At 35.8% G+C, this 72,089-nt stretch overlaps 2 protein-coding genes across 5 annotated transcripts; both read right to left on the bottom strand.

The window, feature by feature from the left end:
* Nucleotides 1–15,787: 15,787 nt before the first annotated feature.
* On the bottom strand, nucleotides 15,788–19,811 carry LOC131162910 (uncharacterized). The gene is made up of 4 exons (XM_058119527.1): nucleotides 19,406–19,811; nucleotides 18,113–18,315; nucleotides 16,222–16,672; nucleotides 15,788–16,061 (listed from the first exon to the last, which is right to left on the bottom strand). The coding sequence occupies exons 1-3, from the start codon at nucleotides 19,627–19,629 to the stop codon at nucleotides 16,386–16,388; spliced, it is 714 nt and encodes a 237-aa protein (XP_057975510.1). The 5' UTR covers nucleotides 19,630–19,811; the 3' UTR covers nucleotides 15,788–16,061; nucleotides 16,222–16,385.
* An 8,968-nt stretch (nucleotides 19,812–28,779) lies between these two features.
* On the bottom strand, nucleotides 28,780–51,497 carry LOC131162909 (uncharacterized). Of its 4 annotated transcripts, XM_058119526.1 has the most exons (8): nucleotides 51,240–51,464; nucleotides 46,245–46,400; nucleotides 46,057–46,117; nucleotides 45,378–45,746; nucleotides 38,598–38,938; nucleotides 38,285–38,508; nucleotides 29,188–29,225; nucleotides 28,780–29,074 (listed from the first exon to the last, which is right to left on the bottom strand). In XM_058119526.1, the coding sequence occupies exons 2-6, from the start codon at nucleotides 46,323–46,325 to the stop codon at nucleotides 38,290–38,292; spliced, it is 1,071 nt and encodes a 356-aa protein (XP_057975509.1). In that variant the 5' UTR covers nucleotides 46,326–46,400; nucleotides 51,240–51,464; the 3' UTR covers nucleotides 28,780–29,074; nucleotides 29,188–29,225; nucleotides 38,285–38,289. The 4 variants fall into 4 exon arrangements, with proteins under 4 accessions (XP_057975509.1, XP_057975508.1, XP_057975507.1 ...); XM_058119525.1 differs by lacking the exon at nucleotides 51,240–51,464 and having other exon boundaries at nucleotides 38,280–38,508; nucleotides 46,245–46,435; XM_058119524.1 differs by lacking the exon at nucleotides 51,240–51,464 and having other exon boundaries at nucleotides 46,245–46,435.
* Nucleotides 51,498–72,089: the final 20,592 nt, after the last annotated feature.

The following is a 72,089-nucleotide window of genomic DNA, read 5'->3' as shown; positions in this document are numbered from 1 at the left end:
TAGACTTCGTCGACGACATTGCACTTTGGGAGATAATATTAAATAGTTATAATTTCAGGGAAATTGACAACTTCGTCGACGAACACAGGGTTTCGTCGACGAAGGCCTTAATGATTTCGTCGACGAACAGAGGGGCTCGTTGATGAGAAAATACCGAAAGGCGGTTTGGGCTACTCTGAATTTCGTTGACGAACACAGGGCCTCGTCGACGAATTTTGTGAAGGGCTCGTCGACGAACACAGGGTCTCGTTGACGAACCTGACCTTATAAATAGTAGAAAGATGGGATTTTTATTCATTTCCCTTGCCGCTCTCTCTCCCTTCTCTCTTCATTTTCGGCCCCACTAGTCATCAAATCGATGATCCGAAGCTACCATGACGTTCCTGGCGGAGTTCTCTATGCATCTACCGGAGCGGATCGTCAAGAAATCGGAGTTGGAAATCATCCCAAATTCAGGATAAGGCCTTTTAGTCTCCTCTTGGCCTTGTGGCAGTTAGAGAAAATATTATAGACGAAAAAATACTGATATTTAGTTCTGACAAATATTTGTTTCAGGGTGTTTTGTAGGAGGCCCTGCGGGTATCAGGCTAGAATACAGTAGAGGTTTTTCAGAGTTAAGGTAAGGGAAATATGCTATGTTAGGAAAGTTTTGAATATTATGCAGTTTATTTATGTACGAAAATTATGTATTTTAGTATGGTGTGACTTATGATTATGTATATGGTATGGGAATATGTTTATGAATTTAGTTTCATGATTTTACGAATTTCAGTATTATGATTATACGCATTTCAGTACCATGATTATACGAATTCCAATACCATGATTTTACGATATTTCAGTACCATGATAACACAAATTCCAGTATTACGAATATGCAGTTCCATGTTATGATTATTCAGATTTCAGTACGTTATGCAGCATCATGGTTATTTCAGTACTTCAGAATCATGGTAAATCAGTTAGACATATATATGGAAATATATTATACGATATCAGACCCTGTTGGACTTGCAGCTACAGAGCACGGTACCGCTGCTACAGATACTATGTTACTTTATGAGTGCAACCACCTATTTAGATATACGTGGTACGATCGACCACCTAGGCCCTTGAAGAGGTTAGGTTCCCCATCCAGATATGAGTTGAGGTGGGCAGGTCGACTGACGGAGTTCAATGATTTATTCCTGGTTGGCCAGCCAGGGTAAATCCAGCATACGGGCCGCACAACCTCGTTATAAGGGGCATATCATGACATAGATAGCCATAGGGAACAGTTTCAGTTACTATTACTTACATATTGATTTACAGAAACAGGGATCCTACTATATACACTAGAAGTATTTTGAATTATAACCATGATACTGATATGTTAAGCAATAGGGAAAAGGGGTGGTGTGCTTTATTACTTGTATTGTACTTTGGTACTCAGTTATTCATGTTTATATGAAACAGATTTCATGATATGTAGTAGCTCATTTGCCACACACTAGTAATAACATATTTTTTCGTACTAAGCATTGGCTCATCCCAGTGTTGATATATATTTCTAGTGATCCAGGTAGGCGAGCAGATCAGGCTCACAAATAGAAGGGCTTCAGTAGTGCCCTGATAAAGAGTATCATTTTTAGGAGCATTTTTGTATTACCCTAGCTTGTTGAGGGTATTTTTGGGGAAGAAATGTATTTATATTTTGGGAAAACAGTGATATGTATATAACTCTGGTATTATATTGTGTGGATATGTTTATTATGATTTACGCTTCTTGCTGCTTAGGTTAACGTCGTAGGTGGTATCAGAGTATAAAAAAAAAAAAATCATGATAATTAAGCAGGTCGTTACATACCGCATCCTGGTCTGAACTCCAGGAGAGTACTCTACTTTTCTCTGGCCAAATCGACTATCCAATTACCAACACTCTCAAATAGTGTGGTTGCACTAACATATCTCACTAGCTACGATACCGAGCTCTCAACATATTTGGTCCATCAGGATTCTTAAATCATATAATGTAATTTATAAAATAAAATAGTAACATGATCTCATTTTCACAATTTGGTATAAAATCGTCATATTCACAAATCAACCTGTCATATTCATAAATTGGTATAAAATCGTCATATCATAACCCGATATTAAAATGTTATATCATAACCCGGTATAAAATCGTCATATTATAATCCAGTATAAAACTGTCATATCATAAATCCACATCATTTTGAACATTTCCTGAGATCAGTATAAAACCATATCTTTCACTGTATAATACCATAAAAACCAACGAATTTAGTTATGCAATAATAGTCATTCTCATGCTGCACGATTTGAGTGATAATTCATAATATAATTAACTGTCCAGGAAAAATATATTTTGTTGAAAGTAAGGGTATGATCATCTCCATAATTTTATTTAACTCATAATATAGGTTTTACAGGAACAATAAGATGATTACCCTACTCACTTTAGTTTTCCCCAAATACGTATATAATAAACAAAATCATCATTTCCATATGTCTGATTCATTCAGAAAATCATATATAACATTTCTGTATCTAAATACTCTAGTTTAATCAGTTTATATTTCAAAATAACCGACATAATCTATTCCCCTTACATGTTCCTAAAAATCTGCCTGCAACGTTCGGAGGAAAACCCTAACTTTTCCTTAAACTTGTCGAGGAGAGAGGAGCTGACAAGCCGAGAGGAGGGAGAGAAGCGATTGGAGAGCTCGAGAGAGATTGGGAGGGCTTTAGAGAGGATGAGATATAAGAAAATGTAGAGAGAGAGAGAGAGAGAGAGAGAGAGAGAGTCATTCTAAGAAAAAATGATCTCATTCTTATTTATAGGCATGTTGGCCCGCAGGAAACCGTCGATCACTTACCAAACCAAATTTTCATGTGTTCTAACATATAGGCTCTCGGTTGTTTGAAACTGTCAACGATTTTGCTGAGATTGCCAAGACCGTCAATGGTTTGGTCTCATACCAAACCGTGCTCACACAAAACCGTTGATGGTTTTTTTGAGATTCTTCAAACCTTCCGGTTTGGTCTTTATACCAAACCGTTTCCTTTCTTTTCTTTTCTTTTTATTTTCTTGGTTCGGGTTCCTCTAAATATGCTCCTCTATGATCATGGAGTCTTAAGGCTTGTTGTTGTTGTTGTATTTTCTTGTTACTCTACACTCTGCACTAGCCTTTGCCAAACCATGTAAAGCCATTAATGGTGCAAAAATTTATCACTTGCTTCAATCATTTCGGGTTCTACCATTTTATTACGTTTTCATTAGTTCTAGTGCTTCTATTCACGACCCTAAACTGCAAAAAGAATTCATATATTCACTGGCCAATGATCATGGAGGTCATAGGGCTGTCACAGAACATTTTCAACTACTACGTGTTGAAATATTTTCTAAAATAATCAATTTTATAGGTTTTCAAAGTCTTCCATTTTCTGTATTTTCTAAAGCATTTATGAGGAGCATTTAATGTTATGTGGGTTTGTCACACATTAGAAAGAGTCAAAAAGGAAAAGTCATTAATAAATAATAAGGTGGAATATTCTTTTAAAGTTAGTTAAGAGATAGTGTACTCTAGTACATCCTAGGATGGTGCATCATTCGCACACGCACGCCCGCACATGCGTGGCGTGGGTTATAGGGCGCTAGTGGCGCATTTAGATCACGATCGTTGCGAGGTCGTGATCGTTGATTATATCGGGTGATTTAAAATTAATCTTATATTTTTTATAAGATCAAGTGGTACGATTTTAACCGTATAAATAATATAAACTGTCAGATTTTAAATTTGAACATATGTAACTATTTGGAATAGACATAATTATGTCTATTTAAAGACATAATTAAATCCAAGAATCCTACAGAAATATTCAATCATTCTCTCCTTCTCCTTCTCTCATAAGACTTTCACAAATTATATCTTCTCCAATTCTGGGTTCTGTTTTCTGTGGAAATAGAATTCCAGAAATTTGTTCAGATTCTTCTAAGAGTGTTTGTCATCAGCTTTTCATTTGTAGATAAAGCAAACTGATAGCAGATTATATTCTAGGTTTCATTGTATCTTACAAACGTATTTGCTAACTCAATACACACCGATCTGGTGGGGGCAAATAATGTTTTAAGGAAAACGATATTGTAATGTGCCTTGAAGCGTTTTCTATTTTGCAACATTTTCTCTTTTTCTTTTTACACTACGATGACAGGTTGATGTACGATAAGAAGTCAAACAATGGATAGACTCTTGTTGGAAATTAATTCAAAAGAGTTGTGTCTGAGTAGTTAGTTATGTGATGAGTTCAGTTTAACTAGTGGTAGGTTAATGTGTACTCGCCGCCGGGGGGGTTCTTCATCTTCTCTCCCTCCGCTCTCCTCTTTCTCTCCCAAATTATCAGTTGCTTGTAGTACCATAGTGCACTTTACATCCAAAAGCATTAACACAAATCTTCCAAAAAATACAACATGGACACCCCCAATGCTCCAATTTATTTTGGGAACACCATTTTCTCTTTGTAAGAACTTTCATTTTCTTTTCTTGAAGTTAAACAAATCTTTACGGCAAAACATGTATGAAACTGAAAATGCTATTGATAGGTATTGAATTTCTTTGTACAATGATTTGATGGAAGGCTTGATTTTTAGAGTTTTACAAAATTGGTTGAACAAAAAAAATACAAGAAGCATGTATGTACATCAAACTTGTACTAGTGCAGCATATAACTTCTGTCACCATTAGCACTGGAATTGATGAGTAGAACTGGAATTTCTCTATGTGAAAAATTTTCAGTTCTTCTGATATTTCCCTACTTGTAATGATTTGTAAAAGATCATGAAGAAGGCCTCAAGATGCACCTCCCTCATGCTTCCATGCATGTGAGTCTATTCCGAGCCTTTTTGGTGGTATGAATTCCTCACTTGCTGGTTCTGTTGGTAACTGTCTCTTGGCTCCCCCTATCTCAACACCATGACTTGTTCCCATTTTCTGAGAAGTGGAAGCAAGCGGGGAGTTGAACTCTGCACGTTGGGTGGTTGCAAGTGGAGAGTTGAACTCGGTACGGCGGGTGGTTGCGAGTGGAGAGTTGAACTCGGCACGGCGGGTTGTTGCATCTGGGGAGTTAAACTCGGAACGGTGGGTGGTTGCAAGCGGAGAGTTAATGTCTGCATGGTGGGTGATTGTACTCGTGTCTGCAGAGGTGCCTACATCCATCGCCTCAGCAGAAGCCAGCTCCTGCTTGCTTGATGAACTAGGTGATGGGGTTTGGAGTGCTTTGAAAAGCTGCTGCAAGCTGAAAAGCTGCAATCCAAGGGAAAAAGTAAAATTCTAACCATAGCATACTCCAAATGAATTTTTTGTTAAACAGAAGTTCATGCCTTTGCTTGAAACACATGTGAAAGCCCAGTGAGTCTCTTGATCTCATTTTGTTTCTCCAAAATAGAATGATCAAAACTGGATGCACTTGACACATCCCGATTGTCAGCATCAATCTTTTTCAGTGAACGCTGAAATTCAGTATCGAGCCGCTCCAACCGATTTGTACAGACCCGTAAGGCCTGCTGGCAACTTTCAATTGCATCATCAATCCTAGACTGTTGTTCTAGGCACAGACAAATTTTAAATTTTCTAAAATCTCAGTTAAGTTTGTGGATCGGGATAGTTGGAAATGCATGCATGGTTGGAGTTATTATTGAAATAGTAAGACATTAATGAACCCATAGGAGATGGATACACGTGAGCTAAGCGTTGGCTGTCCGGCGGAACCAGATGCTCCAAATTGGAAAGTGCAGCACGATAGTGTAACAAAGAACCATTGAATTCCGCTGCAGAATGCAAAAGAGAATGTGCAGCAATATAAGACCTCATGTGGCATATTAAGTAGTGGGAATAAGTGTGTATGTAGAAAGAGACCTTTCTTAAATGCAAGCTCCCCCAGGGCAGACAAGATGTTCACTTTGTCCAATGAGTAACCTGGCTGCTTTTCTACTACTGACCATGCATCTTCCAGTTCATCCTGTGCACAATCCAGGTTCTTCGAGACATCTCCGTGCACAACATTAAGAAATATTCCTGCAATGATGCCAAAGTTTGATGTTTTGAATAGAGAGCTTATTCTGGTCGTTTCAACTTTCACTGAACAATATACATTTGTGGAAGGTTTACTTAAAATCACATGAGAGCATTCAAGTAGTATTCAATACCCATTATGGGCACTGTGTCCTCGCGCATATACTGAAATAGACCCAAGCTTAGGCTTTCTACCATGTACTCAATTTACTCGTACCCTAAACACATTTGTAGGCAGAACCTTAACCATGGAAACACTCTCAATTCCTTTCTATCCACGGGCTCCTCCGGTGCTAATAATCTAAATCCCTAAAGACATTTAAAGTGCATATCATGTGCATTCAGAAACACAAGAATTCCGGTTGCTTGTAAAGCAAAAATATAAAAACTACGAGGACGTTTGGGATTATGAATACTTCATCAAATAATCTCAAAAGGATTCATATTCATCATCTACACTTGGAAAGCATGTTTGCATTGATCAGAATATAAAAAACACTAACCAATATCTGAATCTCTGTGTATCAGATTCCCGTCTTGTTTGGCAACAGTAAGAGCTCCATCATTCAGTACAAGTTGATGATAATCACACTCCTTGGGCACAATTCCCATGGGGTCACCTCCTAATGGAACTGGAACTTCATACATCAATGCCAGAGCATATTTATAGCTTGCCTGGGCACATTCTGGACTTAGTTTTCCGTGGTATTCAGTTCTGAGAGAGAGAGAGAGAGAGAGAGAGAGAGAGAGAGAGAGAGAGAGAGAGAGAGAGAGATGTGAGAATAGTTTCACTACCAAGCGGTAGCAGGAGGCCAGACGAAATATGCCAAGTTTGCATATAATGCAGAAAATAGAAATGTCCGAGTTCTTTGATCTTAAAGTATTCACCTTCTTGCAGAAAAAAAAAATTTTGGTTCATGAATCATGCTACCTATTGCCTACCAAACCCTACTCTCTTTCTTTTCTTTAAAATCACAAAAAGGGAAATTAAAGGCCTTTCAAGACAAATCGTTGCGCTTTGCTTAGTTAATGCTAAACAGTATTTCTAAAAGGAAAAAAAAAATCCAAAATTTTTAAATTATTTACTTCTCTTAAAGATCTCTAAGCAAAATAAAGCCTTGTTAAATTTGGTTTTCAACAGAAAAAGAAAACAAGCAAGGGAAAAAACCTAAAAATCTTAATCAAGGCGAATTGCTGTGTTCTGCTTGATTGAGTGACAGGCACATTCACATTGTAAGTTTAAATAATTGAACAAAAAGGATTCAAGCCTTTGATTTCTTTTGTTCCTACAATTTCAAAACTCGACTATATATCTGTGTTTTGAGATACTTATTTAATTTCAGTATAAGAGTTATAGAAAAAAAATACTCTAAAACTCTGAAAACAAATCAAACTAAAAGAAAACCCAACTCCAAGCCAAGCCTGCCTCACTATTACATCTTCTGTCAAAGAACTAGGAAAGCATGATGAGGAACAAGAGACTCACAGAACTCAAAATTCATTATTTTTCTTGAGCCTCTACAAATTTCAAAAAGAAATCTGAAACGGTCAAGATTGCAGAGAAGACCCAAAGCGAGGAAACTCGAGCAATGATGAAAGAAGAAATCTCACAGAATGGTAAGAGCGCGCTTGTAGCAGTCAACGGCTTGCGAGAATAGCCTCATCCCGAAAACTGCCAAGCCCCTGTCCATCAAATGAGCGGCGGCTTTCAAATCATTAGGAGGAGGGGTGACGCCCGAGGTGCCATTGAAGGGGGAGTCTCCCTTGGCGTCATTGGAAGCCTCAGATTCTACGGGCGACCTCGCAATTCCTAAAGTCAGGTCTGGGGGGCTCATATCATTGGTTCCTGACGGATCCTGCACAATCAATACTGTGTCCTTAGCTTCGTTAGACCTTGAGGGGGACGCCATTGTTGCAGAGTTGGAAAGCTTGAAACAGAGGAGGCGAAGATGAAGCTAATAAATAAGCTTCCATTCTTTAGAAGGGGTTTTGCGCGGGAAGTTGTAGCGGTTATGGTTGTTAGGAGAGTACACGTGTCAAAAATATAGAGGTGAACCTAGCGGTAACTGCGGGCTTCTAGGGTTTCCGTTGTTTAGACGTTCTTTTATTATTTTCTAATGTGTTAAAACACTTTCTAAGGTAAGAAATAGTTGCAATATTATTATTTTAGAAACAAAAAAAATAGAATGCATGTCTGCATGACATTTACAATCAATGAATTGAAATGTTGAAATTTTTTATGCACTAAAAGAGGATGAGGCGGGTGGATAAATATTTAGGTCAAAATTGTTTGATATTATTTTATAAATGTTAAAAACATAATATTTTTGTAATACATACATTATATAATCTATTTGAATATAACAACATAGTAGTTGGTTTCATTTTAAAATTTTATTTTATCTCTGAATATTTTATGTATCTTTAGGGATATATGTGCAATTTTTTGTATTATAGTTTTTTTTTTCCCCCATAAATAGTATGTGAAAGTAATGTAAAAGGTACTTTTTTGATGAATTTGAACTGAAATTAAACGTGCGACTTTCCCCTTGTATCTCTTTCTTTCTTTTCCTTCTTATATCTCTCCTAAATTATGTGTTGGTTGTGATTGCATGATAATGTCTTCATCATCCCTCAGCTGACCTATAGACTCCTCAGAAACTACCAAATGTATGATATCTTCCAGATTTGACTTTTGCACTGAACTATTTTGCCTCAAGAATTGTTCAAAATATTTCACAGCCTCATCATGGACCATCTGCATATTTTCCAACACCGAACCATCGGGAAGTATCATTGAATTTACACAAGAATTTCGCCTTTTTTTGCGTAATCACAACATGGAAAAACTTTGAATTCTGATCCCCATCTATCAACCATTTCATCTTTGTTTATTGCGCCAATCTAGCCTCTTTCCTTCTATACCAAACTTCTAATTCAGCCTTAGAAATAAGGAACTCTTCTTCAATTGATTCTGAGTATTCTGTCTGCAGTAAATTCTCATATTTTTCCACCATTTCCTCTAACTCTCGAATAAAACTATCAACACAATCGAAAGTCTGTTTATTCCACACCCTAAGCCTTTGTTTTAGCCTTTTTAATTTACCCGCCAATTTACACAATCCTGAATCTGCCACAATGTGTTCTCTCCAAGATGATTCAATCATTTCCAAAAAAATCCCCATGTGACGTCCATATGTTCTGAAACCTAAAAGGCGCTGGCTCATACCTCTCCACACTCGCACACAACTGTAATAAGATAGGAGAATGATCTGAAGTATTTCTTTTCAACAAAGAAGTCTTAGCTTCACCATATTTTATAGAAAAAACATTATTAATCAGCACCTTGTCCAGTTTCGCCCAACTTCTTCTCAAACCTTGTTGGTTGTTACACCATGAAAATTGACTTCCTTCAAATTTGAGGTCCAATAACGCACAACTATTAATACAACCATTGAATTCAATCATAGACGAACCCAAGCGAGGTCTACCTCCCACCCTTTCCTCATCTGACCGAATTACATTAAAATCTCCCATAACAACCCAAGCCACATCAACACTCGACATCCCTTGAAGTTGTTCCCATAAATATCTTCTCTCAATATGATAACATTTAGCATATACAAAAGTAAGAAGCAGAGAGCCTCTATCCTCTGTTAACAAAACGGTCACACATTGATTTAAGGTACCCACCCAATCCACTTGAACATCATCTTTCCAGAACAACCAAATCTTCCCACCTTCCTCTACATTAGAGCAAAAGTTAGTAAATTGCAAATACATCGCCCACCTTCGTATCTTTTCTAAATCTTGAAAAGGTTCCGAGACTGCCAAAATTGAAACTTTCTGACCCTTCACAATTTGTTTCAATATTCTCTTCGACGTGTCCAACCCTTTTATATTCCAAAACATAATTTTGTCAATCATAGGTTCAACTTTTGAGGTACTGCCTTAGACCTCTTAGACTTTCTCACTTGTCCATCATCTTTATTTCTTCCTTCCAATTCACCCACTGTCACATTACCTGGATTAGAATAATATTCTTTTTAAGTATCAATGCAAACCTCCAAATCTCCCTCAGATAACACATCATAATTATCCCTCCACCCTCCACTTCCCCCTCTCTCTCATCCACCTCCTCCACTAAAATCAACTCTCCATCCTTATCCTTTTCAACTTTTCCCCTCCCCCCTTCATAAACAACTCTGATTTCCTGAACAGACCTATTTCTGTGAATAGTAGCCCGGGACCGGATGGGTTTGGGTCTTTTTTCTATATTACCTGTTGGAAGATTATTAAAAATGAAGTGATGGATGCGGTAAGAGAATTCTTCAGAGGTGATATGTTGCCTCGATATTTTTGTTCCTCTTACATAGTGCTTATTCCTAAGGTAAATGATCCTCAGTCTTTTGATAAATTTCGGCTTATAAGCCTTTGTAACGTAATCTATAAAATTTTCTCCAAAATCCTTGTTGGTAAGCTTTTTGATGGGTGATTTAATATCTTTAGAATAAGATGCTTTTGTGGAAGGGAGCAGTATTTTTGAAAATATAACGCTTACTCAAGAGATGACAAAATTATTGCATAAGCGGGTGAGAGGAGGTAATATAATGCTAAAACTTGATATGAGCAAAGCGTATGATCAAGTGGAGTGGCACGTGGTAGATTAGATTTTTCAGGCTCTTGTTTTTTCAGATTGGTTTTGTAAGTTAATTCAGAATTATATTTCCACTCCATGGTTTTCTATCATGATGCATGACACTTATAGAGGTTTCTTCAAGTCAAAAAGGGGCTTGAGGCAAGGGGATCCATTGTCGCCGTATATTTTCATCATCATGGAAGAAATTCTTTCTAAATTAATTCAAAAAAAGTTGTCTAAGAAGCGGATTTTACCATTTGCACACCCGTGTGGTGCACCTATTATATCGCATTTAATGTACGCGAATGATGTTGTTATTTTTACTAATGCTGGAAAAAAATCTGTTAGTCAATTAATAGAGGTAATTAAGGAGTATGAAAACTGGACTGGCCAAAGGGTGAATAAAGATAAATCAACTATTTTTTTCTCAAACAAGTTGGGTGTTCAGAGGAAAGGAGAAATTCTTCAAGAGACTGATTTTATTGAGGGTAAATTTCCTTTTATGTACTTGAGTGTGCCAATAGTGGATGGTAAATTGAAAGACTATCATTTTGACCATTTAATCCAAAAAATCAGTAAGAGAGTTGAGGGATGGAAAAGTAGACTGTTGTCTTAAGGAGGTCGTCTTGTTTTGTTAAGACATGTGCTTTCAAATATGTCATTGCATCTGTTAGCTGTTCTAAATGTACTGAAACTGATGATTAGAAAGAATCAAGGTATGTTTGCTTCTTTTTTCTGGGGATTTAAGGATAAAAAAGAAAAATGAAATGGAGGACTTGGAAGAAATTGTGTATTCCTATGGAGGAGGGGGGCATAGGAGTAAGGGACATTTCGGAAGTGCAACGGTCTTTGTTCATGAAGTTTTGTTGGCATTTATTAACGTAAAATTCTTCATGGGCTAGATTTTTTAAAGCAAAATATGTGAAAGGAGGACATATTGCTCTTTGCAGATCGCATGGATCAGATTCTTCTTTTTGTAGGAAAGTTTTGTAGGGTATGCCTGAACTGTTAAGTATATCTAAGTGGAAGGTTAGAGAAGGAGATGTAAAATTGTGGTATGATAAGTTTCTAGATTCGGGACCTTTGTTTGCTGATTGTCCAAATGGTGCACAATCTTATATCAAATTAAAAGATTTGGTTATCAATAATGCATGGGATGTGAAAAATTTGCAGAGGATTCTAGGGTTTAGTAAAGCGGATGAAGTGATGGAAAAGGTAGGAAATCTTAGAAATTCTTCGGACATTCTGTTATGACTCCCGGAAAAGGATGGTTGCTTTAATACAAAATACGCATAGGATGTTATCAAAGTTAGAGCTCCAAAATTTGATTGGGTTAAGTGGGTTTGGAACAAATGGTTACCGAAAAAAATTTCTATCTATATGTGGAAGGCTTCGTTTGAGTGCCTAAGTGTTGATGAGAAGGTGAGAAGGGTGGGGGTTTCACTTGTTTCAGCGTCTAATTGTTGTGAGATGAGGCAATTAGAAGATTTGGAGCATGTGTTAAATAAGGGAGACCTTACTTCTCAGGTTTGGAGGAAGGTTTCGGTGGAGGTAGGTGTTTCTTTCCTTAGGCAGTAAAGTTGGAAAGAAAGAGTCCAAATGTGGTTTAATAAGGCTTCCAGGTTCTCTCAACTGGGTTCATTGATGGGTTTGATTCATTGTTTAGTAGTTTAGAGGCTGTGGAGAAGGAGATGTGTGACTATAATGGGAGGAAAATTATAAAGTAGTACTGATGTGTGGCTCTCCATTAAGTATTGGGTGGGGGTTTTGAGTAGGAACATGACAGAAATGGTTCAGTTAAATGATGCTGATTTTCGGGTATTGCAGAATCTGGAAGTGCAAATTGTGAATAAAAGAATTAAAACTATGCAAAGTGTGAGATGGCTAAAACCAAGGCAAGGGAGGTTGAAACTAAATTTGGATGGGAGCAGCCTGGGGAACCCAAGGCCGGCGGGTGGTGGTGGTATCCTTAGAGACCATACAGGTTCTTTTGTATTTGGTTTTTCAAAATATTTTGGTTCTTGTTCAAATAATAAAGCTGAATAGAGAGCTATGTTGGAGGGAATAAAGATTTGCAAACGTTTGGGTCATACTTGTATTGATATTGAATGTGATTCGAATATTGTAGTGAATTAGATAAGAGTCAGGAAGTGCTCCTTGTGGTATTTGTGGGATTTTTGGGAGCAGCTTATTGGTTTATTGGAGGGAGTAGATTTTTTGATAAATCTTTGGTATAGAAAAGGAAACAAAGTGGCAGATGCCTTGACTCGACAAGGTTCTATGGGGAGGAATAGTTTGTTTACAAATAGTAGTCAACTCCCTAAAGTTAGCAATGATTTGTATAAATTGGAGAAGATGGATACGGCTTATATGAGGTATGTTTAACTGTTTTCCTTTTGGTTTTAACTTATGCTTTATGTTGTTTATCTTTTGTTTTGTTTTGTTGCTTGAGGTTTGTTTTATAGGTCCTGTTTTGTTTTGTTTTGTTTTGTTTTGTTTGGACTTGTAATCTGGTGTTTGGCTGGATGTTGGTGTTGTTTTTTGGGAGGTTTTTAACGTGTTGTCTTTTGTTATCTCCCATTGATTGTCTTGTAACCACGGTATTCCTTCGCAAAAAGTGAGGAGTTATCAATAAATAAATGGAGGTGCCACCCTTCTAAAAAAAAAAAAAAAAAGATAATGTCTTCATCATTTCATAAAAAAACCTAACCACGATTTGCATTCTTTCATTTTGGGCCCTTGCCCATTTTCCTACAAAACACTCTTATTCTTCCTTTCCTTCTTTCATTCTTTGCTCTCTCTCTCTCTCTCTCTCTCTCTCTCTCTCTCTCTCTCTCTCTCTCTCTCTCTCTCTCTCTCTCTCTCTGATTTCTGAATTTCTACTTCTATCATATTCTTTGTAGTTCGGCCAATAACCTTTCACCCTTCTCTTCTTCTATGTTCTTTTCCTATTCTTTCTAATTTTCTTCCATAATACTCTCTTTCCCGCCCCCTCTCTCCGTCTCCCTCACATTTTTGTCTACTTATGCTACATTGGAGCATTTCTTCATCATCTTTCAACTTTACCAATAAAATTACAACTGTGCCCTTGAAATTCAAACGCCTTGTTAATTCCATCCAACATTTCACAACACCACTCACACCATCAAAGACAAAACCCCTCGAAATACCATCTCTTGAAGTTTCATTGATGTCCAATCATCGTAGAAGTTACACATACGGTGAAAAAAACTTCCCTAACGACCCTTCAAAATTCCTAACTTCCTATGTTTTTTTCATCACATCACCGCCACCATTGTAATCACCATCCCCTTATATGGCTTTGTCGATTTCAGGAATTGGTTGACTCTGATACCGTAAAGAGAATATTAATTTGTATATTTCCTTCCTAATGATACATTGCTATACATGACTTTATACATGGTCAGTAATGGATGCGGGAGCTATACATAGTAAGTTCAGAGTAATGTCAGCCAAGATTCAAGAAGATAATGAAGGCTTGATCGGAGGAGTGATTGACGGCTTGATTGGAGGAGTAATGGTGGGTGTTGACTTATCACAATCATTGTAGAAGTTCCATACACTGCTAGAAAAACTTCCCTAACGACCTTTCAAAAGCCCTAACTTCCTATGTGTTTTCCATCACACCACCGCCACCGTTGTAATCACCATCCCCTTATATGGCTTTGTCATAAATTACATTGCCAAAAAGTTGCCTCCGGCAACTCACATGCCCTATGGAGAATTGCCAAAATATCCTGTATTTAAGGGCGTGTTTATAATTTTATGTACCTTTAAAGGGAATATGTGTAGTTTCTTATATTATTGGCTTTCTTGTAAATAGTTTCTGAAAGTTATGTAAGAGGTTGCTTTTGATAAATTTGAATTGAAATTGAAACTGCAATTTACCTTGTATCCCCCTCCTATTCTTCCTTGTTCTTCCAAATTATGTGTTGGCTATAATTATATTTTTAGCACATTCAACACATAGATAAGAATGCATGTACAAGTGAATCCATTCACTGAAACAAACTCTTGTCCACTAAAATTTAAAACAAGCAGCTGTTGCATAAGCCCCTTAAGACATGAGAATTACATATATATTTTTTTATTTAAGGTCGAATCGAGAAGCAAATGAAGAATTATTTTACAGATTTATCCCACTGTCATTCATTGAAATATATTAATTTTTCACTTTCAACTCGCCTCCACTCAATGCCATGCATATGGCCCTATCCTCCCAAGTAATTGAAGAATTTTTTTTAAAGAAAAAAAAAATTAAGGCAATCTCACAAAAAGTCATGACGCCAGGGTCTAACCTTTGGGAGCATCAACATCCCAATTTTTTCTGCTTTCAAAGATCATTTGAGAATATCAGCATTCAATTTTTTTTATGTTGAGAGAGAAAGAGAGAGAGGCTGTCAAACTCCTTTGTAATAGTGACTATAGAAGAAAATTGTGACATTTTTATTTTATGAATTACATGGATAACGGATAGAAGCCTAGCTAGATGAACAAAATCTGAATGGTCTAAGTAAGGAACAGGGGAAAAAATTGAAAGAATCTATGCTGCAGTCAACCATCCATATACACAGGCAAATGAATGGGAATAGAGAATCTACCATTCTGCAAATGCTTTTATTGTGTGCTAAAGAACCGTGGTTCAATGTAAGAATTTCAGGAAACCCAAAAATCACCTAGAGCAGCTTCCCTCACCTATTATGTGTAACGGGGGCTTTTTATTGCACAAGATTCAGGCTTCGTAGATAGTCTTTTCACTCCTTTTCCCACCTTCCCAAGATGTGTTACGCTACCATTACCATGTGTGCAAGAAATGGTTGGCGAGTTAAAATATCCACAGCTGTTTGAAGTTCCCAGTCGTGAAGCCAACTTCTTGCTGCACTTTACTTCTGCAGAAGCCCAATTTGAAGCTTCCGGGGAGATGGACGTTTGGTTTGAGACAAGTTGCTGCAGCTCTTGAAGCTGCCATTGTAAATCCAACAAGTTTACAAAAGTGCATTCCAAGTACTTTTATTGAAAAGAGTTTACATAAAAATTGTTAAGCTGCACTTGCCTTGGTTTCAAACTCTCTAGTGAGTCCAGTGAGCAACACAATCTCAAGTTCATCATCTGAGACGCAAAATTCTGTACTTGGTTCTCCAGAGGATTCATATAATTTTGAACTCAAATCAGTAGCACCCAAGACATCACTTGATCCTGAAAAGCTTTTCAGGTTATCCTTGAGCAATTGCAGCCGAGTTTTGCAAACAGATATAGCTTTGTTACAATATGCAATGGCTTCCTCAGATTTTGAGTCCATTTCCAAACACAGACATATTCCAAAATTTCTGCAATTACAGTTAAGCTCCAATCATGCAGATGGAAAACAGGGATTTAGAACTCTGGACTAGACAAATAATGACAACAATTGATAGAGTAAGGTAATATGCGGCTGTTGTATAATGTAATAAATATAAGAGATGCCATAGTGGCCAAAAAATTGGATACACTTCAGCAATACGTCGACTATCTGGTTCAGCCATACGCTCCAATATGGATAGTGCTTTTGTATAGTCACCAAGAGAAGTGCTAAAATCATCTGCAGGATGGAAGATAAGACTAGCAACAATCTCCCCATATTAAACAAGGGCAAGTTATGAGAAAATAAATGATCAAGACTCATAGTGAGAAAAATTGAAACAAGAAATAAACAAACTTCTTTTGGATGCGGCATCCCCTAAGGAGAGTAAGATGTCGACTTTATCCAATGAATCAGTCGATTCATATTCAATAATATCCCTAGTTAAGGTCTCTACTTTATCCATAGTGCCACCTGGTTGCTTTGAAACAATCCCTCTAACAACATTGAGTACTTTCCATGCCAAATCCAGGTTGATATCATCTTTGTCTGTTTCTTCTGGCTTTCCATCCTCCAAATAATCTTTGATCCCAAAATTATCTGATATCAAATAAAAGCATAAAGTTAACAAAAGTCAGAGAGCGCACCTTGGACGCATTGCCTACTGTTTTTGGTGTTCATGCCGAGGCTTCATTATTCACACTCTTTGTTAACAGGTTCTAAGCAGCAGAAGTGCTAAATAATTATTATTTTAGTGTTTCCGGGGCTTCATATTCCTATTACCCTGTTTCTTTTTTGGTTGCACTGTAAGCAACAGAAGCGTAAAATAATTATTGTAAACAACCAAACTCACGACCAAGTCAATCACATATCTGCTAAATTCTGTTTGTGTGCCCATTAACCTTATAGATTTTGTGGGAAAACTATGAGATTATACTAAAATGCTCAGTGTCATAGTCTCACATTGGATATGTACTAGGGAGATCTTTAACTTATAAGGAGGGTATGGGCTCCAATTATGTAAGGTGCCTTTTATAGGACAAACTCATGAGAGCAATGGGCTAAAGCAAATAATATCTCACTGGAATTGGACCCAAGATCATTACATTTGGTATCAGAGCCACCCTAGGGATACTATCATGTGAGTGGATGTTATACAAAAGTGTACACCACTTTGATAAGGATGTTAAAGATCAGACGGGAGGGGTTGTTGCGGTCCCACATCAGATGTGTACTAGATCACTTTGATGAGGACGTTAGAGATCGGACAGGAGAGCCTGTCACAATCTCATATCGAATATGTATTAGGGAGATCTTGGGCTTATAAGGAGGGTTTAGGCTCCAACTATGTGAGGGACCTTTTATAGGACAAACCTGTGAGACAAATGGGCAGTAGCAGACGATACCTGACCGGAGTTAGGCCCAAAACCATTACACCTAGCCAAATGCACTTTATCAATCTTTCATATGTACCTTGTGTTGGAAACTAGGATTGAGTAGTTGCACGAAATTATAGCCTAGCAATTTTCATTAGCACATCAAACACAAAGCTAAAAGACAGCATTGACAATTGACAATGTAACAATCAAAATTTATCATAATACGCAAATGATGAGGGCGGGCCTTGGATCAACAGTAAGGTTCCTCCTTTGTGACTTGTCAGTCATGGGTTTGAGTCCAAGGAAACAACCTCTCTGTATAAAAGTAGGGGTAAGATTGTGTACACTGTGATAATCCTCCCCCTACTCTTACAAAGCAAGGAGCCTTGTGGCCTAAGGATGCCCTTTTTTTTAATGCAGATGATGAATTTCATCATAGAATGATAGAATATAAAGACAATGGATGGTATTTTGAAATGGTGACTACCAACAGTTTTGTTAGCATCATAAGATTGTTGCTCGGTTGCATGGATGACTACCAAGTCTTTTATTAATGCAACATGTGCAGTTATTTAAGTGATAGCACATGGATTAAAGCCCACAAAAGCACAAATAACAGATCATTTTCAGTGATGTAGCATATCAGAAGCATAGGCATTACCAAAGTCAAAATCTTCCTCTCTTTGCCCCAAATTCCCATCTTTTCTAGTAGTATCTACCATATCAGAATTTTGCTGGCAGAGAACTTGCTTGCGTGTAGTTTCCGATCGACCAGCATCTTCTTGATCTTTGAACAGCAGGGCGGACACGTAATGGCAGTATGCTGTAATACATTCTGGAGCAAATTCGCCATAGTGGTCAATCCTGAGAAGATGGAAATTTTTTTGAAAAGTAATGCACACATCTAAGTTCAGCTTAATCATTGTCCGTAGACAGAAGAGAAAAGAAAACTTACAACTAGATTGATTAGATGATCAATTAACTGATTACCAACAAATGAGGAAAAGTGTGAAAAAGAAAAGCCCAATATTCAAAATGAAGCCATATCTGAATTTAGAAGACAGTAGACAGCCTTTTGTGAGTTGGCATCATTCATGTCATAGGTAGAAACGATTATTTTCTCTACCAAGCTATATTTTAATTAAGAAGGAATTAATATACTCGTATAGGATAACTATGAGGTAATGACATCAGAATAAAAAGAACTCAACAGGCATATATTAATATATTTGTATGTATGTGTGTATATTGGCACACAACCAGCACTTGCCATGGCTGTGTTGAATCAGGGAAACTTTGCAATTGATGAACTTAAAGTTTTAAATTTAGTATGAAAAGAATAAGAAGAAATCATGAATCTACACTACAAGATGCATGACAATTTAAATAACCAATTAATTGCTCACATAACCAAAATTGCCAATTTATAATTCCAGTAACTAAAATGACCTTTCTTTGGCTTAGAAAAATGATGCTTTAAAGTCACTTTAAATAATCTTATTAGCTGGTCAAAAAGAATAAATAAATAAATACATAAAAAGAACATATATACAAAAATCAACAATTAAAAAAACTGTAAGAAAACAATCCACTTAAATTCAAAATGATAAAAATAATAATAATAAAAACTGCACAAGAGCATGAGTTCGTTAATTTGAAAATTCGCAATGACAAGAACAAATGAAGACAGCCTGATTATAAACAGAAACCGCACATGGAATTACAAGAATAAAAAAGGATAAAAGATTAGAGAGAAAGAGAGAGGTTCTAACATCACTTCTCCTGGAAGGTTCAAGAACGGCGGCAAAAAAACAGCGAAGAAAAGCAGAGATGACAATATAATCAACGGAACATCAGACGTCAACAGCACAGGAACAGAATTATAGAAATGCCAAAAGATAGAAGGAGCTAATATATATATAATTTTTTTTTAATTAAAAAAAAAAGGCCTAACCTCATACTGAGGGCACCGCGGAAGCAGTCGACGGCGGTGTCATAATCCTTGTCCTTCATCGCTTTCAAACCTTTCTCTGTGAAATCGGCCCCAATCTCTACCTCTTCGGCATCTTTCTCGGCGTTTCCGCCGTCGTCCTTCCTTTCTCCATTTGCAGCTGCACAACCATCTCTGTCGAGAGATGGCGAGTCCGCAACACTCTGTCCATTAGCTCCCGGAGACATCGCAATCGAAGCTTCAGAGTCCGTGGCTCTCTCAGAAGAAAGAGGAGGAGAAGAAGCCTTGAAGACGAAGAAGAACTGAAGCAAAATTTTGCGGGAGAATGGAGAGTTCTATGGAAAGATTTTGCAAAATCTCTTTTCTTGACTGAAATTTATGAAACGGAGAGTGAGCGTAACCGTAATGTGAGGCCGTTTAGGGGGCAGGCCCATTTAAATAGGTTTTTGCGCGCGGAAACGGTAACTTGTTAACCCGCTTTCCCGGTTTTCATTACGTTTTTCGTTTTTCTTTTTAAAAATAATAAAAAATAAAGTAACTTCTTAAATTAATAAAAAAATTTTAATTAGGGCCCATTTAATCATAAAAATAGCTTTTTATTTTTTATTTTAATTTTCTAAAAAAAATACAAAAAGTAACTTTTTTTTACTACTTATGAAATAAATAAATAATAATAAATAGTTTTGACACTTTTCACTTATAAAAATAATTTTATATTTTACTTTTAATTTTTAAATAATTAAAAAAATGCTATTTTATTTTATAATTTTTAAATTTATATAGAAAAATTGAAAAATATTTTTTCATTATTTTTTTTAGATTTTTAGTTTTTACTATGAAATTCAAGTCTTAGATTTTAATTTTTGTGGAACATGTATATAGTTTTTTTTTTCTAAATTCACAAAATAATATTTTTGCAAAAAAAAAAAAATCTAAAAGGGAACATAGAAGGTTTTAAATTTTAATTACATTATTTAATTAGTTTAAATTTTAAAGCATTTTCCTTTAAAATGTTTTAATAGAAAAGGTGATAATTATGGAAATATTCACCCAATTAATTGAAATGTTGAAAGTCAAAATATTTGTCGCCATTAATTTGGGGAAATTATAAGAGAAGTCGGCCCCTCCACGTGGATCGATCTCCCTCTTAATCCCCTCAAAATTTACCTTCTCTAGGGTTGCGCCCATCCACCGTGAGGAGACCTTCCCTGTCAGTCTACTCAAATTTTACTGTTTCATGGATTTCTCTCTGCCGCATTGTGAGGAGATTTGCATCACATGGATTTCTCTCTGCCGCATTGTGAAGAGATTTGCATCACAGCTGGGCATTGGATTTTGGTGTTTGGGAATTTTATTGCACCAAAATCCTTTGTTTTTCGTCTCTGAATTTTTTTATGTTTTGAAATTGTTTTTATTTGTCCTGTAAATCAAGGGTGAAAATGAATGAATGAATAAATATATGTTATATTATATTATATTTTATATATGTAGATGCATTCATCCATGACCTCTACATTTTGTCATATTGGATAGAAGCTAATTAAATGAGAAAATTTTATTGTTAGTCGTCTTCTCTATGCATCTATTGCGCGCGCGCACACACACACACATTCAGAACTAATATCCTCCCTAGCTAGTAGCTACACATATTCATAATTACCTAAATGTAAAATATGTCATTTTGATAAATTTATTATTATTATTATTATTGTTGTTGTTGTTTTTCTCATTGGTTAGTATAATATGCAGGTTTTGTGATATTTTTTTTTTGTTGAAATTAATTTACAAAATGAGAATATCGTATTACATGACAGTGATCAAGAAAGTGAAGAAGGGTGTTGGGACAAGGAAACAAATACAATTGACTTAGGTTATGATGGGGGTAAAGATATGGTCATGACAAAAACAAAACTTTTTTGTTGGAATGATAGTTAATAGTTTGGATGAAACATATAGTTTTGTATAATGAATATGCATGAGACTGGATTTAGTATTAACAAGGGTCAAAAAAGGTATGATAAGAATGAAAATAGCACTGTTGTGTATATGTTTTGTTCAAAGGGGGGTCATAAAGAATTTTCAAATCCAATAAAGGAAAAGCAAAAAAATAGGCTTGAAACAAGAATTGGTTCCAAGGCTAGTATAAAATTCCAAGGCATAAAAGGTACCAATCAATTTATAATAAGTGCATTTAGCGATGGACACAATCATGATTTTGCCCATCCTGAACAGAGAAGGTTTCTTAGATCGCATCAAAATATTACTGATGAACAAAAAGGATTATTAAAATCCGTGGCAGATGTAGGTATTAGAACCCACAACACCTTTTCTTTTATTGCTAAAGAATCGAGAGGGTTGGAGAATTTGGATTTACTAAGCATGGCTGTTATAACTTCTTGAATGGTCAAAGGATACAATTGCTTGACCCTAGGGATGCAATGGCCTTGGGGTGTCATTTTAAGGAGAAACAGTTGGAGGATCCAATGTTCGTTCTTTTACCATTGACAAGTTGACAAAGAAATGAGAATGACAATTTTTTTTTTTTGGAGAGATGGGAAGTCAAGGCTTGACTACGAGTGTTTTGGGGGTGTGGTAGTATTTGACACCACTTATAGGACAAATAAATATTATTTGGTTTGTGTTCCCTTTGTTTGTGTTAACCACCATTGGTCTAATATCTTGTTTGGGTATGCTTTCTTACTTGATGAAACAGCGGATTCATTTGTATGGACATTTTTAGACTCTATAAGAGGGGGGGTGGGGAACAACCCAAAACTATATTCAGGGACCAATGTCAAGCAATGACAAATGTCATTGAAAATATTTTCCTTGAATCCCAACATCGTTTATGCAAATGGCATATCTCTAAAAATGTCACCCAACATCTTGCCTCTCAGTATGCGAATCAAGAATTCAAATCACTCTTTAATAAATGTCTTCATATGAGAAGTACAATACATGAGTTTGAAGCTTCTTGGACTAAAATGATTTCTAAGTTTCAACTGCAAGACCACAAATGGTTGAAACAACTATACGGGCTTCAAAACAAATGGTGTCAAGTATTCAGCATGGAAACCTTTTCAGCAGGTATCAAAGCAACAAAAAGGAGTGAGAGCTTGAACAATGTGTTTCATGGGATGTTAAAGAAAACTATGAGTCTAATTGAATTTTTAAATCATTTTGATGACATGGCTACTAGGATGAGAGACACTGAGTTGGAGGAGGATTTTAGATGTTCTCAGGGTGTACCACTTGGGGTTGCATGTGGTGGCGCAATTTTAACACATGCCGCAAAATTATATACTCGAAAAATGTTCAATTTGTTTAACAACGAGTTTAATTGTATAAATTCATTGCTAATTCAAAGAGAATTTGATGTTAGGTCTAATACTACAATAGAATTTGTGGAGTTTGGGCGCAATCAGGTGTATATAGTAATATTCGAGCCTTCACCACTCACCATTAAGTGTAGTTGTCACTTGTTTGAGTCAATTGGTATTCTTTGTTGTCATGCTTTGAGGGTATTCTTGCAAAAAAAAAATATTGTACAAATTCCTAAAAAGTATATTCTATGAAGATGGTCTAAAGAGGCCAAAAAAAACAAAAAGGCATTTTTGAGACAACAAGGGTTTAATATGGTAATTTTTTGGATGAGAGAATGCTGAGGAACTTGAGGCGCAATACATTGATTCGTCAAGCCTATTGTGCTGCATGTTTGAGTGCCGAAACGGATTTAGGGACTAATATTGGGACGAGCATGGCTGCTGAATGGACTAGACAAGTCGAAGAAAAAATGGAAAAGATGAAATTTTCTAAATCCCTTGACTATGGGGGTGATTCGATTAATGTCCTACTTCCTCACACGACCTCCATGGATGTAGATGTGCCTTTGTTTGACTCTCCTTCTAAGCCTCCTAAAAGTGTTTCCAATGTGAGGCTTAAGCATCCTATGGAAAAGCATAGGAGAAATCAATGGAGAATTGCTTCAAAGGTTAACAAGAAAAAACAACCAACACTAGTGCCCATACTTTCAAATGCAAGTGCTCTTATACATCCATATATGGAAATGCAAACGTCCATTCATTTACCATTTCAGGTATATGTCATCTATAATTTTGAAATAAATATCAGTAACTGTTAAAGTTTCCTCATTCTGTTGGTTTCTTTGTTTGTTTGTTTGTTTTTTTTGGTAGGAAATGCCAATTGACTTTCAGTCTTCTAATTTTAGCTTCACCCACCTACTTCAAAGTGCCTCTACCTTGCCATTGACTTATAGTCAAGTATACTTTTTATATTTTCATTTTATGGAGATGTTTGAATTTAATATTTGTTTTTTTTTTATTTTTTATTTTTTATTTTAGGATGCAAAATAAAATACTCTTTGAAATAGATTAACTAGCTCTATTAAAAAGATAGCAAAAGAGATTTTAGATGAATCAAAGGGAAGATTCTCAAATAGTAAAGAAAATTGGTGGTGGGATAAATATGTACAAAAAATCATAAAGACAAAAAGAATTTGGTATAAAATGTGGCAAAAATGTAGAAACAGACATAACTTTGAAAGGAGGTAAAAAAAGATGCAAAAGGGACCGTTAGTGAAGCTAAATATAGATCATTTAATTGTTTGTATGATAGATTAGGTACAAAAGAAGGGGAACGATATATATTTAAACTTGCTAAAGCTAGAGAAAGGAAGAGCAAGGACTTAAGAAATGTAAAATGTATAAAAAGTGAGGATGATATTGTCTTGGTTAAGAACGAAGATATTAAAGAAAGATGGCGAAGTTACTTTAGTAAGTTGTTTAATGAAAACCAAATAGAAGGCTTAAGCTTAGAATTGTCAAATGATGAAAAGACAAAAAATATAAGACTTATTTGCAAAATTAGAGTTAACAAAGTTAAATTTGCACTAAAAAAGATGAAAAATGAGAAAGCTATAGGACCAGATAACATCCCAATTGAAGTTTGGAAATGCTTGGGTGATAACTGAATTATATGGTTAACTAATTTATTTAATACAATTGTAAAAACTAAGAAAATGTCAGATGAATGGAGGAAAAGTACTTTAATACATATATACAAAAATAAAAGAGATATTCAAAATTGTAATAACTATCGAAGAATTAAACTTATGAATCATACGATGAAACTATGGGAAAGAATAGTTGAACAAAGATTAAGGTTAGAAATGAAGATCTTATAAAATCAATTTGGTTTTATGTCTGGGAGATCTACCACATAAGCTATTTATCTTTTAAGAAGATTAGTGAAAAAGTTTAGGGAAAAGAAAAAAGACTTGCACATGATATATATTGACCTTGAGAAAGCATATGATAAGATACCTAGGGAAGTTCTATGATGGGTTTTAGAAAAAAAAAAAAAAAAAGGTGTATGTTGTAGGTATACTGATGTCATTAAGGATATGTATGATGGAGTAATGACTAGTGTAAGGACTATAGATGGAGAAACTAGAGAATTTCCAATTACCATAGGTGTATATCAAGGATCTGCTTTGACTCCTTATCTTTTTGCTTTAGTGATGGACCAATTGACTAAGAGTATTTAAAAGGAGGTTCCATGGTGTATGTTGTTTGCTGATGATATTGTATTAATTGAGGAAACTAGGGATGAAGTAGAGGCTAAGTTAGAATTATGAAGTAGAAGCTGAGTTAGAATTATGGAGAGAAGTTTTGGAATCTAGAGGCTTTAGAATAAGTAGAAATAAAACAGAATATATGAAATGTAATTTTAGTAATGATAGGAGAAATATTGGAGACAAAGTTAAACTTGATGATGAAAAAATAAATAACACTTGTAGATTTCGATACCTTGGATTTATTATGCAAGCTGAAGGAGAAATTGAAGATGATGTAATGTATAGAGTTAAAGCAGGTTGGGTAAAATGGAGAAGTGCTTCAAGTGTGCTATGTGATCGTAGAATACCCTTAAAATTGAAAGAGGAGTTTTATAGGACAGCTATAAGACCAATTATGCTATATGGATCGGAATGTTGGGCGACGAAGAAACATAATATCCAAAAAGTAAAAGTTGTTGAGATGGGGATGCTTAGATGGATGAGTGATATAATATTGAAAGATAAATTAAGAAATTAACATATTCGTAGTAAGTTAGGTGTAGCTCCTATAGAAGATAAGATAAGGGAGAGATGACTCAGATGGTATGGACACTTGCAACGTAGGCCTTATAGTGCACCTGTGAGGAAGAGTGACTTAATTACTGTGGGGGGCAATAGAAGGGGTAGGGGTAGACCTAAAATAACTTGGGGATAGTGACTAAGGATTTAATATCCTTGAATCTATCAAAAGAAATGGTCCATGATCGTATAAATTAGCGAAAAATGATTCATATAACCGACCCCACTTAGTGGGACTAAGGCTTGGTTTTGTTGTTGTTTGTTATAGGATACAAAATAAAGTTTTGGAGAATTCACACTTGGAAGACAACTAACTCAAGGATCCAGTTCGCACGATAAGTACTAATGGAGTTAAAAGCATTTGTGTGGAGCTAACTTTTGCAATTTTACATATGTTATTTGTACATTTGCAAAATTGATTTAGTTTATTTGTTGTTTAGTTTTTTTATATGTTATTCATGTCTTTCGCAATTTGGTGTTTTGTTTTGTTTTGTTTTTTGTTGTAACGATGCTGTTTTGTAGTTATGATTTGTTAAGAAACTGTAGGGCAGCAATTGCAGCTTCTGCAGCAAGAAAAGAATCATAGAATTGTGTTGTGTGGTAGGCAAAGACAATGAAAACAACATGAACTCCAAACTCTTTGGCCAAGTTATATACGGATAAAATCAGATCATATAGACAATATGAGGATTACTAGAGAAGGGATGATAGTTGGCAAATCATGCCAGAGAGCATGGAGGGACGGACTCCTTTTATAATTTCCCTTATTGCCATGGATTTTAATCATTCTTTTTGTTCATCAATAATATTTCGATGCAATCTAAGAAACCTTCTTTGTTCAAGACGGGCAAAATCATGGTCGTGTTCATCACTAAATGCACTTATAATAAATTGATCGGTACCTTTTATGCTTTGGAATCTTATACTAGCCTTACAACCAATTCTTGTTTCAAGCCTATTTTTTTGCTTTTCCTCCATTAGATTTGAAAATTCTTTATGACCCTCTTTTGAACAAAACATATATGCAATAGTGGTATTTCCATTCTTATCATACCTTTTTTGACCCTTCTTAATACTAAATCCAATCTCATATGCATATTCATTATACAAACTATATGCTTCATCCAAACTATTAACTATCATTCCAACGAAAAGTTTTGCTTTTGTCATAACCATATCTTTACCCCCATCATGACCTAAGTCAATTGTATTTGTTTTCTTGTCCCAACACCCTTCTTCACTTTCTTGATCACTGTCATGTAATACAATATTCTCATTTTGTAAATTCATTTCAACAAAATAATATCACAAAACCTACATATTATGCTAACCAATGAGAAAAACAACAATAATAAAAAACAGTTTATCAAAATGACATATTTTACATTTAGGTAATTATGAATATGTGTAGCTACTAGCTAGGGAGGTGTGTGTGTGTGTGCGTGCGTGCGCTGTAGATGCATAGAGTAGACAGCTAACAACAAGATTTTCTCAATTAATTAGCTTCTATCCAATAAGACAAAAGAATCTATTGGGTGGTGGCATTGAGATAGCTCTAGTGCAAGCCTTTTTGGGGTAGAAATAAAAACAATTTCAAAGCATAAAAAAATTGATAGTTAAAGAATAGAGGATTTTGGTACACTTACCTCTAAAGAATAAAATTCCCAAACACCAAAATCCAATGCCTAGTTGTGATGCAAATCTCCTCACAATGCAGTAAAGATAAACCCTTGAAACAGTAAAATTTTAGTAGATTGAGAGGGAAGGTCTCCTCACAGTAGATGGGCGCAACCCTAGAGAGAGTAAATTTTGAGGGGACTAAGAGGGAGAGATGCTCACGATCCAACCGATTTGCCATTGCACACGCAATACAAGCTTCCATTTCATTTTTCACATACTCGCTCTGTTTCCTATTGGAGGCCTCTCGCTTCTCCATGCATTGGATACCCTTCTACAATGAATTCGTCGTCGAACCCAGATCGCAAGTGAGGACCACGATGGCATCCATTGTTTCATCGCGTTCTCCAATTTTCTAGATCTCAGGCGAAGAACAAAGAAAGAGGGAGATATGGGAGAGAACAACATAGAAGAAGAACCATCTGAGCTTTCCTTTTCTAATACATGCCATGTATGAAAAATTTACAAGAGAGGCGCAGCTCCACGTGGAGGGGCCGACTCCTCTTATAATTTCCCATTAATTTGGGTATATGAAGGGATTTTCTTTGGCATTGAAATTTAATTATCATTTATCAAAAGGTTAAGTTAAAGAAGATATGATAATCTACCATACTAATTTTAGCAACAAGTTCTTGCCTACTCCAAGTTTTGAAAACAAGAGGAAGGTTGTCAAGAAATTCCAAAAAAGATTTTTAGAAGTTAGTACAGTCCCTAATAACACTGCTAGGGCTTTCAAAATTCAAATCTAAAATTAAAGATGACTAAACCAAAAGAAGACAAAAGTCATTATCCATACCATTTTACGACGAGATATATTTGAATGAGATTTTTTAAAATATGTAAGAATTAGGACTTAACATAAAATTTTGCAATGCATTAATCCCTGTTGTGTCTCATTGATATCTTTTCATGCAAATGGAATCTACAAAGAGTAGTAAAACATTAATTTTGCTATTTTAATAAGAGGGGATGAAAGATAAAATACCCACTAAGTAATTAATAAAATTAACATACTATTTGATTTAATTGATCTCCATGCACGTTTTAAAACTTAATGAACCCTTATTCAACTTCAACTATATATGTAGCCTCACATTGGACCACTAGTAACCTTCTAATGCTCACGGTTGCATTAACAAGTCTCTTTTTGCTTCACTCTTCATGCATCTGCTTGCCGCTAGTGACAACTTCATCATAGATCAACTTGGAGGGGACAAACACACCAAATCAGTACAATAAGCCTTCAACTTTATCTTAATGCTAAACAAATTGATTAATAATTTATTTTTATTAATTGAAGGTGTGGATATTTTGATCTTTTTACCAAGTTTTGTTAAGAAAAATTAATTAAATTGTGATTCAATATAATTTTGAAAAGCAAAGGGGCTTAGTAATCATAATTAAACTATAAGATACCTCGATACCTCCACATTTTTTTTTTTTTTATTTCGGTAAAACTAGGATTTTGCGCAATTCCCCCCCCCCCCCCCCAAAAAAATATAAGAGGCTAACATGACCCTGTGGGTTAAAATGCGATACATCAAAATTTGGGATCATGGTTTGAATCCTCCAAAAGATAAATTGTTGTTTTAAGATAAGGAATGATGATATGATTGTAACCAACGACTCTTTTGTCAAAACTAATAGGCATTCATATCGACAAGACACATTGACTTGCTCTTAGATTTGATGTAGATCTTGTAGACACTCCATTTTGTCTGAAACTTTATATAGCAAAATTTTAGATTTCCTTTCATTTAATTATTTTTGTTTTAACTTTGATGTCTTCTAGGATCTTCTCCCTGACGTAGGCAGTATCTCATTTTGCTTATTCTCACCACCTGATTCAAGCAAGTATATAAGGGATTATTTTATAATAAGTTTTCATTAGCACAATCAACAAAATCAAAACAAAAAATTAATAAATACATTAAAAAAAAAAAAGAAGCCTGACCCTAGCGATTCCGGTAGACCAATCTCTCGAAGTATATACTTGCACACACAAAAGAGAAAGGTCGGTTAGTGGTGGAATAATGGGTTAATAGATGAAATTAAGAAAAAAAAAAAAAAAAGCAATCAAGCCAATCACTTCCAATTGGTTACAAAATCAATCAGTTAATTAAATCAATCACTCTCAATAAATTGATTGATCAATCAAATTGATTTCTCCCGAATTGGTTATTCCCCTCTTACCTATAAATAGGAGCTTTCCAAAATCTAAAAAAGTGGTGGGAGAAAAACAAAATATGGATTGTCCACATAGAGAAAGAAAGTACTGAGAATTGAGTGAGAAAGAAGCTAGAAATTGACACATTGGGAGGCTACAAAGCTCATATTTCAAAGGCTAAAGAAACTGGATTAGATAGATAGGTTGAAGAATAGAGAAATTAAGAAAGGGATGTAGGCTGAAGTAGCAAAGTAGGACGACAGAAGAAGGAACAAAAGTTGAGGAAAGATGAACACAGCAAAAGTTCTTAGAGCAGAGGTCTTTGAAAGAGCTAATAGGAAGAAACTAAGAGGTTAGTACCCCTCCACTAAATTTTTTTTTGTTGTTGTTAGGTTTCTAAATTATTGGGGTTAATCACATAAATTTGAAATTAGTTTTTGGACATGTGTCACTATTCGGGTGGTGACACATGACACCACCAAGACTGCATGTTTGGGGGCGATGTGGCAAGATCCTGGTTATCCCATCTACGTTTTCTATGGACGGTTGGATCATTGCGGCATCAACGATCCGCACCTAATCCCCCTACAACAATCACCATTGTGGCGAGTGACATCACCTTGCCACGTATCACCTCTCGACTCCCACCAAAGAAAAGAAAAGAAAAATAAAAATCAGCACACCCAGTTGCTGCCACACGTCACCGCGATTGGTTGATACACGGCAACCCGAGCAATTTCTTGCCTCTGTTTTCCTCTTAGACCAGGTCAATTCGATTTGACATGAGTCAACTTAAGGCTGACCGTTGACCTGGTTCAAACCAGTTGACCTAGTTTGCCCTCTTGAACTACTCTAGTTTTTTAGTTTTTTTATTTAATATTAATTTTTAAATTCATTTTTAATTCAAAAATGGGAAATCGGGAAAAATAAGAAAAAATAAATAAAATTCTTTGAGTCATTTTTTACTCAGGGAGTCAAAAAAGTAAAAACAAAAAACAAAAAACAAAAAAATATAAAAAATTAAAAAAAAAATCGAAGAAACTCCATAAAAATCCTAAAAATTGCAAAAAAAATATTAAAAAATTCCAAAAAATTCTAGGGAAAATTTTCAAAAACATGGGAAGATTTTGGAGATAATTTTCGCTTAAATTTGATGCATTTGCATTATCATTTTATATATTTAATATTTATATAAATATCATATTAATATTTATATGCAATTTAGACATTTCTAAATTGCACTTGCTTTTGCATTCTCTTTTAAAAATTTAAATGTTCATTGGATTGTTTAAGAGTTAATTAATGATCACCTGATTCAATTTGAGCTAATTTATAGTTAATTAAGGTATCGTTTATAGAATAGATGTATATAATGTGCTAATATCTTCCCCCTGCATAACTGTACTCCCAATCCCACCTTTGATAAAAGCAGATTGAGTCTATTGATTCATTGACCTTAGGATTAGTCTAGATACCAATCAACAAGTAATAATTAAGTGAACTAACGACATCTAAGAAAATAACATGTTAGTGGAATTCCATCAAACCATCAATATTATCATCATCCCTTTCCATTCTGGACCCAAGACGTTGTGAAAACTTGGCCACTCTGCTAAAGATGCTGAGAGAGTCGAACCATTAATTAATTGTGAATTATCCCAAATTTGAATTTTATGGTCCTTTGATTGCTCCATGATTTATATGTATATATATATATATATAATTGCTAATGCATGATTTGACTATTTGTGTATGCAATTTTTATGTTTCAAGTAAATGTTGTGAATGAATGGACAAGTGTAATAACCCGAATCCAGAAAATAAAATAAAAATAATTAAAAGAAAATGGAAATAAATAAAGGAGAGAAAAAAAAAAATGGTGAAGGGTAGGGCAAAACCGTCAACAGTTTGGGGAATCCCAAAGAAAACCGTCGCTGGTTTCCTCCAGAAAGGCTCTTGGGATTCTCTAACTTCGGTTTTCCATCGACAGTTTCAGGGTGGCCAGAAAAACCGTTGACGGTTTAGTCTTCTGAGGGCATTTTAAGAGTCAAACCATCAACGGTTTTGTCAAGCATAGAAAAACCATTGACGATTTCCTGCGGGGCAACTCACCTATAAATAGAAGTTCACTCATTTTTTTTTAGGAAAAAAACATTTCCTCTCTCAGCTCTAAACTTCCCTCTCTCTCTTATCCCTCATGTGACTCTCTCTCATATTTATACACACACCCGAAGCTACCCTCGCTCCCAGATCACCTCTCTCTTCTCTCTCGGGTTGCCAGATCAGTTTCGGCGGCAAGTGCAAAAAGCTAGGGTTTCGCTTTCTCGTTTCGGGTCGTTTTCAGAAAAACAGGTAAGGAGAGTAAGTTATATCAGTTTTCATTAATTTTGAACCGGTTAGTTTCGAGTATAAAAGTCGTATATTTATAGTATGATTTTCTGAACGATCTAAGCATTTTTCAAAATGATGATTTTGAATATAATTTATATTTGAGAAAAATCATAAGGCATGAGAATAACCTTTTATAATTAAATGGTTGTGAATACTGTTCAGTTGAGAATATTGTCTGCTTATGGAAACTGTTTGTTTGTGGATACTGCTTGATTGAAAATATTGCCTAGTTGTGGATTCTGTCTGGTTGTAAATGTTGTTTGGTGGTGAATAATGTTGTAAATGCATTGGATGTGTAATGTGGTTCATGTAGCGTTGGCAGCAGTATGAGGAGGTAATTATATCGTACTTGATATAAATTACCATATAATGCTGGCAGTGGCATGAGAAGGTCGTTATATGGTCATTTATATAAAGGGGGTAAAACATTAGCAGTGGAATAGGAGTTCGTTTTATCGATTTATTATAAACAGGGTTGTGTGTGTGAAATGGTAACTTGTGTGGTTGTGAAGCTTGTGTTGTAACCTGTGTGGTTGTTAATCCTATGTGGATATGGACCCTGTGTTGGTGTGAATGAAGTGTGTAGTATCCTGTGTGAATGTGTTGTGGCATTATATATGTAGATTCTGGGATATGTTAGTGTTGAATGTATGTGAACTTATGTACATGTATTTAAATGCTTAAATAATTAGGGTGAAGTAAAACTCTCCGCTCGAGGGCTTATTGAGAAAGGTGAGTGTCCTAATAAGTATCAATTGTAGCCTCACCCGAATAAAAGGGAACAGTTACAAACGATATCAAAGCAGAGAGAAGGTATATGTATGAGCGTGTAATCTTCTCTATCCTCGGGAACTTTCGCCGGTAAATATTTATATATGTGTGTGTGGATATGCATGCGTATTCTCTGTTGTGGTGGTTTAAGAAACGACTATATTTTATATGTATTGAAACTTATCTGCCACACACTATTATAGTTTACTTCTTCCTTACTAAAAGGTGTCTCACTCCGACATAAAATTATCTTTTTCAGATCCTTCAGGTAATCGAGCTTAGAAAGCTCCGAGAGCTGGGTTTAATTTGTTAATTTTGAGTGGTGATAAGAACAGTTATATGTACAGTTTATGTTTTAAATATTGGTGATGTAATATGGAGAATTTGTTATACTCTTTTTTGGGTTGTATATAGTATTCTAGTATTTTATTGGAGAATGTTTAATTATTTCTGCTATGTGAATAGTATCAGAGACATGTGAATGGTCTCATCACACCTTAGGCCCCACCTAGTGGGTTCGGGGCGTGACAACAAGTGTATACAAGGAGTAATGATGTGATGAAATGCAAATCAGGTTTTCAACTTTCAAAGAGCGCACACACTTTCACAAAGCCTTATACTCGGGCTTTACCCTCCTAGAGTTAGATAGGGGTGTAGTAGCGTTGGCTTTAGTGAAGCAAGAGTTTTCTGGGGCGCGCAAATCATCTTCCTTAGTTTGTATCTTTTCCTAAAACATTAATGGGAAGGATTGAGGACATTTTGGGAACTTTTTGTCCATAGGAATAGAGCCTAAATCTCACAAAGTTGAAGTCCTATTTCCTTCCCTAGGATGGAGCCTCGAAGAAGATTCATAATCGATAAATCCACTTAGGTTGAGACAGGAGTTTCATCCTTCTTCGTAAACTCCCTCCATTCTTTTGTTGTATATTATTTTGAGGAACTGTATGAAAGTTAGATAAGTAGTTTGGGATAAAGCAGTGTTATTAATCTTAGGAGTACTGTCGAGTCTTTTACTTTGCAGTTTCGGTCAAGATTAATAATTCTGTTAGATCCCTTTCCTTTTGTTGTATATTTAACATTGTCAACATTTTGTCATATTCTTTTGCATTCATTTTTAGGCATACATACTACTTTACCAAAATTCTGGACTAGCCTCGAAATACTCCATGGATGGCTTGGTAACAATGTACAAGGAAGAGGAAACAAGAGTGCTGTTGGGAATAAACAACAAATTCCCAAAACCTGTGAGAAACAAAATAGAGAAAATAACACCAAAGAAAAATCAATCACATGCACAAGACAATATTTACGTGGTTCGGCAATTTTGCCTCCGTCCACGGAGCTGCAGGGATTTCAATATTATCAGAAAGAAAACACAGAGAGTGCGGCGATACAATGCTCTCCCTCTCGCTCTCTCGCAGGTACAACCACACAAACCCTAATCACCTGAAAGCAATCTTTTTATATGTTGCACCTAGGGTTCCGTTCCGAATGGGCTCCAAGATTTTCCCGGGGGCAACCCCCACGAGTACGGCTTTGTACCGCTTAGTCCATGAGCGCTGCGGCTTGGGCCTTACGACCCAAGCCTTCGCTCCATGGACTAAGCCTTAGGATAGAAATCTCTAATTAAATAGGGGTCGGGTCGGCATCCAAATTAAAACACAACTAGGCTCCACAAAAGCCCAACAAGTGCAACGATATTTAGAAAGTTAGCAAAACCAACAAGGAGAAAGTTTGATTAAAGGAATTGATGTCATGTTGCCAACTCGGATTAAAATTGACACTCAATCAAATTCTCTAAAGGAGTTAAGGGCAGTCTGGTTTTGAAATTCTCACAATTGTATGGTCATATCGGATTCCTATTGCATATAATGATGAACCAAGAGGAGGTGAAGGCTCTGGTGAATTTCTGGAATCCTACCTATTGCTACTTCACTTTTGATGGGATGGACATGACCTTAACCATAGAATAGTACACATCATTGCTACATTTGATGAAGTTGCCCACGCCTTATAGGATATACAGGTACAATGCCAAAGTCTCATTTAGGAAGACAATATATAAGGCGATGGGAATCAAAGTTCAAAAAGTGAACTGACAAGTTAAGGAAAGCAGTAGGAGTATTGATTGGAAAAGTTCGAAGGCCCTAATAGGAGAGGAAAAAGGAGTCCTCATGGGTACTGTGGCCCTTGCAATCTATGGATTAGTTATTTTTCCTAAAGAGTTAGGATACATTAATTAGGACAACCTCTTTTGTGGTCCAAGTCCAGGATGGGACCAAATACTCGGCATTCTGATCAAAAGATTCTCATCCCTTAATTATTGTAGGATAAAAGGAAAAGAAAGACTGAGATGTTGTGTCTCATTGTTATATGTCTGGTTCATGAGCCATTTACCATTCAGAGAAGGCTACTTCTATCCCATGTACTCTGAACTCCAAATCTCCTTAATCGATTTTATGGAAACCAAATGGGAAGAGCCACCAAACAAGTTCAAATGGGTTGAAAGGATGTAGAATTGGGTAACAAAAGGGTTTGTTTGGCAACACCATGGATGGGGCACACTAATATGTTGTACAAGTGTGGACAATTTCCTAAGGTCCCACTGGTAGGCCCATAGGTAGGGGTAACCTATGCTCCTCTTATGTTCATAAGACAGATGGGGTCTATCTAGTTCATACCTATGACGCATGGTTTAGCTAACTCAGAGTTTGCTTATGATCAAGAAGGATCCCAAAAGCGAATTGGGATATTCATTGCGTTCTTGAGGGTCATTCACTAAGTTTTACATCACTAAAAGTTCGGTCTTCATTAAGAAGAAATTAAGTACAAACAAGCAAGGCTTTATCCTTTCCCTATCAATTTACCCGCACTAACCAAATAAAATATAAACAAAAAAAAAAAATACTATTTTACTCTTGAAACACATGAAATGCCATAACAAGAAGGAGAAGATTAGATAGTTTTGTATATTGAAATAAATTCAATCCATAATTAAGTTTGTCCTTTTTTTTGGGGGAGGGAGGAAAATTAAACAAAATTTGATATATTTGAATAAATATTCAAAATATCTCGTGTCAAGGATTATTAAAAAAAAAACAAAATAGTAATTTTTAAAAAAAAAAAAAATACTTGGATATTTGATAGCAAACAACAGGAAACAAGAAAGTACAAATGTACCCAGAATAAAATGTCAAGATAAATTTTATGATATTTTTTAAATTTTTTAAAAAAAAATTGCAAAAGAGGTCATGACGGTCGCTTTAAATAAATAATAAATAATAAATAAATAAACAGGAGAATAGTTTTAAGTACAGAAGGCTACAATACCTTGTATTCATAGATGATTGACCCTAAACCAGAGAAGGAACAAAAAGAATAAATTTGACAGCAAATACAAAATCAAACAAATCTTTGACTAAGATGATTCCAATTTCCAACTCCCTAGTAATTAATTGCCTGCAAATCTCACTCAAAGATTTCCCTCTAATCAATCAATTATTTAAATACGCATGTGTCTCACTTTGAAAAATTCTTTTCACCACAGTAGAATTTCACAGGTGGCGCAGCCTCATGACTCGTTAAAATTTCATCAAAATTTTACATAGCTTATGAAATTTTCCTATGATATGAATAACAAAATTCAATCTCTATTTTATATTACTCCATTGTAAGGGTTCTACAAGTCCCAAACAAACCTCAACCCTTCCATTGTCCTCCTCTCCTTACTACATGAGATGCCTAATTCAAAGCTATAAAATGTAACTAGCTCTTTGCGTGATCACCATGTGTTCATTATGTGAGAGTAAATTTTATCTCTTATTTAAAATTAACTTTTTACATGTTATATTAAATAAAGGAATTGAAATCTAATGTCATGTTTCGTCTCTCATTTCTCTCACTCTAGCTGTTAAGGGCTCCTATGTCAAAACGAAAAAGAAACGAGGGAAAATCAAATCAATGCTTCTCGACTTCCATTGCTTCTTTGCTCTCTCCATTTTCATTTGCCTTAGTTGTGCTGACTCACATCAGCATGGGGGTGGTCAGTTTGCAGCTGGAGGATTGAAATCAAATTCAACTATTATCACTGGACTGCTGTGAACACCTATTCATACAGCCCCCAGTGTCCCATTGTCACCTACACGAGGTGCTTGCGAAGAGCGTCAACAATGGCATAGCTATCGCAAAATCACCTCAAAATTGCACAATGACAGCATCCTCCTAGACCCTTAAGTTGGCGGGGGCTAAGGCTCTCTTGCACAGTGATTTTTTTTATTTTTTTTTTGGTTTTTTAAGTTTTAAGATTCTTCATTAATCATAAACTGTTGTTATAAATTTAGATATAATTAGAGTAGTACTATGTACAACAATTGACAAGAAATAACAATGTAGGAAAAGAATTCACTTCAAATCAGGGGTTTTGATAAAATGAAATTAAACAATCTAGATTTCAAACAAAGAATTTACCCACAAAAATATTAAATTAATATGACAAAAAAATAACAATGTAGGGCTCACATCAAATTAAGACTTTCTTTAAATAAAATTAAAAAAAAAAAAAACTAGAAATATAGTTTCACAAAAATATTAAATTTATATATTTCAAGTTAGATATTTTTCAAAAAAAAAATAAGAACATTACTACCTGGACTGCGTAATTTTTTTGTGAAAAATATGTGATAATATAGAAGCATGACCACCAAGTGACTCGGATTATGGACCTATAACCTGTTAAAACACTGAAAAAATGAATCTATCAAGAAATACTATACTTTTGAACACACTTCTTACTGGTTCTTAACAGCAAAGAATTACAAGCACATTAATAAACACCTCCCTCTCCTCTCAAGTCATACCAATGACCTATAGCCATCTTCTAATCTTCTACTTTGTATTCTTTTGCATTTTATACCAAACTTCTTGTCAATTATTAATTTCTGTTTTTTATTTTAGTTTTCATTCTCGTTTTAATTTTTATAATTTTTTGCAGTATTACCAGACAGGCCTAAGCATTTGGATTCCCTTATATGACAAATTTCGCCAAACCCACTTACAATATAAAATTAATTAGTACCTTTACACAATAAATTCTTTAAAGATAAAGAAATACTAAATAAACTATAAAGCTCCTAACAACTTCAATGTTTAGACATGTTTTTCAATTTTTTTTCAATTTTTTTAAATGTAATCATACTTGGTTTAATGCACTCAAGAAGATATTTCGTAAGATGCTATATGTTGTAACATAATTTTGATTTATGTATTTTTGGTCTTACATTATATTTATATGGAATGTTTCATTATGTATTTGCTTGCTCCGTGTGAGATAATAATATATACAAGCCCTATTTTATCAGAAGTTAACTTCAATATCTAAATCATTGATCCAGTGTACAGACCTAAACCATGAAGCATCTAGTTGAATGATTTGCAATTTTGGTTATTTGATTTCATTTTGTAATTTTACCAAACTGTGGAGGTTCGGTTTTTAGAAAAAGATTTCACAATGAAACCAGTCTGCTCAAACCCTAGATCAGTAGTACCATGCAGTCCTGGGGAATCTGAGCATTGAGCAATAGCAGATGAAGGCAAATTATGACAAAAGAAAACAAAAACCATTGAAAATCAAAGAACAAAACAGAACAAAAGAATGAAAGAACACAAATGCATAAATCATGAATATGTGGAAAAAATACAGAGGGAGAATATACAGCAACCTTACAAAAATCAGTACTTCTCTGCAACAGGCCTAGAAGGAAAGAGCCTCATAAGAAATGTCATCAATGACCAGAGGCAAATCACACCAAGAGCTTGGAAAGTAACCACCATGGCAACCAAGGCACCATTTCGGTCCAGAAGTTCAGGAGTTATAGGAGCCCCCTTCATTGCAAACAACAACCTCTCTATAAAATGGGTGGCTTTGCTCAACTGATATAGCCTGTAGACCTGACAATTATGTTCAAAGTCATCAACACCCTTATGACGGTATTAGTATTGAAGATCTCATTTTATTTATTTTTCCAAAACATGCATACCTCAAAAATAATGGGCACTAAAGGCCAACAAGATGAGCCATGCTTGTCAAGGAATGTCTCAAATGCAAACTGGGTGGCACAGCCAACAAGAAAAGGCGCCACTGCAACCAAGGCTGGCAAGCCAAGCACAGGCCACGTCACAAAGACAGCAAAAAGAGGTGCGAAAACCTTTAAGCCCATGGTGAGAAAGGCAGAAGTCAAGTATCCCTTGAGACCTGTGATAAGACCCCACCTCTTTGCGCTAAACTCCAGATACGGCCTTTGGACATGTTCGGTCACAAGCAAGAATGCAGCCAGACCAATGTAAAACATCATCTCAGAAGAAAAGGAAGCAAAAATTTCTGCACAAAATAATTGTTCAAAAAGGTTTAACTTCTAAATTTGGAAATCAAGATAAGCTTGTGTTGACCCTATAGGTCAAATCCTGTTTTGATCATGACAAATACCTTGATATTTAATGATTAATAAGTTTGTGTGCAGGATGAAGTGGAGATTTCTATATGATGCACATGGACTTGAAGAATGAAGACCCCACCCCAGCATTCTTATCTATTGTATTTTCTATTATTGGGTTTGTAATATGTAAAGTAGTATGATCTGTAATATTTAATGTATTGCATGCATGATAAGGTTTAAAGCTCAACGACCTTATACTAACTTTAGGACTCTCCATACTACACACAATTTGCCCTATTGCCTTAAAATTTCATCACTATATGAGTAGGGTATTTCTAATTGAGAGAAAAAGACCGAAATGCCCAAAAATAGCATGTCCGGTCGACCGAACTCAATTATATTGAGTTCTTCGGTCGACCAAACTCCCAAGGGTTGAATTTTGACCATTCAGTCGACCGAACGAAGACCAGTTCAAATGTGTTGGTCGACCGAACTTCCCCTAGTCAACACTTTGACCTTGGTCGACCGACCAGGAAAGTACTTCAACGCCCTAATCAACCGAAGGTCCTTGGGAAATGCCAACTGCCCAGTCAACCGAACTACTTAGTTCAAAATCACCTGATCGACCGAACCGTGCGGATTTGGAAAATCGCCCTTGAACCATGCAAGTCTAGTCGGCCGAACCTATAGTTCAAAAATTCCCTGGTCGACCTAACTTGGCTCCACGGTCAACTGAACCTCAAGTTTGGTCGACCAACCCTCTTAGGTTGCTAAATTTTTACCAAGAGTTAAACTGGGTTAATTTTAATTTAACTCACTTAAACTTTTTCAAAAATACCTAGCATGTCCTTAACGGCTATAATTCTTCCAACTTCTATATATAGCCCATCATTTGCAAAGATTAGTAAGGGATTAGGGTTTATGATTAAGAAAAATCCTTAGAAAATATTTTTTGCCAAAATCCTCATACTCTTATAATCCTTCAAATCTATTGCTGTTCTACCTCTTGGGTTCATCTATCTACTTAACTTGAAAGGCTAAGAAAAATCCTCAGAAAATATTTTTGGCCAAAATCCTCATACTCTTATAATCCTTCAAATCTATTGCTGTTCTACCTCTTGGGTTCATCCATCTACCTAACCTGAAAGGTAGTATTTCTTATATCTCTTACATAGGTTATTCTCTCCCTTGTTTCAAATTGTTTCATGTATTGATTTTTGGAGAGGTACCTAAGATTTTTCCTATTATATTTCACTCATAAATATTTGATTGGGAAAAACCCTTGAGTAGCTGGGAACCTTGCATCCTCATTGCAAGTGTTCATAAGCTTGATTTGTGCTTTGATGAAAATTTTTTTAGCAAGCATGAAAACCCTATTATCCACTATGTTTATTACTTGAGAAATATTATTTGAGATATGTGTTAGGGTTATTAAAAGCTTTTGATTAATCACATCACAAGCATATTGGCTTGACATCAAAAGCCTCACTCTCACATACACACATTGATATACATTTGATTGAGAGTTAACACTTGAGTTAACAAAATCTCACTAGAACTTAATATCCTATCATTTGTGAGTGCATTATTTAGTTGAGCATATTGGTACATATTTGCTTAGTGTAAGAAGCACTTTATTTGTACGCAAATTTCTATATCGTTTGTATTCCAGGAATGGGCCTGAAGAGGGAGACTAGCACTGTCAAATAGTCCCAGACTGGCTTATACCTGGTTAGGAAAGTTAGGTACGTCATCCTGATAAAGCGTGTTGGTTGAGGTCAGCCCCTTGAATTGACCTGATTGTAACCAGTGTCGCCTCACCCTTTAAGTGAGCTTATAGTGGTAATCCTTATGCTGGTAAGCCAAGGCAAGGATGTAGGCACAGTTGGCCGAATCCCGATAACATTTCGTGCGTATTCTTTACATTTCCGCAATTTACATTTCTACACGTGTATGCTATAGTGTGAATGAAGCGCATGATTTAATTTACGTTCCTTATATCTATCTACACATTTGGGATTGTATAGAAAAACCCTAGGTTGTCAAATCATATTGACATCTGACTTAATCTAGGAAAAAAGTTTAAAATTCCAATTCACCCCCCCCCCCCCCTTTTTCTTGAGAATACACCAATTCTAACAGTTTGGTTAGGATTAAATTGAGTCAATTAATTAACATATATTTCTTGTTTATAGATCCATGTGTAGTTCATCTTTTTCCATAAATCTAGTCAGGACATATTACCAGCATGAATCATCCTTGCTTAAGTAAAGAAGCAATATCTCAATACAACTTTTATCTATAGCAGTTCCATGTCCCACTTAGTCAACATGCCTAGTTTGTAACCACCACTCAGCAAAATCTTGTATGAGATTAGAATTAGTATTGAAAAGTTGTTGTCCTAACAGAAATATCATGGATTACATGACTGCAAGGGCATGGATATCCGATTCAGCTTTCTCTGTGCCAACATGACTGCGAGGGTAGGGATATCCATTTCATCTCTCTCTCTCTCTCTCAAACACATACATAAACACACATACAGAGCAAAGGCGCACACACACAGAGCAAAGAGAAGATGCTCACATCATCATCTACACAAATTTGTCTTCCAAAGAATGGGACCAGTTTATCATACTATACTAAAGAAGCTAGAAACCAAGGTATTGCAAATTAAAAAAAAAAAACTTGGAAAAAGATCTAGAGTTACTAACTATTTGAAGATGTAAAAATACTTGGGACAACAGCTAAACAATATCAAGGAAGAAAGTATGGACACCTAATGACTAAATTCTAAACCACAAAACTTAAAAGAAACTGATCCTTCAAAAACTTCAATGTAGATTGTGCATGTGGGGATTGATAATTCAAGAAACCCACCTAGAGTTACTTATCATGGTGGCAACATTTGTGTGGGAAGCATAACAGCATGCATTGTAGAGGAAAGTGAACAAGCAAATGCCTCAACGTGCCTATGTTGTACAAACCCATGTTTGTACAAACCTATGTCACACAATTAGTATAATCAGCCATTCAATGTGATATTAGCATGCTAATGTTATAAATTTAAACAAAAATTGACATGGGCAAAGAGAACACATGCGTAGGCAGATGCCTAATGCAACTTGACAGAATATTAGTTGACAGTCCACACTCCATTTCGGGAAAAAATCAATTACAACTTCAGCATTGTTTCAAACACGTGATTAATCCAAAGCAGTGAACTGATGCCTTCTTTGAAAGGGGCTGACACCAATTTACCTTCCTCACTCGACCAATAAGTCAAGCCAAGAAAAGATACTAATTTACCATGAAATGGTTCCACCTCATCAAACTTCCTGACATGTACTCTAGCAATTTCCCTTCCCAACAACTTCAATTTTGCTTCCCGAATAGAATTTGAAGCACACACAACTCTGTTCAAACGCCCCACTGAAGACTAAACATTTGATCAAAATGGAACATATTGTCAACTAAAGCATATTAAGAACTCAGATGCTGTGAAACTACACCAAACAAAATATTGAATGTTCATGGTGTCAGCTGAAAACATAACACTCACCTCAAGCAGGATAGCAGTAAACACCAAAATACAAGGCAAAAGACATACCCCTCGATGCACCTAACCCTAAACCATAAACCCCAAATTCAGAACATAAACCTCAAATCAAGAACCCTAAACCTTTGAACCCCAAACCCTAAACCCTAAACTATCAACCTTGAACTTTGAACCCTATACCCTAAACCCTTAACCCTAAACCTAGAACCCTAAACTCCCAACCTTGAACCTTGAACACCGAATTGTAAACCCCAAACCCTAAACCTTAAAACCCGAAACACCTTAGAGCTTAAAAACCCTAAACCCTTAGTTAACATTGAAACCTGAATTCTCAACCTCAAACCATGAACCTTAAACCCTACATACCCCTAAATCTTAAAACCTAAAACCCTCAAACCCATCCCAAAATCTTAATTGTAAACGTTAATGGTAAATCACAAAACCTTAAAACCCTTTAAACCCTAAAACAATAAACTGAACCCTAAATCAAAAAACCTTAAAAACCCTAAAACAATAAACTATAAACCACAAACCCCAAACACTAAAATGCTAAACCTCAAACGAAAAATTTTAAAACCCTATAGCCCTAAAGCCTTAAACCCTAAACCCAGAAACATTAAACCCCAAAACCCCAAACCCGAAGCCCTAAACCTTAAACCTTAAACCCTAAACCCTCAAACCTCAAAACGCTGAATACTAAAACCCTAAACCCCTAAACCCTAAACCCTCAACCTTGAACTCCTAAACCCTAAACCCTCAACCATCAACCCTAAGCCCTAAAACCCTCAACCCTAAAAGCCTAAAACTCTAAACCCTAAAACCCTAAACCTAAACATCTAAACCCTAAAACCCTAAACCCAAATCCTGAACACTAAACCCCAAACCCTACCCCTAAAACCCTAAACCCTAAACCTCAAACTCTAAACCCCAAACCCCAAACCCAAAACCCTAAATCATTACCCTAAACCCTAAACATTGAACCCTCAATCCTAAAACTGTAAACCTAAACCCTAACCCATAAATCCTGAACCTTGAACCCTTAACCCTAATTGCTAAACCCTAAAACTCTAAACCCTGAAAGCTCAACCCTAAAACCCCAACCTAAAACCCTAAAACCCCAAAACCTAAACGCTAAACCCCAAACCCTAAACCCTTAAACCCTAAAACTTAAACCCTTATCCATAAAACCGTAAACATTAAACCCAAAAATCCAAAAAAAGCTAAACCCGAAACCTTAAAACTTAGAGAAGGCAAGAACTTAATTGTATTTTACCAAAAAGTTAAGTAAAAGAAAAGATGATAGTGTACAACAGTAATTTTAGCAACAAGATCTTGCCTAGTCTGAGTTTTGAAAATGAGAGGAAGATTCTCCACAAGTTCCAAAAAATGTTTTTTGAATTCAGTACAATCCCTAATAACATTGTTAGAACTTTCAAAATTCAAAATCTAAATTTAAAGGTGACTAAATCAAAAGAGGACAAAGATTATGACAAAAAGAAATATGCTTGAATATAAGACTCCTTAAAATAAGAAATAGGACTTAACATAAAAATTTTAACACATTAATCTTATGTATCCCTAGATATTTTTCATACAAATGGGATTTACATTTCACAATAAAAAATTAATTTTGTTATTTTCAGTTAATGAAAGTGATGAAAAAACCAAAATATTCACAAAATAATTAATTTAATTTAATTATTAATTGATTTGATTGATGCCCATATATAATACCTCCCAAATGATACCCATACAAAGTACCTCCCAAATCCACAAAATAATTAATTAATTAAGAGATAGGCTGTTTCCTGGTCATCATGAAACTACAAAGTACCTCACTACTTCCATATTTTTTTAGTAAAACCACATAGAGCTTCATGTAATTTTTCCCCAAAAAAAGGCTAACACGACCTAGTGGGATAAAAAAATTCCAATCATGTTTCTCACACATTTTCAACAATGAGCGTTAAACCTCACCGTTAGCTATGTAATTCACTTCCTAACTCTCAATTGGGTGGTCAAGGTTTGAATCCTCTAAAAAAGAGAAATTTTTTATTTAAGATAAGGATGGTGATATGACTGTAACCAGCCACCCCTTTTGCGTGCACTGAGAGGCATTCATATTCTCCGGAAAAAAAAAAAAAGGCATTTCTTGTTTACAGATCCATGTATAGTTCATCCTTTGCCATACATCCTAGACAGATTACCAGCATGAATCATCCTTGCTGAAGTAAAGAAGCAATAGCTCTATACAACTTTTATCTGCTGCAGTTCAATAGTTCCATGTCCTACTTAGCCAACAGGCCTAATTGGTAACCACCACTCAGAAAAATCCTGTATGAGATTAGAATCAGTACTGAAAAGTTGCCAGCATAACGGAGATATCATGGATTACATATCCATTTCAGCTCTCTCTCTGCCTACTTGATAGAGAGGGCAAGGATATCCATTTCATCTCTCTCTCTCTCTCTCACACGCACATGCTCACACCCCCACCCCCCCCCCCCCCCCCCCCCCCCGCGGGCGCACACGCTCAAAACTCCACACAGAGCAAAGGCACCCACACAGAGCAAAGAGAAGATGCTCAGATCATCAGCTACATCAAATTTGTCTTCTAAAGAATAGGACCACGTGATCATACTATACAAGAGAAGCTGGAAACCAAAGTACTTCTAGTTAGTAAAAAGAATTGAACATCAAGTTATTTTGAGATCTTTTTCCTCCTCAACTGCTTTGTCTATTCAAGAAATAATCAAAATAGCATCACTTACAACTTATAAGGCTAATAAACATCAAAGTAAACACAAACTCAGTTGAAAATGTACCTGCAATAACCTCATCCTTAAGAACAGCATCAACAGCATTGCCTAGGAAAAAAGGGGGAAGCACTAATGATGATATCAATGCAACAGGAGCCAAAATCCAAAGCAGTGAGCTCATGCCTTCTTTGAATGGGGCTGACACCAATTTACCTTCTTCCATCGACTGATAAGTCAAGCCGTGAAACGATACTGAACCTGATTTACCATGAAATGGTTCCACCTCATCAAACTTCCTGACAGGTATGCTAGCAATTTCCCTTCCCGTTGACTTCAATTTCGCTTCCTGATTAGAATTTGAGGCAAACACAACTCTGTTCAAACCGCCCACTAAAGACTCTTTCTGTTCCATCTTGAAACCAACCATCCAGTGCACTGAACAAATGATCAAAAAGGAACATGTTACCAATTCGGATGCTGCAAAACTACACCAAATGAAAAATATTGAATGTTCATGGTGTCAGATGAAAACATGATACTTGCCTCAACCAGAACAGTAGCATTTGCTCGAATAAGTAAAGGTTTTAGATCCTAGAATCACTATTAATTAAATTCCTTTTCTCGACATTTTCTTGGCAATCAAACGGGTTCAAGACTTAATGGTATTCAATTAACTATTTCCAACACTTTCTCGCCAACCAAGCAGAGTAAGCAAACAATAGAATACGATGAGAAAAAAACATACCCCTAGATGCACCCACATACCGACACCTTCGGTCTCTCCATCCGTCTTTGCTTGCACAAGCCTTGAGAAATTGAGAAAGAAAATTAGAGAATGAGTGAGTTTGTTTTGAAATTTAACTTGAAAAAGATACAAGAGCAGACAAATTCAGAGTTCGTTAGAAGATGTAGCTTGATACAGAAACAACTTACAATTTGGTGAGAGAAGAAGGGATTGTTGGACAATCTCATCTTCGGGGAGCGAAGCCAACAAGAACCAAATTGCAACTCCATTCTTCAGTTTTCAGGGTTTTAGAACCCGCTTTTCCTAATTATCGATTCTATTCTTAAACCCTAACCCTCGCAACACTGCAAGAAATTTATCAAGAAATGACGGAAAAACCAACAAAAAAACACACCGTCCATTTAAAAAAAACCTAAATAATTTTTTTTTAATTTTTAAAAATAACCCAGAACTACAGCCACCATCGCGTCACTTTGGACACCATGGTGCGGCACCAAACCCGAGGGATGAAAATCGTCCGCCCATTGACGCACCCCTAATAATTGATTGAGATAAACTCTCAAGGAGGAATCAAATACGTGACATTGGGATCACCAAAGTTACAAATCGTTCATATCACTTAAGTCAATCCATTTATTCATTAATGGATGAATTTTTCAAAATATGAAAATAATCACAAATATAAGAATGTTGAAAATTGAAATAATTAATATGAAGCTTGTTAATATTAAATATTATTCTTAATATATACAATAAGAATATTGATAATATCCTTATTTTATTTTATTTTTGTAAGACTGGGTTCATTGGATTAATTAAAAGTAACTTAGAGTGATGTAAAAAATACTAGAGTAAACAAATTAATAATTTTAAAAAACATTGTAATGATAAGTAAAGAAGAGTAAGAAATATTTACAAGATAAATTTAATAAAATGCATTGACAAGTATTTGTTCAAAATCTATTAAATAATTGGACAATTGGAAAAGTATGTACACATAATTATTCAATAACTTATAAAATATAGTAGTTTAAATCTAAAATTGTTTTACGGTTCAAAAATCTATTTTGTGACTTCTAAAAAAGAGAAAGAGGTTTACGAAAAAATAATAACATGTTCTGAGATGTAAACTGGATGTATAGAAAGAAGAAATGCAATATTCTTTTATAGTTCTCTTCAAATATATTGAATATTATGTCAAATATAATTTATTTTTTTAAAATAAAGACTTAATTTCACTTTATTCCCTATTAAAATCAAAGTAATACAAAGAAATAAAAAAACAATCTTCTGCAGTTTCTCTTTTATGCAGAACATTACATGACAGTGAAATTTATACACACATAAGAGCTTATTCTTGCAAAACAGAAAAGGCAAGATGTGCAGAGAGAGAGAGAGACGTGTGTGAGAAGGCTGTTGGAGATTATTCATTTGGCTGTGGACTCAGCATAGTTTTGTGGAGCAGGATGGTGCTTGAAGGTGCTGCAAGTGCTATAGGTTTGATGTTGTTAACATGCCTGTGCGAGCCAAGCAGTCGTGGAAGAATTGTGAGGCTCGATCGTAAAGTACAGAATCTTAAAGTTGATAAGGGCTTTGTGAAGATGTCGACAATTTGGTACTTGCTGGAAAGAAAGGAAACTTGAAGTACTTTAGCGTGAATCTGATCTCATACAAAATGGTAGTCAATGTAAACATGTATGGTGCGGGAATGCATCATAGGATTAACAGACAGATATGTGACCCCCAAATTATCATAATAAAGAATGGAAGTCTTGGGCAAAAAAAAATTCCCAACTCAGATACAAGTGCTTGTAGTCATATCACTTTACATGTAGCATGAGCCAAAGCTTTGTATTCGGTCTCAGTACTTGAACGAGCAATTGTAGATTGCTTCTTAGAACTCAAAGGAATCAGGTTCTTTCCATAGAAAACATAATAACCCCCAATAGATTTTCTATCATTTGGGCACCTAGCCCAATCCGCATCAACGAATGCTGCCAACGCAAGAGAGGAGGAAGGAGTAATAGACAAACCATGATCTAAAGTATTGTTGAGATAGGGCAAAATTCACTTAACAACTTGCCAATGAGATAGGCAGGGGGCGTGCATGAATTGACATACTCGGTTCACAAAGAAAGCCACATTAGGTCTGGTGAAAAACAAATATTGTAAACTGCCAACGACACTTCGATAGAGAGACGAATTTTCTATAGAAGTGGAGTCAAACGCTGACAGTTTTGCAGAGAGTGACATAGGGCTGTTCACAAGCTTTCAGTTACTCATATTAGTTTTTTTAAGCAAGTCAAAAATGTACTTACGCTGTGAAAGAGTAATGCCACCGGAGTTACGATGACATTCAATGCCCAAAAAGTAGTGTAAAGGACCTAAATCTTTTAGATGAAAACCAACTTGTAACAAATCAAGAAGTTGATCTAGTGCATGCGGGTGTGACCCCATGAGAACCACATCATCCACATAGACTAAGAAATAAATGATCACATAATTATGATGATAAATAAACAAGGATGTGTCAGATTTGGAGACACTAAAACCCAATTCCGTCAAACGGGAACTAATGCGTGAATACCCGGCGCGAGGGTCCTGTTTAAGGTCCTATAATGCATGGTTCAATTCGAAAACATAGTGGGGAAACTGAGGGTGAAAAAATCCAGGTGGTTGTGACATGTAAACATGTTCATCCAATGATTTGTGCAAAAAGGCTTTTTGCACATCTAACTGATAAATCGGCCATCCAGAAGATACAGCAACGGATAGAACTAACCTGATAGATGTAGGTTTTATGACTGGACTGAAAGTCTCTAAATAATCAAGCCCCTCAAGCTGACTGTAGCCCTTAGCCATAAGACAAGCCTTTCTCTATTCAATTGAGCCATTCGAGAGGTGCTTAGTTTTGAATATCCAAAGAAAACCTATAAGATTTTGGTTAGTGGAAGGTGGAACCAAAGTCCACGTGTTATTAGATAAAAGAGCATCAAACTCCAGCTGCATGGCAGTGCACCATTTTGGGAACTTGGAAGCTACAGTTACAGAGGTGGGCTCTTCGGGTGTTACAGCAGAGGTAGTATGAGCTTGAGGAGGAGGCCACAAGACGATACCATCAATGCATAGCTTGGGAAAATGTAAATTAGACTTTGCACGAGTTTGCATGGGATGAACTGAAGGTGGAGGCAAGGGGAAGATGAAGGAGATGAAGACAGTGCCCTAGGAGATAAAGGATGCGGGCCAAAGTTAGTAGGAGATAGGCTAGAAAGGGAAGCCTCAGAGATATGAGAGGGGCTAGATATAGAATGAGGGGAATGTGATGGTATAGATGAGTCTGAGAAAGACGATTGTGGAGATGTGGGTCTAGAATGTGATAGCCCATGCAGCCTTGTATGAAATGTAAAAGGTGGAGAGGGGTTTGGAAGAGAAACGGTGTTTGGGTTGGGTGGAGACTGAGGTGACGGACTGGGATGGTATGCGGGAAAGTAATAGGTGGACTCATCAAATAAGAAATCTCTAGAGATGTACATACGTGGAGTCGGTAGATGAAAACAAAGATACCCACAGTGAGTTGAGTTGTAATCGAGAAACATGCATGGAAATGAATGAAAATCCATTTTATGTTTATTGTACGGCTGAAGGTTGGGCCAACAAATGCAACCAAAAGATTTGAAAAAAGTGTAATCGAGAGATTTGTGAAATAAAACTTCAAATGGAGATTTAAAATGCAAAGTAGAGGAGGGGAGTCTATTAATTAGAAAAACAGCAGTAGTGAAGGCATCAAACTAGTACAAATGTGGTGTAGACGAATGGGCAAAAAGAACCAACCCATTCTCAATAATGTGTGAGTGTTTTCTTTCCACAAAGCCATTTTGATAGCGTGCATAAGGATAGAAAGGCGATGTGAGATACTAAAAGAGTGTAAGACGAAATTAAAAGATCGGAATTCACCACCCCAGTCAAATTGTAAGGCATGGATTTTTGTATTAAAAAGAATCTCGGTATGGCTTTTAATAGGTAAATATGCTATAATAATCTATAAAAGAGAGATAATAACGAAAACCCCCATGGGAAAGCATAGATGTAAGACCCCAAACATCGAAAAATAATAGTTGAAGTAGAGCAGTAGATTGAGAGGTGGAGTGATTGTATGTGAGCTGATGAAGCTTGGCTTAACAACAGGAGTAACATAAATCAGGCATGGGAGAAGTCTTGATTGGGAGGGAAACTTGTGAAATTATGTGATGTATAAGCTACATGGAAGGATATCCAAATCGGGTATGCTAGTGATGAGGCGAAACATGAGCACCAGTGTATGCTTGAGGAGAGGTGGAGACGGGAGGAAATACATACATTCCATTCTTAGTGTTGCCTTGGAGCAAAGTCTACTGAGTAAGGGAATCCTTCACACAAAAGGAATTGGAATGAAATTCAAAGAAAATATTATTATCAGCACATAACTTTCTAACAAAAATTAAATTTTTGGAAATCAAAGGAACAAGATAGAGTTGAGAGAGAAGAAGATTGCCGGAATTTGAAGCCGCGGTGGAGCTGCCAACGTGATGAATGAGAAGGGAAGTACCATCACCAACACACACACTTGATCTTCACCTTTGCATTCTGTTGGACTAATGGAAAGATTAGAAAAGTCATAGGTGAAATAATGTGTAGCAGTTGAGTCTGAATACCAGTTAGAATCAATCGAGGGAGTAGAAACAGAAGGTGAGGGCACTGCAGTGAAGTTAGTCGAGAGGGAAGGTGGTGGAGGTGATTGATAACCATGATTAAATCTATGATAACAAGTGAGAGTAGTATGTCCCAATTTAAAACATACTTGATAAGTGGAATAAGTAGAGGAGAAAAAGGTGGGAGATGATCGACCTCCATTACGACCTAGACCTTGAACTCGATAGGTACCTCTGCAGCGAGAGAACCCACGGCCAGGGTTATTGTGATCAGCTTGGTTCCTGAAGGTAGTGTAGTTGGCAGAGAACTCTGTAGCAGCAATTAAACCAACATGTTGATAAGATAAACGAGCTTCATGTGTAAGTAAATGATTGTAGATCTGAGAAGGACTAAGAGCATCAACTTGAGTGGTGATAGAAGTGACCATAGAATCATAATCGGAGCCAGTCTAGCCAAGAGAAAGGTGATAAAATCGGAGGATGATAGGGTTTTACTAGCTGTAGAGAGTGTATCACGAAGTAAATTTGCCTTTTGGAAATAATCAGCAACAGAATCGAAGCCCTTTTTGAGAGTAACCAACTGATATTGCACATGCATCACTCGAACTTAAGACTTGGCATCAAAGAGATCTTCAAGGATGGTCCAGATCTGATGAGATGTAGTTGCCTCCATAACATGAGCGATCAAGTTTTTAGAGAGAGATGAAATAAGAACACTCATAATAGCTTGATCATGTTGCCTCTAGTTAAGGAAATCAGGGTAATTAGCTCAACTACTTGCTTCTAGACATGAACCTCGCTTTCAGTCAACGTCTTGCTTTTTAGAACTTTCAAAAAACAGTTGGGGGGCATATGTGGTGCCATAAATAAAGCCAAATAAATTTTTCCCTCTAAGATAAGGCATGATCTAAGCCTTCCACAAAAGGTAATTATCATGGTTGAGTTTTACAGTAACCGGATGAGAGGAGAACGGAAGGGGAAAAATGAAAGGCTGAGAGGATGAAGGTTAGGATGGAGAAGGCTGCGAGCTATCGGCCATGGGAGGTTAGACGTGAGTCATGCTAGGCTCTAATACCATGTTAAAATCAGAGTAATGCAAAGAAATAAAAAATAATCTTTTGTATTTTTTCCTTGATGCATAACAGTACATGGAAGTGGAATTTATACACACAGAAGAGCATATTCCCGCAAAAAAGGAAAGGCAAGAAGTGCGGAGAGAGAGAGAGAGAGAGAGAGAGAGAGAAAGAGAGAGAGAGAGACGTGTGTGAGAAGGCTATTGGAGATTATTCCTTTGGTTGTGGACTCGACACAGTGTTGTGGAGCAAGATGGTGCTTGAAGGTGCTACAGGTCTGATGTTGTTAACATTCCCTTAAAAGTTTAGGTTCATTTTTTCAATATACCACAAAAACGTAAAAATTAAATAATGGCTATCCCATTTTTAAAATAAGTATCAAACTATCCCATCGACTAAATCGAGGTCCTCTATAACTATTTTTGGAAGATTTGACTTCAATTATTGAGATTTTGGGTTTATTTCAATATCTATGATGTATATTATATTTAAGAAAATTACTTTTAAATAGAAGTGTTATTTAACTCACTTTATTTTACTACGTGGCCTAAAAGTATATGACCTAAACTTAGAACTCAATTGGCTTATGTTGCACCGAAAAAAGTATACAATTTGGTCAACTACACTTTGCATATTTTTGTTAAATGCGTGTGTTTACTTGCAAGTAAAAAAAATAGTTAAGATTATACTAAGATCGTGTTGTGAATGAACTATGAATTTGCACATCAGAATTTAAATGCAACAAACAATGTAGAACTAAAATGGAACACACACACACACTCAGTATATTTGAAAGCAATAACAATCTACACAAAGATTTACGTGATTCGGCAAAACCTACATCCATGGGAATAATTGGCAAAGGTTTTTACTATGAAAATCACAATATACACAATACAATACAACACAATGATCTTCCACACTCTAAATAAACCCATAATGGTATATTTATAAATACCATGTGTCGTGACGTCCCGGGAGAGCGTGCGCCCCTGGCGGCGAAATAAAAAGCAATTTTTTATTTTTAAGGAAAATTCATGGAATATCGGAGTCGCCACTAACCTTTAGTGCGGTTAGAACACATGATTACTACCCCGTTAGGGGTAGAATCGGTCCACATTACCAGAGTTGGGGTCGGGAGTTCGGTTACGCGAGGGGAAGGTACGAGCACCCCCTACGCGCCCGTTCTTACGAACGGTACTTAATTAATTTGAAATTATCCCTAAGTTAATCTAATAAGTCTTTAAATTACTCCTTTTATGAATTTATAAATACACATAAAGAATAAATAAATAATTATAATATATACATATATATTTCCTCAGAGCTTAGGGTACGTGATGCCCAAAGGCTCATACCCCCGCAATAAAATCATAGGGATTAAAAATCAATAAAATATCTAAGAAAATACGCTCCCAAATTTTGAAATTGTATATAAAATTTTTATAGGAAAATACTAGTATGGGAGGTTTTACTATATATTAATAAGATAATAAGTTAAAATATTAAATTATCACAATGCATATAAAAATAGTAATGATAATAAGCATATCTATTAAAATATTACAACTTTCAAAACAGGCAATAAAATACCATATGTATATATATTAAAACACTCAAGATACTATGCAAGGTAATACCATCTATAAAAAAAAAAAAAAAACCTTAATAAGTGAAGCTAAATAATAATTATACCATAATATTATATACAATATCATACTAAGCAAAATATATACTAGAACACTAAACTTACCATAATGATTGATACCTTTATATGTAAACATGATAAAATATTAGAATACGAATACTAAATATTAGAAAATATTAATATGAGTATAGATAACACATAAAGAAAACCTTACGTAATTAAAATTGAACATACATCAACAATGAAAACCCTAAATAGACCTAAACCTATGGATTAAGTAAATAATTACAATAACTATTCTAACTATGTATTAAACATGCAACAATAATATTAACAATCCAACGAATAAAATTAAATTAAATTTTAAATATCTAGACAAGTTCCAACTATAAAAATTCCGCACTCAAGAAAATTAACTTATATGAATAATACAATCAAAACTTACCCTGCGTATCAAAAATTAAAATGACTATAAAAATTATAAAAACCTATGTACCTGCATACGCAAAGAAAAAAAACAAAAATCAAGACATTAGATATTAGGACAAACCAAAACTAGCAAAAATAATAATAATAATAATAATAATAATAATAATAATAATAATATTAATAATATTAACTAAATACTACAACAAATATTATATCAACATACACACATACATAGCCTAGATATAAACATTAACTAAATATTACAGCAAATAATGTATTAATATACATATATACACATAGCCTATATGCAAATATTTAACTAAAAGCTACAACAAGTATTATATTAATATACACACACTAAATACCACAATAGATATTATTTTAATACATACCCACATGCAAATAAGAGAAAAGAGAAAAAAATAAAAATAAAAACTTGAGCTTTAAGACTTAAAATAAAACCAATATACGTATATATATATAAACCCAATTAAATGTATATATAAAAAAAAAAATTAAACTTTACATGTACATGTATATATATATATATATATATATATATATATATATATATATATAGAGACATATATATGTGCCTGCAAAAGTAAGCAACAATGTTAGTGTCTCAAATATTCCAAAACAAATAAAGATGTAAAATAAATAAATAAACAAGTAAATAAAAATAAAACAAAATTCATGTGTGTGACAGTGTGTGTGCTCTGTCCGTGTACAATGTGTGTGTGTGTATTGATGTGCATACAGGGAACTAACGGGGGGGTATCACCGGGACTAAGGAAGACATGGGTTCGGGTCCTGCTGTGCTGTGGCCGGAGCAAGGGAGAACAAGGTTGCAGCGGCAGAGGGTGGTGCTCGGTTGCAGCGAAGGGTGACTGGTGGCGGCTTGCAGGGGCTGTCTGGAGATCAGAGGCAAGCTGGAGACCACCGGAGGTTCGGGTTTGGCTGGAGACCTGCTGTGGCTGCCGGGCTCCAAGTGGTGTGGCCGTGGGAGATGGAGATGCTGCAGTGGTGGGGGCGTCAGCGACGGCGCCGGTTGCAGGAACAAGGTTTGGCCAAGGAGCTGCTGGTTCGCTGGAGTTGCAGAGGGAGTTCACGGCTGCTGCAAAAGTGGCTCTGCTGGGTGGTGGCTGGCCGTGGCTGCTGGAGTCTCCTCGGATGGCAACAGGGGGGTGTTGGCGATGATGGTTGCTGAGAAGAGGATGGATCGCCAGAGAAGAAGAAGAAGCAGAAGGAAAGAAACAGATTCTTTTTTTTTTGTTTCACTGTGCGCCCCCCCTTTGTGTGTTCCCCCCTTTGCCATTATATAAAAAAAAATCCCAAAACCCTAAAACAACTTCCCTTTTTTTATTTTCTTTTTCTTTTTCCTTTTTTTTATGCTTTTATTCTTATGGTAATAATGAAAATGGAAATAGTAATAATAATTATCATAATAATATAAGTATCAATAAGGTAATAATAATAATACTACTACTACTAATAGTAAATAATAATAAATAATTATAGCAAAAATAAAAATTAAGATACTTATTGGTAAAATAATAATAATAATATTAAAAAATAAAGTAATAATACTAATATTAAAAGTAATAAATAATAATAATAATAATGATAACATTACTAAAAATAATAATAGCCAAAATAAGATACTAATGCTAATAATAATAATAATAATAATAATAATAATAATAAAAATAGTAATAATAATAATAATAATAATAATAGTAGTGATAATAATAATAATAATAATAATAATAATAAAATAAGAGGGGACCCAGTGTTCTATTTGGCTATGGCAAAAATAGAGTGTCTACAGCTGCCCCTCTTTGTAGGCTTAGTTGCTTCAATGTAACGGTAGGAACTCTCCTACGTTTTTTTGTAGCAACAAGCCTGCAAAGATAAAAGACACCTATTTTAGCCAAGCCATTCAACTCTCTATGGCTTTTCAGGTTAATCAAGAGTTGTTTACTTCTGCCAACCAGAGACGATCTGCACTGAATGTAAGAATCCAGGTTGAGGTACACAGGGATGGCTTGCTATGAATGTAAGAATCCGAGCCGTAGGTATACGATGATCCAGCCATGGGACACAATGATGGCTTGCTTCGAATATAAGAATCCGAGCCGTAGGGATACGATGATCCAGCCATGGGACACAATGATGGCTTGCTTCGAATGTAAGAATCCGAGCCGTAGGGACATGATGATCCAGTCATGGGACACAATGATGGCTTGCTTCGAATGTAAGAATCCGAGCTGTAGGGACACGATGATCCAGCTATGGCACACAATGATGGCTTGCTTCGAATGTAAGAATCCGAGCTGTAGGGACACGATGATCCAGCCATGGGACACAATGATGGCTTGCTTCGAATGTAAGAATCCGAGCCGTAGGGACACGATGATCCAGTCATGGGACACAATGATGGCTTGCTTCGAATGTAAGAATCCGAGCCGTAGGGACACGATAATCCAGCCATGGGACACAATGATGGCTTGCTTCGAATGTAAGAATCCGAGCCGTAGGGACACGATGATCCAGCCATGGGACACAATGATGGCTTGCTTCGAATGTAAGAATCCGAGCCGTAGGGACACGATGATCCAGCCATGGACACAATGATGGCTTGCTTCGAATGTAAGAATCCGAGCCGTAGGGACACCATGATCCAGCCATGGGACACAATGATGGCTTGCTTCGAATGTAAGAATCTGAGCCGTAGGGACACGATGATCCAGCCATGTGACACAATGATGGCTTGCTTCGAATGTAAGAATCCGAGCCGTAGGGACACGATGATCCAGCCATGGGACACAATGATGGCTTGCTTAGAATGTAAGAATCCGAGCCGTAGGGACACGATGATCCAGCCACGGGACACAATGATGGCTTGCTTCGAATGTAAGAATCCGAGCCGTAGGGACACGATGATCCAGCCATGGGACACAATGATGGCTTGCTTCGAATGTAAGAATCCGAGCCGTAGGGACACGATGATCCAGCCATGGGACACAATGATGGCTTGCTTCGAATGTAAGAATCCGAGCCGTAGGGATACGATGATCCAAGCCACCTCAACCAGTAACAAGATGTGAAAGCAAAGTTTGGAAAGTTGTTACTCTATTTGAAAAATGGGCTTGGGGTAAAATCCGAATGTCAATAAATGAATCCCCTTGTCTTTGGGATCTGTTGCCCCAGTATCAAAATAAATCAATGTGTGCCTGGGACAACTTGCCCTAGTTTTCCAAGTAAATAAATGTGTGCTTGGGGTCAGTTACCCCAGCTCATAATTAAACACAACAGGAATCTCTCCATCAAGGATGTCAAATAATCATTCGAAAGCTCAAGACAAGTGTGAAGGGTGCTCTATTGCTGCTTGTGATGCTAGAATGCAATGATATGTTACTATATGTATGCATGTTGCTAACTTATAATGCAGTGATATGTCGCTATTGATATGCATGTTACTAACTTGTGATTATATGTATGCATTTTTTATTTTTTATTTTTTTGTGTAATGTATGAAACGCACCATGGCGATGCATGAGATGTATGGTAATGCGTGAAATGCATGACAATGCATGAGATGCATGGTAATACGTGAAATGTAGGTAATGCATGCAATGAATGACAATGCATGAAATGTAGGCAATGCATGAAATGCATGGCAATGCATGAGATGTGTGGTAATGTGTGAAATATAAGGCAATGCATGAAACGTATGGAAATACATGAAATGTAGGTACTACATGCAATGGATGATAAGCATGAAATGTAGATAATGCATAGAATGCATGACAATATATGAAATTTAGGTAATGCATGCATGAATCTTTTCTCCTAATGCGCTTGTGATCAATGACCTCATCTTTGGTCTCTACATGAAACTCATCATATTTGAATGGATCTACTACTGATCTTGGCTTAATCTTCTTTATTCATCCAGTCATGAAAGTGATTGACTCAACTCAAATGAAAATCACAAAATTTGCCCCAGTTGAATGGACCTACAGCTGATCTTGACTTCGATCTCATATTCCAATCTAATAAGAAGGTGCTTGAATGGGACCTATTGAGACTCAACTCGAAATTTGTCCCCTTTAAATTCATCTGCCACCGATCTTGACTCTATAATTTGGATAAGCAGATTCTGACATAACATTGACCCTAGTTAGGCTGCTCTTTCTCCACAAAGATCTTCTTTATAGAAATTTCTGGTGATTCTGAAACTTTTTGACTATCCATCCTCTTTTAATGCTCTAAAGAGTAAGAAGAGTTCCTTTTTTTTTTTTTTTTAAAGAATGAGGAATGATTATGCAATTATGACATCAACTTGCTAAATCAAAAGGCCATCCGCACAAAATAAATGTTTTACCATGTTTCAATGCTATCATAGGGGAAAATTCATACTAGTATTCAAGAGTCGTATAATGTTGATTTCCTAACCTAGACGACTGTCATTCTCTTCAACTGCCCCAGTTCCATCAACCCATGCTTTGATCTCAAGATGGTCTTTAAGACTTGGGACGAAACGTAGGCTTAGGGATGTAGGATTTCAGAATAAAAGGGAAACTAAGGCTCAAAAATACCACCCCAAATAATGTTTTATGCCCCCAATTCGAGTTGAGGCGCTTTGCAAGATGATGACCGAACTTGTTATTTAAACAAGCTGCCTACGTACCTTTTCAGGATCAGGTCATTACGTAGTTCAGACTCAGTATTGAGTATGACAAATCATTAGAGACAACAATGTATACCAATCTGGTCAGGACTTTCATTTGGACCGTAATGTAGCCTAAGGATATGGGTTAAAGAAAAAAGGAATTACATAAGGCTCAAAAATCACCAATTTCATCAAGGGTAATTTGGTCAAAGATCACATATGTAGTAAGTCCCTTATTTTCTTTCTTCTTCCTCCTGCTTTTCTTTTTTTCTTTTTTCTTTCCCTTTTAATCTTATTTTCCTCCTTTTACTGCAACTTTCACTTTTTCCTTTATAAAGGAATCTTGTCTTCATTTTCATTTGAACTTCAATTGGGACCAATCTTTGAAAACTGCCCCAGTGTAGGGTGTGATCCTTTGACGGGTTAATCAAGAAATGAATCTTTCAGGCTCAAAAAGGGTTTGCAAGGGATTTCTTCTTTGACTTTCTTTTGGGTAGCAGAACAATGGCCTGCCATCCTTTTGGTAATGACTATTGTCTCAAATGATTTGCCAAACGCTAAGGGACCCAAACCCAGGTTGGATTTTTGGTGATTTGAATTTTAAGAAAAAAACTGGTTTAACATTCAAGTTCAATTTGGTTAACAAATGGAAAATCATTGTTTGGGTTCTTTTTAGGGATAACTGGTCGGCCAAAGAGGGCCATCCATCATTTGTTCAAAACATGAGTGATTAATTGATAGGAAATTATCAGAACAGCGCAGCCACTTCGTTGAATTCCTTGGAAAGTAAACAAAAAAACTTCTTCATAACATCTGAATTCAAAGATTGTTTCATCCTTTAACATCTCTTTCTAGCTCATGAACACTGGCAATATTACTTTCCTTATTCCCGCATGAAACATAAGCAAACAATATTTGGCAACTGGACTCATGATGCAAGTAAGATAACCAAATGCATAATTCATTTTATTGAATATAGAAAATCTTCCGAGACACAGGCGTCCACGGATCACAAAATGCAAATAACAATGGGGAAAACAAAAGAATATCAACTGAAAAGGATTAGATAGTCAAAAAGCTCAGTACTCCAACACTTTAGCCTCTATGGATAACAACTGAAACCATTGATTTGGGAACCTCTCTGATATGTTAACCACTTCCTTCCTCGTGTTTGGGCAAAGGATTCCCCTGGACTCTTGGTTGCTTGACATCGAAGGTTAACCAACCAGCCTCTCTCAATGATTGTACTTTATGCTTAAAGGCCCAGCATTTTTCAATTGAATGACCTATTGCCTTAGCGTGATACTCACAGTGAGCATTTGGGTTGTACCATCTTGGGTAAGGGAACTGTACCAACGCTCCAGGCATAGGTGCAATTAGATGTCTTTCAACCAATTGTGGAAATAATTCTGCGTAGGTCATCGGGATACGGTCTATCTTTCTGACTTTCCTCTGGACACCTCTATCTTGTGTTTGAACATGGGCGGGCATGACCAAAGGCCTTGTGCTTGCATGTACAATCTGATCATCATGGTGTCTAAAAACGAGGTTGCTTTTAGATTCGATGTGCGAGACTGTCTGACAACATTGCTCTTGTGTCATTTGGGCTTTCTTACTTTTCTTTCTATCAACCCATTTAACAAGGCTTCGTTCTGACTCCGAGCACTTTGCTTTCCACATATTGATTGCATCTTCAATTTGCTCTTGGATGACTGCCCGATTGGGACTATTCTTGGGGGTCCTTTTAGGGAAATGGGCAACACATGGATATGGGTAAACTACTTTCCCTTTTCCTATCATAGGGCAACTCTGGGCTGTCATCTCCTTCTTTTGATAAGAGCAATCGCTCGTCTTCTCCTCCCTACTCTTTGAAATTAGAACTGCCTCCTGGCGATATTGAGTCATAAAAGCGCGAGCTAGATCTCTCCATGTATGTACTTTTACTTGGCGACACCATTCTAGAGCTTCCCCTGTTAAACTACTTTGGAAACAATGGATGAGCAGATCATCATTATCACAATATGCGGCCATCTTCCGTAAATACATCCCCAAGTGAGCTAGTGGACACTCAGACCCACTAAACTTCGCAAAATTTGGGACTTTGAGCTTTTGGGGTAAGATCGAATTCGACATTAGACAAGGATTGAAAGCATCCGATGAACCAGACATGTTTGCCTTTTGCATAGCTTGCAGCTGTTCTTCCCAGACTTCATTCTTATGATCCATTTCTTCATTAGGTATCTGCACTTTGCCCATTTCTTTACCTATTCCCCCTTCTTGAATATTAGGATTGATGAAGGGCGGAACTTGAACATCTCTCTCCAGTTGAGGTTTCATATCCTGGGTTGATAGGACAAATGTGTGTAGGCTTAAGCCTAGACCAGCTAGCGACTCCATCAACCATGGTTGGAACAAAGGCTTGTTTTCAACTGCCTGCTTTGGAAGTCGTGTAGTTTGGCTCCACGAGGGGGCTACCTCCTCCATCTGATTCTTAATCTTTTGCACATTTTGATGGACATCTTCAGGATTTGGCGCGAGAGAGCACATCTGACCTTCTAGATCCTTCCGCATGAGTCTAACCCTTTGTCAAAAACTTAAAAGGATGTGCAGAAACCGTTCTATTTCGCCTGCTTTTAGAATTTCAAATCTCGATTTCACCACCTTGGTACACTGGTTTTACAGGAAATTGGGATATGATTACTGACTCATTGGAGATGACTATGCATGTATAGTAATGAAATTGAGCATGGAATGCACGATTAGGTTATGCAATGGGTGTTTATGCATGGATGCAACTAGTGCACTTATACATACAAATAATGATATGAACATGTATGCGACTTATCGTGCATGACTATGTGTGAAATTATGCATGGATGTAATGTAACCTAACTAACTACTTAGCCAGCATTCTAGAAAAATTCCACTAATGAACATTTCAAAGATTAAAACGACCATTGATGGGTGACGATTTCAATTCAATTTCTCCCTCAACCCTTCATTTCCTTGATGATGGTCTATCTATCTTAGATTCCATGAAGGGTCAGATTATGTTCTGAGGTTAGGGTTGACCCAATCTAGTCAACTCGTAGGATTCATTCAATGCAGACTTGTGGACTTAAATGTGTACTTGGGCCTCAAGTATTTTAAAATATGGGCTTCGAGCTATTTCATGATGGGTTAAGGCCCTAGTTGAAAAGGAATTAGGCTTGGATTACTTGAAAAAATGTTGGCCCAAATTTTTAGGCAATGGGGTTGAAGTCCTCTTTTGAAATCTGGGTTTGCCCCTTTTTGAAACTTAGGCATGGGCCGAGTTTTTGCTTAGGAAAAGGTCAGGCCCAAGATTTGTTTTTAAAGAATTGGGCCCGAGTTATTTGAAAAGGATTGGGCCAACCCATATTTTTAAAATGTTTGGGCCAAGTGCTTCGTTTTTGAAAGAATGGGCCATGGTCTCATTATTGGGTCTTTTCAGAATACTGGCTAAGTAGTATGTAAGTCTAAAATGGATGCAGAATGCATGGTATAATACAAGGTATCTCACAACATATATACAATAGACAGCATGGGGATAAGGATGTCCCAACCCAGGGTAGGTATGTATATACAGGGTTCGTCATGACACTATCCTAGTTAGGGAAGACTATACACAAGTATGTGCTGGTAGGCTCTAACCCTATTGACAAAAGGTTCCCAGTTTGGAATTCCATCCTCCCCCATTGGGGTCCGGATAAAACCCGTACTGAGTGGAGTGGTTCGCTGGTCCCATTAAGCTCTGCCACGAAGGGACTGACGCTATTACACTCCTATCTAATCCTAGTAAGGAAAGCTCGGGTATAGAGCGTGAAAGTGTGTGAATTTAAATTTAACCTAATCCCGCTATTCCCATATTTATTCACATACTATAAATAATATGGAAACAAGATATCTACCATTAATATATATATATATTCGAAAGATAAGGAAACACAATATATGCAATTAATATGTTTATTCACAAAAAATTTGGAAACAAAAGAATAAGGAAACAAAATATTTACGATTAGTACACAAAATATCGGTAATTAATATGCTTCTTCAAAATATCTACAATTAATATGCTTATTCAGAGTATTTGGAAATAAAATATCTACAATTAGTATTCAAAAAAAATTAGGAAACAAGATATTTTCAATTAATTAAGGTTATTTACAAATTATGGAAGTAAAATATCTACAATTCATCAAAGTTACTTACAAATTACAATATTCACAAAATAAGGAGTAATTAAAAGATTTATTAAATTAGAACATGGGATAATTTCTAATTAATTAATAGCTCGACTCTCTAAGTCCCCAGTGGAGTCGCCAAGCTGTCGCGACATCCCGGGAGCGCGTGCGCCCCGGGCGGCGAAATAAAAATCAATTTTTTATTTTTAAGAAAAATTCATGGAATATCGGAGTCGCCACTAACCTTTAGTGCGGTTAGAACACATGATTACTACCCCGTTAGGGGTAGAATCGGTCCACATTACCAGAGTTGGGGTCGGGAGTTCGGTTACGCGAGGGGAAGGTACGAGCACCCCCTACACGCCCGTTCTTACGAACGGTACCTAATTAATTTGAAATTATCCCTAAGTTAATCTAATAAGTCTTTAAATTACTCCTTTTTATGAATTTATAAATACACATAAAGAATAAATAAATAATTATAATATATACATATATATTCCCTCAGAGCTTAGGGTACGTGATGCCCAAAGGCTCATACCCCCGCAATAAAATTATAGGGATTAAAAATCAATAAAATATCTAAGAAATTACGCTCCCAAATTTTGAAATTGTATATAAAATTTTTATAGGAAAATACTAGTATGGGAGGTTTTACTATATATTAATAAGATAATAAGTTAAAATATTAAATTATCACAATGCATATAAAAATAGTAATGATAATAAGCATATCTATTAAAATATTACAACTTTCAAAACAGGCAATAAAATACCATATGTATATATATTAAAACACTCAAGATACTATGCAAGGTAATACCATCTATAAAAAAAAAAAACCTTAATAAGTGAAGCTAAATAATAATTATACCGTAATATTATATACAATATCATACTAAGCAAAATATATACTAGAACACTAAACTTACCATAATGATTGATACCTTTATATGTAAACATGATAAAATATTAGAATACGAATACTAAATATCAGAAAATATTAATATGAGTATAGATAACACATAAAGAAAACCTTAAGTAATTAAAATTGAACATACATCAACAATGAAAACCCTAAATAGCCCTAAACCTATGGATTAAGTAAATAATTACAATAACTATTCTAACTACGTATTAAACATGCAACAATAATATTAACAATCCAACGAATAAAATGAAATTAAACTTTAAATATCTAGACAAGTTCCAACTATAAAAATTCCGCACTCAAGAAAATTAACTTATATGAATAATACAATCAAAACTTACCCTGCGTATCAAAAATTAAAATGACTATAAAAATTATAAAAACCTATGTACCTGCATACGCAAAGAAAAAAAACAAAAATCAAGACATTAGATATTAGGACAAACCAAAACTAGCAAAAATAATAATAATAATAATAATAATAATAATAATAATAATAATATTAACTAAATACTACAACAAATATTATATCAACATACACACATACATAACCTAGATATAAACATTAATTAAATATTACAGCAAATAATGTATTAATATACATATATACACATAGCCTATATGCAAATATTTAACTAAAAGCTACAACAAGTATTATATTAATATACACACACTAAATACCACAATAGATATTATTTTAATACATACCCACATGCAAATAAGAGAAAAGAGAAAAAAAAATAAAAATAAAAACTTGAGCTTTAAGACTTAAAATAAAACCAATATACGTATATATATATATATATATATATATATATATATATATATATATAAACCCAATTAAATGTATATAAAAAAAAAAATTAAACTTTACATGTACATGTATATATATATATATATATAGACATATATATGTGCCTGCAAAAGTAAGCAACAATGTTAGTGTCTCAAATATTCCAAAACAAATAAAGATGTAAAATAAATAAATAAACAAGTAAATAAAAATAAAACAAAATTCATGTGTGTGACAGTGTGTGTGCTCTGTCCGTGTACAATGTGTGTGTGTGTGTATTGATGTGCATACAGGGAACTAACGGGGGGGTATCGCCGGGACTGAGGAAGACATGGGTTCGGGTCCTGCTGTGCTGTGGCCGGAGCAAGGGAGAACAAGGTTGCAGCGGCAGAGGGTGGTGCTCGGTTGCAGCGAAGGGTGACTGGTGGCGGCTTGCAGGGGCTGTCTAGAGATCAGAGGCAAGCTGGAGACCACCGGAGGTTCGGGTTTGGCTGGAGACCTGCTGTGGCTGCCGGGCTCCAGCTGGTGTGGCCGTGGGAGATGGAGATGCTGCAGTGGTGGGGGCGTCGGCGACGGCACCGGTTGCAGGAACAGGATTTGGCCAAGGAGCTGCTGGTTCGCTGGAGTTGCAGGGGGAGTTCATGGCTGCTGCAAAAGTGGCTCTGCTGGGTGGTGGCTGGCCGTGGCTGCTGGAGTCTCCTCGGATGGCAGCAGGGGGGTGTTAGCGATGATGGTTGCTGAGAAGAGGATGGATCACCAGAGAAGAAGAATAAGCAGAAGGAAAGAAACGGATTCTTTTTTTTTGTTTCACTGTGCGCCCCCCCTTTGTGTGTTCCCCCCTTTGCCATTATATAAAAAAAAATCCCAAAACCCTAAAACAACTTCCCTTTTTTGATTTTCTTTTTTTTCTTTTTTTTTTATGCTTTTATTCTTATGGTAATAATGAAAATGGAAATAGTAATAATAATTATCATAATAATATAAGTGTCAATAAGGTAATAATAATAATAATACTACTACTAATAGTAAATAATAATAAATAATTATAGCAAAAATAAAAATTAAGATACTTATTGGTAAAATAATAATAATAATAATATTAAAAAATAAAGTAATAATACTAATATTAAAAGTAATAAATAATAATAATAATAATAATGATAACATTACTAAAAATAATAATAGCCAAAATAAGATACTAATGCTATTAATAATAATAATAATAATAATAATAATAATAATAAATAGTAATAATAATAATAATAATAATAATAATAATAGTAGTGATAATAATAATAATAATAATAATAATAATAATAATAATAATAAAATAAGAGGGGACCTAGTGTTCTATTTGGCTAGGGCAAAAATAGGGTGTCTACACCATGAAGGCTTCCCTCCAAACACCCAACCGTATTAATGTTTACATTCAAATTTTGAAATCATCCTCACTGCCCAAAACAAATTAGTCGACGAATTGGGCTAATTTGTCGACTAATTGCTGCTACCATCAATACAAGTGATTTCAACTATGTTTTTTTCCTTGTTTATGTACTCCTTCAAGTATATGAGCCACACAAACATAACAATCTCCACCTTGGTGAATATATGCCCCTTAAGAGAACCTGAAAACATGTCTCATTACTCCACCTTAACTTTGGAACGTTAGGTTGGGTCCGTCTTCCTTCTAGCAATTGGAGACATGAAGTAAGTCCAAGCAATGCTTGAACTTTTCAGTAGTAACCGGTTTTGTCAAAATGTCTACTGCATTTTTTGATGTGTGAACTTTTTTCAATACAAGTTCATCTGAAGTAATCAATTCCCAGACCCTGTGGAACCTTACACCAATATGCTTGATTCTAGCATGGTATACTTGATTCTTCACTAAGTAGATAATGCTTTGGCTATCACAACATAACACAACTCCATTTTATTGTATACCCAACTCTTTGACTAAATCGGTAAGCCATAAGCCTTCTTTTGCAGCTTCGACAATTGCCATATATTCAGATTCAGTTGTAGATAATGCCACCAAGGATTGTACCATGGACCTCCAACATATAGGTCCTCCCACAAGGGTAAAAACATAGCCCGTTGTAGATCTTCTGTCATCCATATCCCCTGCATAATCAGCATCAACAAATCCCACAACTGATGGACTATCTAATTGCTCACCGAACATGATGCCATAACTAGAAGTACCCTGTAAATATCTGCAAATCCATTTGACAGCTTCCCAGTGTTGTCTATTAGAGAGAAACTTACTCACCACACTCACTGCATGTGCTAAGTCTAGTCTTGTATATACCATGACATACATTAAACTCCCTACGACGCTAGCATAAGGGACCTTTGACATGTCCCAGATATCATCATTCGTATTGGGCATTCAACAGTAAACAATTTAAAATGGCTCGCTAGAGGTGTACATACCGATTTAGCATCAGCCGTGTTGAACCTTTCCAATACCTTCTCTATATAACCACCCTGAGATAACCATAACTTTCGTGCAGTTCTATCCCTACAAATCTCTATCCCAAGTATCTTCTTGGCTAGCCCAAGATCTTTCATGTCAAAATCTTTATGCAATAGTTCCTTTAACTGATTTACCTCAATTAAATCTTTCCCAACTATTAACATGTCATCAACATACAACAACAAGAAAACAAGAGAACCATCATTAAGTTTATTCACATACACGCAACAATCATATTCATATCTTTTGTGGTCAATCTTGATCATATAGGAATCAAATCTTTTGTACCATTGCCTTGGAGACTGTTTCAGCCTGTAAAGAGATTTCTTCAACTTGCAAACTAAGTGTTCTTTCCCTAGTTCACTGAATCCCTCTGACTGTACCATATAAATATGTTCCTCTAAGTCACCATGGAGAAATGTCGTCTTCACATCCATTTGTTCCAAATTTATATCATAATGAGCTACTACCCCAACACTACCCTGATGGAAGTGTGTCGAACCACAGGTGAAAAAATTTCATTATAATCTATTACCTTTTTCTGTGAGTACCTTTTGCCACTAATCATGCCTTGAACTTCTCTCTTTCCTTTTCTGAAATTGCTTCCTTTTCCCTATTTATCAATTTGTAATCTATCACCCTCTTCCTATTTGAAAACTCTACTAACTCCCAAGTTTGATTCTTTTGCAGCAATTCCATTTCCTCAATCATAGCACCTATCCACCTACTTTTCTCCTGGTCGTGCACTGCCTTTTGAAAAGTAGTTGGATCATTACAACTAGTAATGATAGCATAAGAAACTAACTCTTCAAACCCTTACCTTAGCGAAGGTCTGATAGTGTGTCTGGATCTTTGTATAGGAATATTGTTGACTTGCTAGTTTCCCCAGCTAGAACTCCCTGCAACCAAAGGACCAAGATCATTGTCGTTGCCCTGAGCTTTTAACTCCACCTACACAACATGTTCATCTCTGCTTCTATTTTTTGGATTCTGTTTCTTTTCATCAAATTCTTAAGTACGCTTCACCATAACTTTCTTATCGAAAATTACATCCTTATTGATCACCACCTTGTTTGCCATTGAGTCCGACAACTTGAACCCCTTCACACCTTTTTGATATCCCAAAAAGATGCAACGTCTAGACTTTGCATCAAGTTTCGATCTCTCCTCACTAGACACGTGAACATAGGCTGGACAACTGAATACCTTCAATCCAGAATAGTCTACTACATTTCCTGTCCATACCTCTTCTGCCACTTTCCCCTCTAGTAATGCCCTTGGTGATTGGTTTACCAAGAAAGAAGCCATACTAACTGCCTCGGCCCAAATGTTCTTCGGTAGCCCTGCATTAGGCCTGAGATACTAAGCTCTTTCTACTAGAATTCCATTCATCCTTTCAGCCACACCACTTTGCTAAGGTGTCCGGCAAACGATGAAATGTCTCTTAATGCCCTACTGCTCACAAAACTCCATGAACCTAGAATCAGCGTACTCTATCCCATTGTTTGACCTAAGACATTTGGTTCTCCTCCCCGTCCGTTTTTCCACTTTAGGTTTCCACAATTTAAACTTGGCAAATGTATCAGACTTGTGTCGCATGACGTATACCCAGACTTTTCATGAGTAGTCGTCAACAAAACTCACATAATAAACATGTCCATTTCTTGATGCTACACTAATCGAGCCCCAAACATCAAAATGTACATAATCAAGAATATCTTTCATCTTGTGTATAACTGATTTGAATTTTGTTCTATTTTGTTTTCCAAGAACACAAATCCTGCAAAAATTCAACTTACATGTTTTCATACTTTCAAGAGTTTCCTTTTGTGAGTTATTTAATACCATGTTCACCCATATGCCTAAGACGCATATGCCACAAGACGGTTTCATCAAATTCAGTATCTATGGCTGCAGCTCCACTTACAATGGTAGTTCCCTGCAATGTCTAAATATTTCCATCTATCTTTTGCCCTTTCATCACCGTTAGATTGATTACCTTTCCACTTTCATAATCCCACTTTCGGACTTGAAATTAAATCCATTACAATCCAAAGTGCCAAGTGAGATAAAACTCTTCCATAGGTCCAATATGTGTCTTACATTACTCAAGGTCCTCACAACACCATCAAACATTTTAATTTTAACACTTCCAATGCCAATGATTTTACACAAGACATCATTGCCCATAAGAACTGAACTTGAATTTACCAACCTATAGGTGCTAAACCACTCCTTGTTTGGAGTCATATGGTAAGAACATGCCGAATCTAGAGTCCATGAGTCCCTTAGGCAATCCAACCCTAACAAAACTAAGAGTACATCACCATAACTGCAAACTGAATTTCCTTCTTGAACAACATTTTTTGATTTTGAATTCCCCTCATGCTTTTTAACACTTCTTTTTTTCCAATCCGGACACTCCGGTTTAACGTGCCCCTTTTTCCACACTTATAACATTGGATATCTTTTTTCTTATTAGATTGAGTACAGGATTTTTGACTCGATTCATTTATGAATTTTCCTTTCCCACGACCAAAGTTACCCTTCATTACAAGTCATTCTCCGTGTGAATTTTCATCGTAGATTTTCAGCCTATGATGAAAACCCGACAAGGCACTTGTCACCTCTTTCAAGTTTAGAGTCTCTTTTCCCCATGTAAGAGCGGTAACTAGATTTTCATATGTGTGAGTCGCTGGTAAGGAATTCAGAAGCATCAATGTCTTATCATCGCCTTCAAACTTCACATCAACACGCATTAAATCACTTATGATTTGATTAACATTGATGTGTTGATTCAAGTTTGAACCATCAATAAAGATGCTGCTTAAGGAATAATTTGCTAGTAAGAGATTTGGACATGTACTGGCTTTCAAACTTTTGCCAAATAGCCGCAGGAGAATCTTCCTCCATGACATGATGGAGTACTTCATCGGCCAAACACATTCGTATTGTAGCAACATCCTTTGTCTCTAATTCTCTCCAATTAGCTTTATCCATACCTTTCGGTTGAACACCATACAAGGCCTTCACCATCCCTTGCTACACAAGAAAATCTTTCACTCTCCTCTGCCACAAACCAAAGTTTCCAGTTTCATCAAATCTGACAACATCAAACTTTGCAGATAAAATGCCCGATGCCATAATAACAACGCTCTGATACCAATTTGTTATGAATGAACTATGAATTTGCATAGCAAAATTTAAATGTAGAAAACAATGAAGAACCAAGATGGAACACACACACACTTAGTATATTTGAAAGCAATAACAATCCACACAAAGATTTACATGGTTCAACAAAGTCTACATCCACGAGAGCAATTGGCAAAGGTTTTCACTATGAAAATCACAAAGTACACAATACAATTATCTTCCACGCTCTAAATATACCCAGAATGGTATATTTATAAACACCACAGAGGCTTCCCTCCAAACACCCAATCGTATTAACGTTCACATTCAAATTTTAAAATCTTCCTTGTTGCTAAGACAAATTAGTTGACGAATTGCGATGAATTGGGCCAATTCGTCAACAAATTAGGCCAATTAGTCGACGAATTTTGACAGACTGAGTTTGTTCTGCTCTCGATCTAATTGTTGTTGCCATCAATACATGTGATTTCAATTATGTTTTCCTCCTTGTTTATGTAATCTTTCAAGTATATGAGCCACAAAAACATAACAGATCGTATAATTGTCAACTTCTAATTATTAATTGTCCAATGATACGATCTTCATGTTGGTGAATTTTTTTTCATGTGTCATTTGCACTTCAAGGTTCTCACTTTAACAATTTTCTAGATAATTTTTTCATAACTACTAATTAGGAAAAGCAAAAGGTAAAACTAAAAATAGAAAATTTTAAAAATAATAGATAGTAATTAAAATTAATATTAATATTAATAGTTATGTAATACAACTTTACGCAATTCTATATAACTCAACTGAATTATCTAGGTTCACCAAAACCCATTGAGTTTGATCAGATTATGTACATTTTTTCGGTTTAACGTAAGCCAACTCAATTTTAAATTTTGCTTGTTGTATTATTGAGTTCAGAAGGCTGGTCGAGCTTTAATAGTATTAGTATTTAGAATATTTTCTCAAGTGTCATTTAGGGGACATTGAAAATTAATCCAAACAAATTAAAATTAAATTGTGTAAATCTTTAGTTGACACAATTAAATTGATCTTATTAATTGAGTTGAGCAAGAGTTCTAAGAACTTTAGTGTAATCAAGCTAATGTGTAAAAATTATAATTAAGATGATCAAATACGAGTAAATTTTTAAGTTTTAATTTTTTATTTGAATAAAGTTTGAGTATGTCACTATATCCACTCGGCTCGAATACACTTAGTCTTATCTAGTTAGATAAGATAATCATAGGATATGATTATCCCTTATCACTCATTAGAAAATCTCAACCCACTTACACAAGCAAACAACTCATTTAGTTATGCTTTCAGCATCATTAACTGAGTTGAGCATCATCGTTATCTGAAAGGTATCTTTCGGATGGATAGGTGAGGTCTTGTTTCCATTCGTCGTTAGTTCATCTCTAAAGTTTTGTTTGGTGTATTTTGTTTTGTTTTTGATTGTTTTTATGTTTTTTTATCTCATTTGTTAGTTATGTTTAATTTTGTTTGTCCTAATTTGATTGGTAGGTTTTAACTTGTAACCACGATATTCCTCCGCCAAAAGTGAGGGTTTATTAATAAATAAATGGAGGTGCCGCCCTCTTTTACCAAAAAAAAAAAAAAAAAACTGAGTTGAGCATCAAAGATGTCTGCCAAGCTCTTGGGTCCCTCTGAAGAATTGTTCTATAATGTTGAATATGAAGTTAAAAACTCTAAATCAAATTCTAAACTGCTAATTTTTTTTTTTTTTTGAAAAGAGGTTTACACTGATGGTTCAAAGTAATTACAAAAGCATCTCAACACATCAAAAGAAATTTTCAAAAATTAAATATAATAAAAATATGACAAGTCACAAAAAAATATTAAAATTTTATTCAAAAACGAAAAATTATTAATAAAACATCTCACCACAAAATTCTGCTGATGAATCACAAAAAACATACAAAAGAAATATGTACATTTATATTGTAT

The sequence above is a fragment of the Malania oleifera genome, chromosome 8, assembly GCF_029873635.1.
Source record: "Malania oleifera isolate guangnan ecotype guangnan chromosome 8, ASM2987363v1, whole genome shotgun sequence".
NCBI classification, from domain to species: domain Eukaryota; kingdom Viridiplantae; phylum Streptophyta; class Magnoliopsida; order Santalales; family Ximeniaceae; genus Malania; species Malania oleifera.
This window is presented reverse-complemented; position numbering and strand designations above follow the sequence as displayed.

Excerpts from the sequence above, each read along its gene's own strand:
- LOC131162909 (XM_058119523.1), bottom strand. The coding sequence starts at position 46,325 with ATGGAGTTGCAATTTGGTTCTTGTTGGCTTCGCTCCCCGAAGATGAGA. Across the intron at positions 45,747-46,056 it reads GTATGTGGGTGCATCTAGGG|TGCACTGGATGGTTGGTTTC; the intron begins GTATGTTTTTTT and ends TCATTTGTTCAG. Across the intron at positions 38,939-45,377 it reads TAAGGATGAGGTTATTGCAG|AAATTTTTGCTTCCTTTTCT; the intron begins GTACATTTTCAA and ends TATTTTGTGCAG.
- LOC131162910 (XM_058119527.1), bottom strand. The coding sequence starts at position 19,629 with ATGTCTCCGGGAGCTAATGGACAGAGTGTTGCGGACTCGCCATCTCTC. Across the intron at positions 18,316-19,405 it reads CGCGGTGCCCTCAGTATGAG|GATTGACCACTATGGCGAAT; the intron begins GTTAGGCCTTTT and ends CCATCTTCTCAG. Across the intron at positions 16,673-18,112 it reads AGAGGAAGATTTTGACTTTG|ATAATTTTGGGATCAAAGAT; the intron begins GTAATGCCTATG and ends ATTTGATATCAG.